At 29.5% G+C, this 72,089-nt stretch overlaps 1 protein-coding gene across 1 annotated transcript; it reads left to right on the top strand.

Moving 5' to 3' along the window:
* The first annotated feature begins 14,772 nt into the window (after nucleotides 1-14,772).
* Nucleotides 14,773-52,841, top strand: LOC129957346 (nose resistant to fluoxetine protein 6-like). The gene is made up of 16 exons (XM_056069631.1): nucleotides 14,773-14,876; nucleotides 18,920-19,362; nucleotides 21,881-22,095; nucleotides 24,152-24,266; nucleotides 24,840-24,936; nucleotides 28,514-28,620; nucleotides 30,079-30,249; nucleotides 33,170-33,263; nucleotides 35,554-35,637; nucleotides 37,578-37,746; nucleotides 40,369-40,448; nucleotides 42,656-42,778; nucleotides 44,802-44,922; nucleotides 46,404-46,590; nucleotides 48,499-48,641; nucleotides 51,244-52,841. Exons 2-16 carry the CDS (start codon nucleotides 19,014-19,016, stop codon nucleotides 51,505-51,507), a joined length of 2,319 nt encoding a protein of 772 aa, XP_055925606.1. The 5' UTR covers nucleotides 14,773-14,876; nucleotides 18,920-19,013; the 3' UTR covers nucleotides 51,508-52,841.
* Nucleotides 52,842-72,089: the final 19,248 nt, after the last annotated feature.

The raw sequence follows: 72,089 nt of genomic DNA, 5'->3' as shown, positions 1-72,089 counted from the left end.
AGATTTTAGTCAGACAATTCTCATAGTGAAATGAATAAAATAAATTTACCAATTCGAGGAAGTAACAATTATATGAATAAGATGACGATTAATTTTAGAGTTTGCTGTTGTTGCTGTGACTTATGGCACTTTACAAGCCCGCTGATAGATCTGTCAGTGATTTAAGCCGAATGAGCGTTCTTGTTTTTTCAGTAGCGCCAACTAGGGCCAAGGGTACGATTTAGCTACTTCATGTGTCACATTCACTTGTACAACTCTTTTTTACAAGGGGGCCCATTCACTCAACTCTCAGACAAAATAAGAACAAGAATGCCCAAACCGGGACACGAACCCGGGACGCCCAAATTATGGGAAAGACGCGCTACCGCTATGCCAAAAAGCCGGCGTTTTAGAGCTAGAATTTCAATGATAAATTATGGAAAACAACTCTATCGTCCTTTTCAAGAATAATATAACAAAAGTATCAATTTTGGCAATAATTCCACTGGCAGGTAATCGAAGTGCTCGATGCAAACAATTTTTTCTCTCCATAACCCATGATAAAATCTTAGCTGACGTATAAATATTAATTGGAAAAAATGTGGCGTCTTATTCACTTGCTAGCTTATAGATTATTCTGCTAAATATAGTATAAATTATATGCTGAATAGACATTATAACAGTTAAATGATTCAGAATTTGGACTTAACATCGCCGACATCCGTCGCAATGAATTCTTAGTCTACCGATCAAACTTTTTTGGCAAAATGTGATATGTCATTTCTTATTCACATGTTGCCTTATCGGTTATATTACCAAAAGAAGTACAACTTAAAAGGTTGATGAACGATATTTTTATCAAATGTCTGAAATCTGTGGAATTGTCTTCTACACTCACCGAATTGAATTCATAGACGGCCGATGAAAAATTGCCAGCAAAATGCGCCTATTCCCTTGTCGATATCTTATTCATTTTTATCTTGTCGATTATATTGCCAAAAGTAGTATACATTATGAACTGGATGAACGAGATGTGAATCAGATGTCTGAAAATCTGCGAAATTAATATCTTCGACATCCATTGCACTCTGTCGGTCTATCAAAAATTGTCCGCAAAATATAGCATTTTATTGTCTCTACCATTCTATCGGTTATTTTGCAAATATAGTCAAAACGCTTTAACCGTTACTTGGCTATTTCGTCTGTTTACAATATATTAACTTTAAGATGGTTTTTAAACAATCATATTCGATAATGCGCAGCTTTCTACAACCATCCTGTAGTGGTGAACGCTTTTGCCTACGAAACCCTCAATATCTCGCCGACGTGGGGAGGGGGGGAGGTCAAGAGGCTGCCGACAGGAGGCAATTGCCCCTTTGTCCCCCTGATACCGCCGTCTCTGAAAGTATAAGTAAAAAAGAGAAAGAATTGAACAATAAAAGAAAATCCGAATCTCTTGTTAGGACTATCGTATCGTGACAGTGTTTTAATCTTGATTAATTTATCTTCATTTTGTTTTAAAAAAAATGTTTTTAATTACATTGCTGGGATAATATGAACACAAACAATTGATTTAATAGCGTCACCATGTTTTTGAGTGTAAATCTAGTTACCAAAACAAAGAAAAGTATTGCTGCACAATATGAATAACATAAAAAAATACTAATTAAAGAATTTGTATGAAAGAAAACTAGCATTTCTGAAAAGAACTTTCTTAAATTTTGAAGTGGGGTAAAAAATATGATTACATGTTTCGAAGTTATTGAGAATAAAGCAATAAAATTTTAATTAATTTTTATAAAAAAATTAATTACAATTTAAAAAATTCTTCCTTAGTAAGCATTTACTACCCAAGAAGAAACTATGAGTCAAATTTGGTGGAACCAGATTAAATTGTCTATCTGCAAAGGATTTTGAACTACTTTTTTATCATGCACGTCGCAATTTCCGAAAGTATGGCAACCTATAACGTTTATAATATTAAAAAAAGTATGCTATTCCTTCGCTTATGTTTGTTTTAAGGCAAAATAGAAACTTAATTGATGTACGAAAGCACCTTACAAGTTTTTATTTTACAATTCCGATTTATTAAAAGTAAAAAAAAATGTAATAATAAAAATTAGATAGGAAATTTTATACCTTCAATATAATGTGTAATATCAAAAGAATAACGCTACATAGGTTTTTCCAAATTACTTTTATAAATATTTATTAAATATTTCAAAAGAAATTAAAAAGCAATTTGATGAATTATTTAAATAAAATTAACCAAATCTATATAATTATCTAGAAAACTAGAATTTAAATTAACGAAATATTCTAAAAACGCTCAGATGAAGTTGATACAAACAGAAAACGATATTAAATAAGCAGTTAATACATTAGTATTAAATTAACAGTTAATAATTTAGTAAAATGAATAGAAAAAAAGGAAAACCATAATTTCAGATAATAAAAAAATAAAGAAAAAAATATTCTGAGCGTCATTAATACCAGATGAATATTTAATACTTCTGTGTAATGCGTAAAAAAATAATAATTTAAATACACAAGCAAATAAGAAAAGAATATTATTCACATTGCGAGCAGCAATTGAGAAGTAAAGTAATTAATATTCTATTGCAAGAAAGAAAAAAAAAGTAATAATTTCGAATAACAAAAGAAGAAAGAAAGAACATTCTTAATTTTAACCAGTGACAAATCAGAGATAAAGTAATTAGTATTCTAAAGTAAGGAATTAATAATAATTATTATATCAAACAGAAGAAAGAAAGAAGAGAATATTCTAAATTTCATAAGCAGCAAATGACAGATAAAAGCAATTAACTTTCCAATGTAAGAAAGAAAAAAGAAACAATAATTCTAAGCTATAAAAGAATGAAAAAAAATTCTTAATTTTGAGAGCAATAAATAAAATATAAAAGCAAGCAATATTTTAGCTTAAGAAAACAAAAAATAAACAAATAATAAAAAGAAGAAAGAAAGAAAGTTTTGAATGAAACGGACATTAAACGAGAGATGATTGTGGAGTCATATTTCATATGCAGATTTGGATTAAATCTTACAAGCACTTTTGGACAAGGCTTTTCACTCGTTTTCTCTCCCCACTATCCAAAACTATTATATTATTGAGATATTTTTTAAATTAATTTTAATTTAATCTCTATGTATATGGTTTTTAAATAACATATATTGTGACAAAATGAAATATATATAATTGCAGGTCACTAAATTCAGTATATTGCTAAAAAAAGAATTTAAATGTAAAAATAATTTAATATTAATGGTGAAACGATAGCATAACTTTCTTAACATGATTTAACCAAAATGATTTACCAGCGAATTTGAAAACAAAAGAATTAATACAAAGATCTTCAAGGTTGTTGATTTATGAATTGTTAAGTCAACTCCAAAAATTAGAGCGGAATGATTTACTAAAGAATTAAAAAAATGAGCAAATACCAAGAATTTCAAGGTTGTTGAAATATGAATCACTAAGCCAACTCAAAAAATTAGAACGCAATGATTTACTAGCGAATTTGAAAACAAATGAATTAATATAAAGATCTCCATGGCTGTTGATTTATGAATCTTTAAAGAAACTCAAAAAAGTTAGAACAAAGTGATTTACTTGTGAATTTTGGAAAAGAATGAGTAAATACAATGAATTCTAAGGTTGTGGACATATGAATCATTAAACGAACTCAAAAGATCAGATCACAATGATTTACAAGCGAATTTGAAAACAAACGAATTAGTGTAAAAAATTCCACGGCTGTTGTTTTATGAATCATTAAGCCAACTAAAACAAATGGACTACAAGGATTTACTAGCGAATTTGAAAACATGAAAGAAGCTCTAAAAATGATATTAGGAAATATAATGCAACTTGATTTTAATTCGACTTGTTAAATTTAAATTACTCTGAAAATATATGTAAAATAATTCTAGAAGCTACTGAAGTTCTGCGTCCTCAGGAGGTTAACTACTTCACTTATTTGAAAATGCAACCTTATTTACTGCGTTTAGTGAATTTGATATGATTTAACTGTAACTATCTGTACATAGACGCCAAATTTACTACAGGTTAAAAAAAAAAAAAAAAAAAAAAAGGGGAAAAAAAAAAAAGAAAAGGAGAAACGGATGGAAATAATACCTTTTAGACATCTTCTGTTACAACACACTTGTCGTCCTAGATAAAAAAAAATATTGAATGCCAATTCATTATAAGAAGGTTTCAGTGAAAGTTAAAAAAAAAAAAAATTACAAGCATTGTACTCTTTTTTTTTTCCTGGTTCAGAATTTATGTGGTAGGGGCCTTTATAAGGGACAGAGAAGTGAAAGACCTTATTGATCATTATATTTCTTTTTTGCGTCTTGCTATATGTTGAAATGGCGAATGAATTTCAGTATTTTCTGCCAGGATAATACTAATTCCTAGATAAGTTTATAATTTTTTTCTCGTATACATAGAAATACGTAAGAAAATATAGTAATCGTCAGAAAATTCGAACTCGAGATTTTGACGTTTTAGATCTCAATAAGTTCGAAACAAATATTTTTGGAAAATGCCCGTCTGTCTGTTTGTGACTAAGGTAATTCAAAAAAGCTTTGAGCTAGATGATTGAAAATTGGTATATGCACCGAATTTGCAGATTTCCGTCTAATTTTAAAGAAGATCTGTTCATAGGAAGTCCATCTGTCCGGTTGTTCGAATATAAGTTAACACGATAATTACAAAACGAAGAGAGCTAGATAGATAAAAATAGGTACGCAGATTTAACGTCTGTAGTGTACCTCTCAAAGTTTGAACCAAATCCAACCACGGCTTGACTGTCTGTCGGTATGTATATAATACATAACATATATATATATATATATATATATATATATATATATATATATATATATATATATATATATATATATATATATATATATATATATATAATAATTGTATATGTACATATGTATATATAATAATTATTCCAATAATTATACCTTTTTTCAAATTTCTATTCATTTTTGATGCAGCAAGATATGTATGAATAATAATTGTTTAGTTAGATATTTAAGTACTTAAAAAATGCCCCAGAAAAAGAAATTAAAGACGAAAACTAAGGAACGTTTATGTGGCGGCTCTCCGCTGCGTAACAGTTTTTGTGTAAACATTTATAAGCGTGCAGAAATGGAGTCTTGATCACTCCCGCTTTCACCAGCACTGCAGCTGTATCGTGTAGAAATATCCGTTTTACTCATTATTTTAATGCTCCTTTAAAGTTTTAGTTAAATGCTAATAATTTAATTATTTCATATATATTTAATTTGTTAAATAGTCGTTTGGTATTTTATTGTAAATGTGTTTGTTCAATTAATATTTTAAAAAGTGATCAACAACAATTTTTGTTATTGTATGTTTTAAAAAGTGTTTTTTATATTTTTTCTTTCGAATTCCGCAAATAAAAGAGGAGTTATTTTTTGGCTACGAAAGTCTACGTTTATTTCTTCCCCACCTTCTTCAAGTAACTCTCATACTTATTTTACCGTTATGTAACTGACAAGTTTCTAAGTGAGATGGTCCTTAAAGTAATTGTGGTAATGTCTAGGACAAATTAATCCGCATGACATTTAGAGTGATGTTACATGGTATGAGTTTCGCATGTATTCAATGAACACGCAATCAAAAAGTATTTGTATAGAACACCAAGACACACTTATAAAGAATGGAAGAAAACTGGTTTACATTTATCAGTGAATGAAATGCACAAATTTTTTTTCTATTCTAGTAAAAAAAAACATGGTGTAAAATATTGTGAGCAATAATGAATATTCAGCAATGATGATATCAATAGTATATAATGATAAAGAATAAAATATTAGTTAATTTTCTTTCTCTGTCAATGATTTTTAGAACTAAAAGTAATATTTTTTTTCTCGACTAATAACAAAGATAAAAGTGTGTCTGTCTGTATGTATGTTGACTCTATGTAAGCCAGATCTTTTGATCTACAGTTATCAAATTTGTTACATGGTACCCTGGAACTTAAAAATAAACAGCTTGATGCGATTTTTTTTTTGAAATTCTAAAAATTAAGCTGAATTTTGATTCTTTTTCGAAATAACAACCGAAAACATTATTGAACGAAAGTATATTTTACATGGCTTTCAAATTTAAAAAGTTGCAAAAGTTTTAAAACTTGAACTTTAAAAGTTTTAAAGTTCTATTTTAATCGTTATTTGAATTTTTTTTCTGAATTTTGACAAACTTTTAAAAATATTCTTTTGCCTGAATTTCAACAGTAGATTATATTATGACTCTGGAAATTCAAATCTTTTTCATCGTTTCATCAGATATTTAATGGCATGATTTTCTTCTCTTGTTGAAAGTTAAAGAAAAAGGATTCGATTTAATATATGTGTAATATACAAGACGAATGAGAAAGAGAAATTACAATACCGCAAAATTTAGAAGATAGAGGAACCACGTATTTTCTTAACAGCACTATGAACTATCTTCATTAGAAATTCTCATATATACAGCAAACAGAACTTAAGTAAGACAATTAAAATAGCCCCGTCCCGGCTTTAATGTCTAACAGTTTGGCGGAATCAAGAACATGAAGTTATATCTAAAGGATTTATCTTATCGTGTTCTCTTCTACTCGAACAGCTGGACTCACAGATTTTCTCAGAAGTAATTTTTTTTAAACATTTGGTAGAAATTTTATGCAAAAACCATACAAAAAAATTACATAGTCTCTCAAAGAGCTTTAAGTTATCGAGTTCAAAGGTAAAGGAAATTTTTAAAAAAAGAGCAAAAACAAACAAACAAACAAAAAAACGTTTTTTGGAACTCAGGAAAGTTTGAAACGCGGAGATTTGCTAAAATCCCGAGTTCAAATTTTTTGGCAAGTTTTCAGCAAATGCCAAAAGATTGTCTCATCTGACAAAAATTAGAAGTTTTCAACAGCATTTTAAACATATCTGAAAAAATTAATTATCGTTTGCAATTATTTTTCGATTAAATATAGAGAATATCGATTTATGGTAATATTTAAGAATTCGTCGTTCAATTTTTCAATTTATGGTGAAAAAATATCGTTTGCATTGCTTAATTTTGAAGTTTAGATCTTCACTTTATAACTATGAATGGGAATAAAAGCAAAAACGTCATCTATTTTTCTTAACATATTTATATTAAATTTATAACGGTTGTCTTTATTTTCAATAAATATTTTTTCAGTAATGCGATAGATATGAAATCAACGGATTGCCAAATTAACAAAAGATTCAGAAATAAAAAATGCTTTAAGTTTAAAAATTGCTTTTAAATAGCAAAATATATGGTTATTGTATAAAATGCAGAAAATTATTTTGAATGTAAAAACTGTTACAAAATATAATTCAAACCACTTTACTTTAAACTTTTACAAGAATTTACTTGAATTTAATTTAGGCTTTGACAAGATAACTAACATCGGTTTGTATATTGGTTGATCGCTACAAAAGTTAGTTTTATTATAAGCAAATTTTATCTTGATAGCAAAATATTAATTAAATGATTCAGAAAATATTTACCCGAGTATAAAAAAGAAGCCTACTTTCGAAGAAACAAAAAATTGTCAATTTTCAATTGCCTATTCCTAATAGGAAAAGAGATTTCGTGATCAGGGAAAGAAGGATCGATTTTTCGCTTTAAAGTACATTGTCAAGAAGAAAATAAAATTGAAGAAAATAAGTTAGTTTATTTAAAAGGTGAAATAAGAACTAAACAAATACACTCACATTCTCATTTCCAAGATAAAGATTATACTAAAATACATTCAAAACTTTGGGATTTTTCTAGGGCTGATCATTTTTTACGTAGTGCTGTCAGAAAATCTTCCAGCTCGTTTATTTTTATTTAATTAATATTCTTCAAGCTAATGAATTTTAATCTGTGTGCATTTAAAGAATTTCAAAATAAATAAAGAGAGTAGGCGAAGAAGTTTTATTTTTGTTTCACAACGGGCAATCTTAAAAATGGATCTAAGTTATAGATTGAAAATTATTTTCCAGCCCTAACTTTTAAGCAGTTGCAGCTATCGAAAACCATTTATTACAAAAGCTGTTTTCTAAATGAGACGACAATTTGCTTAATTCGATGTATTTTTTTCTACTTCAATGATAAGGAAGTTATAAGGAAATGAAAATGTCAACCACACCGTCTGAGAGAGATGACCCATCTACGAATTCGTCTGAGAATTTCACATTCTTTCCAACATATTCCAATCTGGTTAAAATGCAATCAAAATTACTCTCATTAGCGCGCTAATAAGATAACAAGGAGAAAATGTTTTACAAAGAAACATATATATATATATATACATAAACTTTAGGAAGTAGGGTGGTTTCGAGTTAGATTATCGTCCCGTTTTAAAGCAATAAAAAAACCAAGAATATGTTGAGAGGGACTTCGTGATTTTGAACCCTAATCAGATGACGAGGACAACACCTGAGTTAATACTCACGGCCCCAAAATACCACCCCACACCAACGGGAGGACGTCAGGTTCCGACGGATTTAACGTGCATCATACCCGCTTACATGAACTAATATGGACCGCTTATTAAGGACCAGCTGATGGTTCTTCGGTGAAAGTGGGTCTCGAACCTGAAACCCTCCGATTCTGAAGCTGAGACCTTACCTCCAGGTCACCACGACCCATGGATAGTTTTGGGGTCTATGGTTATGATCGGTGATGACTTGCTAAAACGTTTTCGATGTCATATTATAAGAACCCATGCAATATACATTCTCCCTCTGACAGATATATCTAAAGATAATAAGAACGAGAGAAAGAATTATGTAGAAAAATATTGGTATCATTGGAAAGATAACTTTTTGATTTTTTAAATTTTAAGACGATGCACAAAATTCTTTTTGTGCTTTGAAACTTTTGGAAGTTAACGCGGAAAAACGCGACTTAATTTAATTTTTAATCGAATAAAATTATAACCAAAAATTCAAAAAAAAAAAAAAATTGCCCCGAGGAACACATTTTGATCCTTCAAAGTACATATGCTAACTCAAAAATCAAACAATTTGACCTGTACATGCCAACAAATACACACATATTGATATTTATTATTAGTAAACATTTCAATTCTCATACACGCTATTCTGTACGCTTACGAAAAACCCGAGAGAGCAGACACTTCAGAAGTGATCCCACCCCCCGCCACCTTTTTTTTTGTTTTTTTTGTTTTTTTACCGCATGCGGAGCATATGAAAGATTCATCGAGAATTTTCTGTTTTTAAATGTCTTCGGGTTTTTCTGGGCTCCTGCTGCAAGGACAAGGTCGAAAATCTTCTCGAAAAGGATGATTTCACTTTTTTAGGACATCGGGGTTAAAAATGGGGTTCGTAAAGTTGTACTTTAGAATATAGGTCACAGATGTTTTCACACTATTTTTCCTTCAAAGAATTTTCTTTTTTTAAACCAGAAAGTATTTTGAAAGATTTACCCAAATTTTCTTGAAAGCGTAAATTATCTTCTCGTGCAGGGAGTAGAAAGAAATTATTTTAATAGTCAAAAATTTCGAACTCGAGATTTTGACGAATCTCCATCTTTTAGACCTCCCTGATATCGAATAACACATTTTTGAGAAATGTCTATCTGTCTGTCTGTGACAAAGATAACACGAAAAAGCTTTCAGCTAGACAGATGAAATTTGATAAGCGGTCTTCATACCAAATTTGTACATTTTAATCAAATTTTGAGCAAAATCCGGTATGTGGAAGTCTAAATCCATCTGTTCAAATATAAGTTGACACAATAATTACAAAACGAAGAGAACAAGATGAATAAATTCAGGACATATATTTCCATAGCAGAGACACCTTTCAAATCCAACTACGGATTGATGGTCTTTCGGTCTGTACTTTTAGAAACATTGTAAACACGATCACTCAAAAACGCAATGATTTAAATATGCCAAATTTGGTATGGGATTTTCTGAATATAAATGTAGTTTTATATTAAATTTTGTTATGTTTCTTTGTTGTTACTTATGGCACTTGCCATGGGACAATGCCATGGACAGGCCCGCTGTTACGAAGACAGCAATTTTAAGCCGGTGGAGGAGCGTCTCTTGTTTTTATAGTAGCGCCATCTAGGGCCAAGAGAACGACTTAGCTACACACACGTCGCAACCCTTTTAACGAGGCGGACTTCATTCATTCACTCATCCACAGATCGTAATTTAGACCTGAATCAGAGAATGATCACCCCTGATTCAGTACCCCAAGTGGTGTTACTCTCGACATGGAGGACTTCGTAACCACGACAGATTTATACGCGCGTCAGCCACCAAGCACGCTTGGAATTTTCGGCCGGCGGGGTTCGAACTCGCAACCTAAAGGACGCGAATCCAAAGCTCTACCAACCAGGCTATCCCGGCCTACAAATTTTGTTTCCGTCTGTGGTAAAAATGTGGCCTAAAGCAAAAATTCGATTTTCGGATACTTTTAACAGCATGCCATGGATTAATCGCCAAATAATTCTCCAAAGAAGGCTCTATAAATTCAGTAAAAAATACCAAATTAACGCTAAAGGTTCATATTCCGTAACTATTGTACGCCAATGCCATGCAAGGCGTTCTCTGAGATAACACCTTTATTAGAAAATATGCGAGAAAATTTAAGGGAGACCACTCCTTCTGGTTGTATACGAAGTAAAGAGAAAGTATTATAATCGTCAAACAAAACTGATCTCGTGATGTTGATGAATTTTCACGTTTCTGACCTACCTGTGTTCAAAAACCCCATTATTGCCATTATGCTTTATCTATCTATTCGTCTGTGTGTGAACTCAATAACTCTAAAAAAGATTTGAGCTAAACGGATGAAATTTAGTAAAACTATAGATTTTTATGCAGTTTCGAACGAAATCCGTTTTACGGAAATATGTCTGTCTGACTGTTCAAATCAAAATGAATTTGTTAGCTTTAAAACGTAAAAAGTTAGATCTATAAACATGGGTTAACATCTAAAATGTAGATTCTTTTCAAATTTTGAACAAAATCTGTTAAAGAGATAACCATCTGTCGGGTTATACTTTCGCATAGGGTGGAAACCCAATAACTTAAATCAATAAAACTCGATATGTTACCTTGAGACTACAGCTTTAGTTCCATGTCAAATTTCGTTTTCAATTGGTTGGCTAAAAGGCATCCAAAATATACATTCGCATTGGTTTCTACCAACGATCAATATTTCGTAGCTCATGTTTGCCAGTGCCATACAAAACATTCGGAACTTTACCTAAGGTCTACTGTTTACTCATATGCAAAGTGAAAAAACAAACAAACAAACAACAACAACAACAACAACAACAAAAAATCATGAAGCATTATAATCATTGAAAAATTCAATCCTGAAATTGGTTCGTCTAATTCCTGAAAATTTTTACTTGAATAGACCAGTAAATAATGTCCCTAAAATCAAGAAAAAAAAAGAAGTTTTAAAATATGTAACTACATTTGGGATGAATTTTTTGAAAAATGTACGAATATTTTTGAATATTTGCGTAAAACACGATTGAAAAAACATCTATGAAATCAAAATATACCAATTAAGTGGCAAATTAAAAAAAATAGAAAAAAAAGCAAAGCAAGGTATAAAGTTAAAATTTCCTAGTTTAATAATTTATAAAATGATTTCCTTAAAATTTTATAGATATCTTAAGAAATATATTATCTTAAACTCATACCCTAGAAAAATATTCTGTATTTCTATTTATGCCTTAAATATTGGGGGTTCAATTAATAAATAACAAGAAATTTTTAATTTTTTTCAAGCACTAAAACAAATACAAATATTTCTATTTGAATAGATTACTTATTCTTAAATTCAGGAACTGCAGAATATATGTAGAAACATTACACAAAATTTGCTATATATTGTTTACTTATAAAAATGCCTCACTTATTATTTCATAAAATTTTTATTTTTTAGAATTTTTAAACATTTTATTATTATTATTATAACTTTGTTGATTATTTATTGACTGTTAAATATTAAGATAAATCTTTTCTATTATTTTTAACTTAGAAATTTTCCCTTGCTGTACCCGATATGAGACGTAATTTTTCGGAATTCTTGAAATCGACTTTTATAGAAGTCCTCTTAATTACGGATTTGGTACGTTTCAGTGTATAGCATTAAAAAATAAAACTTTTAAGGGAGAAATGTTTAATTCTATGCGAACAGATGTGTTTCAGATTAACAGTACTTTCTTTGTTTAGGAAAGGTCGCTCCTGGGGAGAGTAAAAATTTCTTTGAATGAATGCAAATTATGTTTACACAAGGAAAACATATGATTTTAAACAGGTTTTCGCTTTTTTTTAGTGTCTAAAAAGCAGTATTAAATCATAATAAATATAGTAGGATTTTCAGACGAAAATAATTTGAATAGAAAGTAGATATTTCACCTTCTTACAGATATTTATATTATTAGAACTAGAATCAATTCACATAACGACAGTCATTAATTGCACATGTCATCGAAATACATTACTAAATAAGGCACTTTATTATTTTGAGCGGCAAGTTTCTTACAGCAAATTTTATTGAACGAATAAGTTTAAGATTGGTGATTACAGTGGAAACTCAATTTTTGACGAAAATTCCGAATATTTGTTTTTCAAATTCCATATTCCTATATGAACAGTTTTCTTTAAAAACCATTCGAATTTTGTTTATTCATTTTTTTTCCTTCGAAAACTTCTATTTATATTTGTATACTTTACTTTCCAATGCTATTTTACATCTTTAATTGCTACATTTTCATATTCAAAATTCTAGTAAAATCTTGTGAAGAGCTTTATAAATTAATATCTAATGTATATTTTTTGGTCTAAATTTTGCGTTAAGATTTCACAGAATTTTCTGTAGTTCCTGAATAGTAAATTAAGCAATCAGAACAAGCAATAAGAATTTAAAAATCTTTTGCAGTCTTTCTAATATTTATAGATGGTAAAAGAAATTGAACATTTCATGTTATTTTTCAGTCCAAAACCAGTATTTAAAAATTAGATTGAAACTTATTTGTTAGTTTAGGAATTAGCTGACATAATTTTTAAGTTATCAGCAAAATTTTGAAGAAAATTATTAGATAAACTTCTCAGTTAATAGCTTTGGTTTTATATATCTTTTTAGCAAAAAAAAAAAAAAAAAAAAAAAAAAAATCCTGATTGAAAATGAAATTTTATTTTAAAAACACTTTTTGTAGAATTTTGTCCCAATGGTATTTATTCAATGCAGAAATTCAAAATAAGTACTTTGTAACATTTTTAAAAAAATCAGCACGAACGTAGTTCACATGCTGCTTTAAATAAAAAAATGCTTCTTGATTTTTCATTGAAAAAACTTAGAAAGGTATGGCTGGAATTACTGAGTATTGAAGACTTTCATAACTATTTTTAAAGTAAGATCTGAAATTAAAATGTTAGTTGACTCTTTAATACATTGTTTTATTACATGAATGATTAAACTTAAGTAAGCACATAACTAAAATAATTTTTGATTTTTCATACCCCCCCCCCTCCCTCAAAAAATGTTGATATATAATTATTGAAATTAATTTAGATAATGTAGATATTCAGACTGACATTTACTATTCTTGGGATTTAGAGATGAAATTAGTACATTAGTTGAGATTAATTTGTGATGAAGATATTAGCTTTCATACATTAGTTGACCATGTATTAATTATAAAAATATCTATTATGTGAGTGAATACACACACAAGCAACTAATTAAAATAGTTTTTAAAAAATTTTTATTGAACAAATTCATAAGGTATGGTTGATACTAATCTAGATAACGAAGGCATAGTGAATGAAAATGTTAGAAAAAAAAATTATATCTTAGTCGAATTTTATAAAAAATATTTAATTAACATGAGAGAATAAACTAAAAAAGGCTAGAATTTAAAAATGATTTTTGATGCAAAAAAATTACTAAATATTTTGACATTAATTGTGATAGAAATGAAGACATTTAGAATAACCAATTAATTGAAATTTGAGTTTATTTTGTTGATTTTGAAAGAAAATTTTAGAACAAGAAGAACAAAACAAATCACAATTGCGAAAATAATAAATTTGTATTATAATTGTGGGTTTCTTATATATTTCTTGAAATAATTGTAAGCAACAAATTATGTTATTTATAAGTAATATTTTATGCTGTTGCTGGTCGAGCAATGAACATCTTTTCCCTTTGCTGTTACACCGAATACAATTTGTTCCCAAAATTAAAATTGTTGTACAGAAAAATTAAAAGCAATCAATCTGAACTAAAAGTTAATTTCTTGTAAACAATCTAACTAGGACCATTTCTTCACTTGTATCATTCATTAAAGAGGGATTAAGGAGCAGACACGTAAATTCATGTCACCCCTGGCAGAACACGCCTGATTGCCAATTCTTATTGCAAAATTCTATTCGTTCGGTCAGGGTTAAAACCCTCTCCTTCATCAAAGTACTCTTTTTTTGTCAAATGCTCAAAGATCACCAGAAAAAAATGGCAATGTGTCTATAAACAATTGCACAAATGTTGCAAACATCTTTAAACTTGCGTGCATCTAGAAAAGCCTATAGATTTTGACGTCAGTTGTTATGGACCAATAGCGTTGCAGAAAGTGAATTCGCGTTTATCGTCTGCTTTGGAAAAAGTGCAAATGAATTTAGTGTTCTGAAATCTTCCGTTCAGTCAATTTGTTTTTAAAAGGTTATGTATGATAAATATTTTTAGAAATTTTAAAATATTAATTGTCTAAGATTGTTTGATTTTATAAAAAGATTTTTGAATTAGAAGCTATGGAAAGTATATTAATTAATATTTTTAAACCGGTGAGACCTTTTTTTTTTCTTTCTAAGCGTTATTTTAAGAAAATAATTTTTAATTTATATAACTTTTTTATGCTTTATGTTGCATTGTATTAATTCTTTTAATAAATAACATTATTTATCATATTATTTATAACATAAATAATAAAAGTCTCTGAAATAATATTTTTTTGAAGAAATCATAACATATATTGTTGTTTCTACTTGTAAATTATCAATTTAAAAAGATAATTTCAGTTTTTTAAAAATCTTTATTTTACCAAATGGGAAAAAGTATTTCGAAGAGAACTTTTGAATATTTTCGAAACTTAAATACTTTTTATTCCAAAATTATATGTTTGGCAAAAGGCATTTTATTTTTGCAGTTTTATAAATGCACTCTGATTTTCATTATTAATAAAAGATACACAGAGAAAAAAATCAGTCGCACTATTTCTTTGCAAATAATTAAACATTTACAGCAAAAATTTTTAAAAGTTAAAAAAAAATCATTGGCTAAAAATTATGAATGATTGTTTGTTTGCCAGTGTATTTTAATTAACATAAACACGATGTTTAGATTTAAAAAAATAGTAATGAATTATCGCCATTTCATCTCCCAGATAGATTTCCTGATTTTTTGTAGTTAATTTAAGATTGAACAGATATTCTTTTAAAATGGCGAACTGTTTAATTACTAACTATTTATACAGAGGTGTGAGTTGATGATTTCTTTTCCGTTGTTTATATTCAGATAATTGTGTTATTTACATACGACAGTGGTGTTTAGATTATTATTTTAAACCTAAAGGGATATTTTCGTCTGCAAATCAAGCGAAAACCAATTGCAAAATAAATCTCTAACGATTTTATAAGTCAAATAGCGTTGAAAGTTGCAAGATAAATTCAAAATTTTTTTTCAAAATAAATAAATAAAAACATTTTCAGCAAAATAAAAATAAAAAAAAAATTAAAAATTAAATAAAAAAATTGTTTGCTAATTATTAGGGAAACCAAACAAAGAATAAAATTATTACTCACCATTTTCATAACCTGTGTGGACTTTCTTCTTTCATATATTTAAAATAACCAGGAAAAGCTAAAAAAAACCCAGCCATCCAATTTCAACCACTGGTCTCATTTCGCCAATTTTTATTAATCTGTTGATTCTAAATAAATTTTTAACCTTTTCACTATTATTCCGGCCCAAACCGGTTGCATAAATTCGAAACTGGTGGACCGGTTCCTATTTTGAGAGGAGTGCAAGATGTAAAGCAATGAGAATATTGGTGATAACTCTCTTTATATCCTGTACCACTGGTTCGACACAGAAATTAGACCTTCAGTAAAAAACCCTGCATTCCCCGTTGAGCCGAGTCAATAGTTAAAGGGTTAATGGTTGACCGCTCTCCACCTCTTCAATTTTTGAGAAATTAAAAAAAAATATTATATTAACAGTTACTTCAAAGTACATTCTCTTCTTTGACAGAGTTTCACAACCACAGAACCGATTTTGCGAATTTATATTTCAGACTAAAACTCATGACATCTAGATAACCCCCCAAAGGTCAGTTCTCTTTCCGAAAGCTACTGAATTTCGAGAAGTGCACAAAAATGAAACTTTTGCAGAATCTACTCTCCAACAATTAAAGCAATTTTAATAATTCGTCAATTGATTTCACTAATTTATAAATATATTTTAAGAACCAGAATAGTCAATATGTTTATTGTGCAAGTATAATTTAAAATAGCGTTTTCTTTTTTATATCATAGGAAATAGTATTCATCAAAGTAGGTTGATATGATTAAATTAATATTTGTGTCATTAAAACAGTTGGTGAATATATGATCGTAGAAGGTAGATAGCTTTTTATTTATTTTGGAATGTATATTAATTAAATTATTAGTATAATTTTTTAATTTACTTCTTACAAACTGATATTTTTTAAGCGAAAAAGTGAAATTTGCATATGATTTTTCATATGTGATGTTTTTTTATATTTTCGGAAAATTCCTGGTTCATGTAATTATTCCTTTCAAATTTATATTTCTTAAATGAAAAATCGAAAATTGCATAAAATTTTTCGTATGTGATGTTTTTGGTATATTTTTGGAAAATTCCTGTAATTATTCTTTTCGAACTTATAATTCTTAAACGAAAAAGTGAAATTTGCATAAAATTTTTTATATGTGAAGTTTTTGGTATATTTTCAGAAATTCCTGATATTTTAGTATTTTTCATTCTATGGATATCATGTATCATACTTGTGTGCTAAAATGGGATCTAGTGATGCAGCGATTTTGTCTTTTAGTTCAATTTTACTGTTGGAGAAATCTTATCCAACAGTTTAGATCTTTGATCTAACTGCAATGCAAGATAACAGCAAGTATCTATGAAGGGCCTAAGTTTGCTTACAATATAAACTACTAAAGTAGTGAATTTTTCATATGATTGAAATAACCAGGTAAATTATTCAAAAATATCAAAAAAACATGAGTTCATAAAAAATGCATTAAAAAAGATAAATAATCTCTCATGATATAAAGTTTCCTTCATAATCGTAATTGGTCCTGAAAAAAATTATAACATATATAAACGTAAGAAATTTTCTTAACAAATATTTTTGCAATTAAATAATGATAAATTTTTGTCAACAAGACACTGCCGAAAATGAAATAGAAGCCTATGATGACCAGTTTTTTGCCAACTACTGTTCGTTTCAGTATCCCGAGATTACCACTTTTCGACGATTATACTTCCCTAAGGGGTGGGACACGGAAAAATAAGCGCATTTCTAAAATTTTTCGTCATTCTTTGAAATTGATTCCCGCTCTATTAGATACTTTTTCGTTCAACTTTTCTTCCATGTGTATGTAGGTATCTTGTATCATTTCTGGTCGGTCTATTTTATTTTAACTCAAAATTTGGCATTAGTTGCTTATGTGGCTAGTTCAAGAAACAAAAAAAGCTTTCGGGAGTGGCACAAAGAATATTTTATATCCTTAAGTATGACCGAGACTATCTACTGTCTAATTTCAAAATGTTATAAAAAAATTCTATTACAAAAAAAAGTGTTTTACAATAAGTTTTTTTTTTAATTTCGCAAAAAAAAAAAGTGAATTAGCAACATTTAAGAACAGAATTCTTCCATTTATTCATCGAAATTTAATATTTAGATCTTTTAAAGCAAACAAAAATTGTTCTAAGGTATTTTATTGTGAATTAGAATCTTTTTTCCACAATATTACGAGTTATCCGCTATTTTTTCGCTTTCTAAGTCTACGAGTAATTTGAGTATACTTTATTGTTAAATGTAAACATATCTTTTAATTTTTTTCTCTCATCCCTACTTAGACTAAATAAAGGTATACTGATGCATGCACAAAAGCACGGGGTTTTTTCGAATCCGTGAATGAACAGGATATCAATAGAACTCATTAATTCAATAATGTAAATCAAAATTAACGAAATATATTTTATCACAACAAAAGAACATGCAGTTTTTAATTAAGCAATAAACATAAAACATTATGAATGATTAAAATGTCTGCAAGTTGATAAAATTGTTCTTTTTCTGCCATCATTTTGTTTTGCGATCTCTCTTACTTTAGTACAAGGAAAGGGGAACAGTCTGTCATTAATGATATATCTTTAAATAAAGAACTTTGATGTGAAATAAAATTTACGAAATAGACGCACCGGTTATGGCTGACAAACTCAAAGTTTTTTTTTGTGCAAGAAAATGTGAAGTTAAGTAGTGTTATTGGAATTTTTCTAGAAAACGGAGGAAAGCAATTATTGATAATATACTCATACTTTTTTGCCATTTTTCCTTTTAGAAAATGCTCAGTGAAGTGGTATTTTTGAAATTTCTCATGAAAACCTAGATCGGTGGAAAGGAGATACCATTAAGTCATAATTAGAAGTCAAAAATTAGTGAAATTGGAGTAGTATTTGGAATTGGGGGTTTGGTGTTCATTATTATTTTAAATTTATATATGAACTGAAATATATTTGATTTCATTATGAACAGTAAAATATTATTTTTCCTTCTTGTGTTTTTCAGAGGCTTGTATGCAACTGATCGCCATGAAAATACATGACTAAGATTTGTTGACATCTCTTAATATTACGAAGAATTTCTATTTAAAAAATATTGAATGAAAACTTTGTATAATTCGAAAAACGCCATGGGTATTTTAAAAGTTTTTTTCCCAGTCACATTTGTTCTCATATCCGTTGTGATATCTTCCAAATCTGAAGTGACAAAAATATCTACACACAAAGCCACAACAGAAGCAATACCGTCAGAAAAAGAGGAGGACTTGATTGTGAAGAAATGGAAAGATGCTGATAGAGCAGCCAGAAAATTCTCCTCTATGTTTGTTAAGAACATTTTTCCATTTGCTGTCAACTCTTTGGGAAGTATTAATTTATCGACTTCGTGTGCGAGAAGTCTCATGAAATTTTTGACTGGAGTTAAGCAGTTAAAGCATTGGGCATTTAGAAGTAAGTATTTTTTGACATTGTTTATTACTAGTTGATTTACTTGCCGTTAACTATTTTTATGTTTTTTCTTCTTTCTCGTACCTGTAACACAGAAAAAATATTGTAATAGTAAAAAAAATTCGAACTCGAGATTTTGACGAATGTCCAGTTTTAGACCTCACTGAGTTCGAAAAACGCGTTTTTAGAAAATGTCCGTCTGTCTGTGATAAGGATAATTAAAAAACGCTTTGAACTAGACGGAGGAAATTTGGTATACGGTCTTTTTACCATATTCGTACATTCCTATTAAATTTTGAGGACAATCCGGTGAGTGTAAGTCTGTCTGTCTGGCTGTTCGAATATAATTTAACACAATAACTACAAAACGATGTGAGCTAGATAGATAAGATTCGGTACACAGTTTTAACATCTATACTGCAAACATTAAACAAATTTTGTGCTAAATCCAACAAGGGGTTGACCGTCTGATGATCAGTACTTTCAGAAACATGTAAACGCAACAACTTGAAAATGCAAGGCGGTATCTGGAATAATTCCTTCATTAGAGAGTATGCAAGAAAGTTTTAGGAAGACTATCCCTGCTGGTTTAAATATATATAATACTTTTTATCAAATATTATAACAACAAAATCTATTATTATTAGCGCTTTATTTTTTTAAAATTAAAATAATATCATTTGCACCAACCGATTTTTGCTGTTTCTCGAAAAATTAGAAACAATTAAATTATATATACCAAACGATTTTCAAAAACCTTCAAAACAATTTTTCCCCTTGGATTATTAGAGATTAATAAATAAAGTGGCAAAAGTTAATTAAACATTGGAGATAACAAGTGGGATGCAATAAATAAATAAAATGAATAAAAAAAAACAATTTTATTCAACACTAATGGCATTACAAATAGAATAATTTTTTACATTGACACGTAGTTTTTAATTTATGAGAAGTTCCACTTCTTCTCTTCGAAATATTTTGAATGGCATTTTGAAAATTTGTTTTCGCAGTATTTGGAAAAACTTTGGATTTTAATAGATTTATAAAGTTTTTATAAATTCTCATTTTTATTTGTATTCATAATACTTTCATGATTTTGGTCTTTGGAGGCGACACCTTCCTAGACACCATCCATGATCGAAATCTTTTCGAAAATTGCCAAAAAAGTTTTGTAATAAAAAAGAGAGAGAGAGAGAGAGAGGAAAAAGAGAGAAGGAGAGAGGAAGAGAGAGAAAGAGAGCGAGAGGAAAAGAGAGAAGGAGAGAGAGAGAGAGAGAGAGAATAATATAATTTTTCTGCGCTAATGATAGGTTTATCAGGCTGCCATCTGTTGATAAGATTTGGAATTCTTTTAAAATAACTTTTACTCATAATTTTGAAACCTAATAAGTTCTTGAAATATTAAAAAAAAATGTACGAGGCATCTGCACAAAAATATCATCAAAATTTGTACAATTATAATAAATTATTGACTGATTTTTTTAATAACATAAAATAAAAATGTATCATTCACTATGCAAAAAAAAAAAAAAAAATAAAAAAAATACATGAAATAGAAATAAAAAGAAATGTTGGCGATTTTCATTATATGCCATATTTAATTCTTTTCGCAATCTATTCTTGACTTACAACAACCTAAATGTATCTTCTTCTAAGGAAATAAAATAGAAATAAATAAAAATTAGTTGATATAATCTGAATTTAAAAATAGGACAGAAATAAATAAATTAGTAAATTTTCAACAGATCACTGCTGATAAAATACACCATAAGGTTCGCAAATTATGGATACGAATCAACTTTAGGTGTGTCGCAACAAGATCTTGAATGTATATATATTTTCACAATTAGCAAATATGTAATGTGAGCTTAAAATCTTCACTAAGCTATATGGTAGCAAAATATCGCAATATTCAAATAAGCGATTCGTGTCGTCGGACAAGAAACGATAAAAACAAACAAACAAACAAAAAAAAAACAGGTTTCTTTTTAATGGGCGAATGATGTATATAAAGAATCAAGTTTTTTTGCACATGATACATGTCTTGAGTAGCCTGTTTCTCCAATCTGATATTTCACTTACACATTTTCATGAATACTGTAAACCCTAATCAGAACATCCTTTTCACTTTGTTTTCAATTCAGGTTTAATTAAACACATAAATTTCGAAACGTTTTTTTTAATCATTCGTGTAAACATTTATTTTTATTTAATAATTAGTAGTTTTTTTCCTTCACAAAAGTTCCTTTTTAGCTCGTTCAGAAAGAATGTATGTTGTTCTTCCTGAAAAGAATTAATTGGAATGAATTGGTTCATTATAAATTCTGTTTTTAAAATTTACTTTCTTAATAATACTTAAACATTTGGTAAAGACAAGAATACACTATTTCATCTACAGCAGGAGTTTCAAGCAAATTTTGTATTTATAAGGAAAGACAGAATTCATTTTTATCAAATTTGAAATTGATTCGAAATTCATAAAATATTTAAGAATTTTTTTTAATTTCTTCTTTTTTTTCAGTGCTAGATTCCTCTGGCAAAATTCCTAACGGATTATTTAAAGGGAACATGAATTCTCTGGGGGATTACGACGAATGCATCGAAACTGTTGTTTCTGGACATTTTCAAGGGCAGTATTGCCTCCTTGATATAACCCCGCCATTACCGAAACGTCGACCGTTTGTATCATCCGATTCGATGATCAAAGAATTTGTTAATTTAACGGATCCAGAATCGGTAAGTAGTTTCTTTTTTTGTTGTTGTTATAAATTTTTTCATCATTTCTATACAAAAAAAGGGGATGGGGTGTTCTGCATGAAGTAGTGGATTATTAAATCAGAAATGACAGCCGATAGAGAAATTAGTAGGGAGGAAACAGGCGCGAAGCGCCTATAGCCTCCATTCCAGTGCGATGTGCTAGGCAGATACATAACAACATAATCTAACATAATTCTATTGTGCGTTGTTAGTATGGAAAATAAAAGAAATTAGTGGGGTGTATTATATTTCGTAAACAATTATATAATTTTTTTAATTAGCAAGTTGGTAAAAAAGAAGAGAGTTAGGTTCGGTGATGGTTCTAAATTGCATTGCAGAGAGAAAAAAAAAAAAAAAAAAATTGGGTTTGTTTAGGTAGTAAGCAGATCAGTGAGGGGGAAACCCCTTCTTGAGCAGGCCGGCAGTTCTCAAAAATACTACTACACTCAATACATCCCAAATTTTATTATAGATAGAGCTTGAAGTACAGTTTACGAGAAAGTTTAAAGGAAATTACTTTCATTGTTTTACCATGATATATGTAACATATTTTGGTTAAAGTAGAATGCAGGCTCGAAGCAGTGAAGAGACTTTGTAGTTTTAATTTCGTTTTATTCTATTCCGAGTGGCAGGCATGAATTTTTACAAGACGCAGCGCCACACAAAAGTAGAAGTATGAAAGAAGCGAAATAGGGCCGAATCAAATGATCACTCGCCTTATATAACATAGGATTTCCGGCCACGCGCCAATGTGGTGACCTTTGGCACCTTTTCAAGGGTACAGAAGATATCACTTTCATTTGATACGTAGTACTGATGGCGCATTATTTTTACAAAGGGATTAATTAAACCGAAAGTGGAATTGGATCACGAAATAAGAGAATATTTCAGAATGAAGTTACAATGGGCTAAATTAAGATATAATCTTGGAAACTAATTTGGATTAAATTAAGAGTTTAAAATATCATTACATATATATATTAAAAAATACATTTTTGTAAAGTTACTAATATAAAAAATATTAATTAAAATAAATAATTCGCTTTTCTTTTAAATTAGGAACATTCTGAAATGTGAAACTAAATTTATTAGTTAGTGAAAGAGGAGTCTCATAACGTGAAACTCTTGGAGCAGAAAAATGCTTGACTCTTCTACTACATAATGGAATATCTTTTATAACTCTAGACGATTGAAAATGAATAAATTGTAACTGCTTCAGCAATTTTTGAATAAATTTAATAGAATTTAATTAAGTATATTGAACACGTGCAAATCATATAAACAAATATTAGAACATTAAATATCTAAAACCATATTAATATGGAAAATTAATAAGTAATTCAGGTGAATAGCTTTATAAAATTAATATATTATAATATGTTTTTTTTTGTCTTTTTATATTCAAAGCGTTTTTAATAAATTATGACGAAGGATTTTTTTTTAATATTTTGATATTTAAAGGTAAGATGCATTTATATAATGGAAGAATCTTTCTAAATACCCTGCAGAGCATTTCGTTCGACCCATAGGTACAAGTTTCACATGTAGATAAAATTCTTGGTTAATAAGTGCAGACTTAAGAAAGGGTTTTCAGAAATTTTAATCCAATTTTAATTAAAAAGCAATAGAAATGTTAACGTTTGTACTTAATAACTATAAACCCTTTTTGCACAGAAAATATTTTCTTTAAATCTTTAAAATTTTAAAGATTTTTATTTTAAAAAGAAGATTATTTTTGTGGTGCCAATTATGCAAAAAAAAAAAAAAATCTGTCATTTCAACCAATTTTTTAAAACATTTTAATTGTATTAAAAATATTTTTCATTGTATCATTTTTTGAAGCATTTTGAGACAGCATTAAATATATGTTTTGTGTGCATACTATCAGTGCTGTAAGTAAAGATAATTTTTTAAAAACAACATAACGAGAGATTAAATAAAATATAAAGCATCACGCTTCTTTGTTTCGAATTATGAGTTCCAATCTTGTTTACATTCTTTAATCGATTTAAAACTTAATTTCACTTTATTTCAGACAACGGCAGAGTTTTTGAGATATGCAAATTATTATTATCATCTGAAATTCCGATCCTCAGTATGCGTGCCTTCGACTTGCAGCGCCGACGAGGTTCAACAAATTGCTGCGAAAGGTTAATTTTTTAACATATTTTTATTAATTTGCTTTGTTTTATATTCATGAACATAGAATCTTGTAATCAATATGTTTCACTCAGTTCTTAATGTTCTATTTTTTTTGTTGAAAAATTGTAAGTTCTGAATAGCTATGCAATATTTCACAATTTTTGGAACTTAATTAACCGTTAACCGATTATTTTTAGTTAAAGTTTGATTCCTTTTAAGTGACGCCATCTGGTAATGAGTTTTAAAAAATATTATGCCGATTTATTAAATAATGGATAATGTACAAAAGGTGCTTGGAATATACAAATATTCTTAGTGAGTGTTAATTTGTAAAGTTTAGCTTCAAACTCTAGTGAAAACGTACAGACAGTGCAGAATTTGGATTTAGTAGGGAATCTTTCACCATAACATATGACGGAATATAAAAATCAGTTTTCAGTATCTTCTGTATTAATATTTGATATTTCTCAATGTATATTATCCATTTAAAATACGACTGTACTTTTCTAATTAATAATATAATTATTTTCTTATTTATATGTCTATTCATCCTATCAATGTACATTTTCTTTCTTTTTCAGTTATGGAGCACATAGGTATTGAATTTAATGTCACCATTCCTAACTGTGAAACGAAAGAAAATAGCATTGATTTTTCCAACAGTGAAATAGCCATCGTGTAAGTAAAAATTATTTCAATTTTTTTTTCTGTGAATTTGTACTTTTCATATATGGAATATACAAAGAGAAAATATTGCAATCATTAAAAAAATTCGAACTCAAACATTTTGACACATCTCCGCTATTCAGATGTCTTGAAAAAGGAAATTTTTTTTATGGAATTATGAATTCTGTGAACACGATAACTCAAAAGCGCATTAAGCTAGAGGGATGAAGCTTAGCAAATGATCTCTACTTCAGATTTATAGATTTCGTTGAATTTTGGACAAAACACATTCACAGGATGTTTGTGTGCCTGTCCAATCACAAGTGAGTATTGTATTATGAGTAATTATAACTAGTAGCGGAAGGAGTAGTCACCCTGAAACTTTCTCGTATATTCTCTAATAATATACGAGATTATTAACTGCAGGTCACTGGTGAAATATAGTTACAAAAGAAACCATCAGTGTCTTATTATTGACAATTTTTCGTTGCCGTTTAACCACTTTAATGTGGTTAATACACAAGTACTAAAGACTTAATATTTATTTTGAACTTTTTTTCCCAATATATTCAAACTAGAATTTGGCATAGAATTGTAATCACAAAATCACATACCAAAATTCATATATTTAAATCATTGTGTTTTTCAGTTATTCTTTTACATGCTTGTAAACGGATTATTATATTGTAGATTATTATATTATTATTATATAATTATATTATTATTATTATATAATTATATTATTATTATTATATAATTATATTATTATTATTATATAATTATATTATTATTATTATATAATTATATTATTATATTGTAAATATTATATTGACTTATATTCGAACAATCACACAGACAGACTTCTTCTGAATGGATTTCGTTCAAAATTTGATAGAAATTAAGAAAAAAAAATTGGTGTAAAGACCATATATAGCAATTCTTGCGTCAAGCTCAAGTATTATTGAATTGCCTTGTTCACGGATAGATAGAACAGATATAATTCGAAAAATTTTTTCTGCAGAATTTGAGAGATTTAAAATGTGGAGATTCGAGTTCAAATGTTTTAACGATTGTAATATTTATTTACAAGAAAGTAAATACGTAAAGAGCTAGATGGTAAACATTTGGCTTACAGTTTCATCATATGCAAGAGTATTTATAAGAGCTTGATTGCTCAAAAATGTAACGGCTAGCATAATGGAATTTTATTTGTCGTCCTATATATCAATTTTGTTTGTATCAAATTATCTTTTTATTAGCAAAAAAAAAAAAAAAAAAGAGGGGGGGGGTGAAGAAAAAAAAGAAAGAATCAAAATACTTAATTTGTTTTCTTTCCTTATAACATGAAGTTCAAATCTATCCGAAGCCACTCCATCACACTTTGGGAGGGTTCGAAGTGGGCGGTGGGACATTCTTCTGGTGTTGTCATCGCTCCACCTTACACCATCTGCTAAACGTCGAGTGATAAAAATTGTTTTCAAGGCCTTCATGATTTTCTCTAAGACTCACAATTTTCATACTAGGGAAGAAGGAAAATACCTTTATTAGAAGACATGCGAGATGTAAGGCTTAATAATGAATTATATCTGTTTATGTATATAAAAGCTGGCTTGCGTGTTGTCAATTTACCATTCTGAGTCATTGCGTCTAACCACTTGATTTATCAGGACTTGGCACAGTGATGATGCATTAGCACAAGTGGAAGTTAATGCAACAAAAACATTTTAAAATTCGAATTATTTTTTAAATTATTCAATGTTAAGGTGAAAATTCGTTTTTTTTAAATGTATTTTGTCAAATTTCTAGCATACATTTCTCATTTGAAAAATTTATTGAAAAGTTAAAAAAATTCGTTTTCTGATAAATGTGATTTAAGTTGCTTTGTAAGTTTTTCATATGATTTTTAAATTTTTTGACTGGAATTTTTATTTAATTATAATAAATTTTTGCAAAATTTGATCTCCTAATACTTTGCATACGAAGCGAGAGACATTTTATTTCCATAATAATTATCGTCACACAAAAAGATATATTTCCGTGTTTCAGTTTTTAATTTTTATATTGTTTTCTTTTTAATCTTTTTTTACAACGCATATTTTTGATACCATTTTATTTGCTCTAAAGATATTTATAATTTTAAATTGGGAATAAATAAACTATTGTCATTGTATTGTTAGTATCTTACATTTCCACATATGAGGGGGGAATAGAATTTTCTAGTTTTTATTCGTTCTAAATATTTTCATATTTTCAAAACCGAAATAAATAATTGTTTACTAACTATCTGTACTTTCACATATGTTGAAAATGGATTATTTTTTTTTGCTGTTTTATATATTTTTTTTTTTTATGAATTTTCATATTTCTAAAACTGGAATTAATAATTTGCTGTAATTGTGTTACTAGTATAAAAACTTCCACGTATGAGGAAAAATGAAATTTTTAACCGTTTTATTCGGTTTAAAGATAATATTTTTAAGGTCTGAATGAGTAAAGTACTTAGGGAGTTCTGTAACATGGAAATTTATCAAAATCTCGAGTTCGAACATTCTGAAGATTGCGATACTTTCGCTTTAAACGCTTTGTACAGAAGAAAGTAAAAAGGAAACGGAGGGACAAATAAAATTTTTTGACAAAATGATATAAGGATTTTAGCTAGTGAATAAATACAGTATTGCAGCAGTTACATAATAACTCTCTTTTTCTTCTGATACAACATATGGTGTTACCTCGTTAACATCAAGGTATATTTCCCATGATCCTTTTGGAGGGTCATTATTTAGATTGTGTTCGAGTGAGTGTCGTGTATTTTTCGTGTTCATGTTTCTTTTGCCTTGTGAAATGTGAATTTAGAAAATAATGGAATAACTGTTCCTGAACTCGTCTCGTATTTTCATCTACCTCATAATGAAGTCATAAAGAGTTCCGTCCCTCTACAGTGTGCCCCCCCCCTCCATGTTGGGCACCACTGTACAGGGACGATTTACAGGAACAGTTATTTAAATATTTTCTAAATTCTACTGACCCCCTGAAAGATTATGGGAAATATACCTTGATGTTAATAAGTTTGCGTCATCAGTTGTATCAGAAGAAGAAGCGAGTTAATATGTAATCACTACAGTTTACGATTATAAGAATTGCCAATGGCATACGGTTAATAATATGCAAGTATATATATTAGAGAATATGCGAGAAAGTTTCGCGGAGACGGTTCGTAAGAAACAATTATTGAGAACGATAAACACAAATATTATTTCCTCATATTTTATTTAGCATTTCCATATGGAAGTACATGGTTAAGGTAAGGGCAAAGCATTCTAGATATTTTTTTTCTCTCTTGGCTGTTTCTGATGCCTATGCAAAATAAGGATTATTATTTTCCATTTATATACTTTGTGAATTTCCATCAATGATGTTAAAAATACTTAAATATTAATTAATAGGTATTGCTTTAATATGGAATTAATTTAATATGCTTTATTAAAAATTTGTAAAAATTTTAATATATTTCCAGATTTAACAATGTTTGATTTTTGAATTTGTTTTCATTATTTTTTTCAGTTATTAACAAAAATTATTTGTTTTTCAGGGCCATTTTCTGTATCATCGTGTGTTTAGCACTGACAGCTACATTGATTGATGTTTTTCTGAAACTGAATGTGAAAGTCACAACAGAAAGAGCAACAACAGAAACAGGTTACGAGATTTTAAAAAATATATATTTGAAATTTTATTTACTAACAATAGAGGGCTTACACGCAGAATTATGATTCAAATGTACTATAGATATCTCTACCCACAAGTGTTTGCAAAGAAATTTAATCTGTTAACCGTTTCTAGGGCTATAGGAAATATGCTTCCTACCAAATTCATCAATCTTTGTATAGAATTATGTAGTTTTGCGTAAGTTCTGATAAATTTTTCAATCAGGCGGACACTTATATGCTTCATTTCCTTATCTCTCACAAAATGGTGTGTCTTAATTTGTTACTTAATTATTAATTAACCAAATTAATTAATTAATCAAAAGAAATTTATCTAATAAGCTAGATGAGTCACTTTTCTTAAGCCAATCACAATCCTAAAAATATTTTAATATATCATGACTAGAAAAAAATAGCTCTTTAAAGGGTTAACTGAGTAATTAACCTACATTCATTTGTTTAAAATTGAAATATTTTGTTAATTCGGTTGTCAGGTTAAAGAAAATTCGAATTTCTATCCCAAAACATGTTATGTCTAACGTTTGATGTGTCTATTTTTATTTATTTTCATTAAAAGAAGATTCGAACTTCTTGTCCAAAACATGTTATGCCTAATACCTGATTTGTCTGTCTTTATACAAAAATACAGTTTTACAAAATTTTAATTATTTTTAAGTCAAAAAATTAATTAAATTTAATCTTTTTTTTCTTAAGAACTTTAGAATATTATTGCACAAAATCCATTTTTTGTTATCTCTTTAAGAAACTGTTTCGATGATACTAACTTTATTTTCTTTCAATTTTTTTTTAAATTAAAAAAAATCAAATTGTCTTTAAAAAATTTCCTATTAATTATATTCTTTTATATAAATGTCGTAGCAAAATAATAAGAAAGTAAGCAGTTAATTAGAATCGTTTTTTTTTTTTATGTTGCTTACGCGAGTAACCAAAAATAAACATTTCACTTTTGAGTTCCTTACTGTTATTTAAAAGTATTTCAAAATGTTTTGATTTAAAAAAAATAAATAACATGTATTTAGGCTATTAATCTATTGTTATAAATTTGCAACATAGAAACCATTGCAAGCAAAGTCCAATGGCTAATGCAATAAGGCAAGAGGAATGAAGTTTCAATTTCAGCATGGCAAGATGACTGGGACTAGAGATTTGAATTTCTCTTATTTTTTTCCCTTGCATGATCTCGCTTCTCCAATTTCAGAACTATTTGGTGGTTTAAACAATTAAATTTATTATACATAAGTTTTGACTATTTGACAAAATATCGACTTTACTACCACTTATTTTGTGGAAAATGTTTTCGAAATTCTGTTGTAAATAATTAAATTCCAATTATTTCGACTCTAGAATTTGAATCAATCTGAAGTGTTACGATCAAAAGTATTATAAGCTTTTATATGTTAAACTTACTGATAAATTTTCTTCTCCACAGGTTTTGCAATAAGATGTTTGCTTTGTTTTTCTTTCTACACGAACACGAGGCGGCTTTTGAAAAAGGATGACTCAAAGGATTCCATTAAAATATTCCATGGCATGAAAGTCATCACCATTTTGTGGGTCATACTGAACCATACCTACTATTATACGAATCTTCAAGTTTTTAGTAAGTCTCATATGGCTCGATATTATTGCAATCGTGTTTGCTATAATTTATAATTTTATGAATACTAACCTTTTTCTTAAAATTATGCTCTTAAAATCATGAATCTTAGCAAACGATATTTTGCAACAAAACGAAATATCATTATGCAGGCTATTAATAATTTAATATTGTACCATATGTAATAATAATGAGCATTTTATTTCATGAAATATATGGCTAAGGCAGTTAAAATGAATCGTAGATTAATGACTCCGTACATTAATTAAATATTTCACAAAAAAAATCCTTATCTGATAAATTAATTGCCACATTTGTGGGCTGTAGAAAAACAAGACAAATTTATAGTACTCAAAGAATCAAGTAGCTATTATTTTAAAATGCAAAATAATTCCAAAATACCGAAGATAAATAAAAAGTAGATTACTCTTAAAAGCTATAATTACCTCAATCTAAATTAATCGATGTCTACATGTGTCCTGCTATTTCGTTTCTGATAGTTTGCCGCAATATATGCTATCGCTAATGAATGGAAATTGATAAGGCGCGGTGTTTCTTAAAGTGACTCGAATTGTTCTATCTGCTTGGATAATTGAGTCATTTCAAATAATATCAACAAGCTCAATTTTACAAAAATAAATAAAGAAAGAACATAAAAAAATAATATAAAAAAATTGAAATCTGCCATTGTAAATTTTAAGTTATCATGTGAGAATATTATTTATTTTAAATATTATACGCATGGAATCATGAACTCGTATTTCGAAATCACCAAATTTAGGAAAGCATTGATTATTTGATCATCTCAAATTCAATCGAGTTCTTGAGGCCAGAATTATTTTCTTGAAAAAAACTAGCTTAAACTGGTTTTAAACCATCACGTGATTAAGCATGCGTCGATATTTAGAAAATCGATGTTTTTTTTTTTTTCCATCTCAAAATTATTCGAGCTCCAAAACTTTATCTCGAGGCCAGAATTTATTTATTTTTATTATTTTTTGTTGTTGTTGTTGCTAGAATCTGTTTTAAACTGGCTTGGAATGATCAAATTACAATTGTATCGCTCAATTGTCAACTTTTAAAAAAGCAATTTTTTTTTCTCTCTCAAAATCATACGATTTCTAAAACTTTTGTTGTCAGCTAGAAAGATTGAAAATAATATATATATATATATATATATATATATATATATATATATATATATATATATATATATATATATATATATATATGTATATATATATATATATATATATATATATATATATATATATATATATATATATATATATATATATATATATATATATATATATATATATATATATATAATTGGGGTGATAACTTCTTACGACCCTGACCTTTATTAGCCAGACATGAGAATCGGGTGCATGCCGGATATTCGCGCCAAGTTTCAACTTTTTATTGGCAATAAGTAGCCAAATGTGACCTTCTTTATCATTTTCTAATACCCCTAAAAGCGAAAAATTTTATGTTTCAAAAGCGATAAATCGCCAATTTCTGCCTCTGCATTTTGAGGCTTCAAACACCCCAAACTAAAGCAATGTCATACTCTAACATAATAAAAAAATTGAACATTAAATTTGAAAAAAAAAAATTTGTGCTAGTAGATTCTCAATAAACATTAAATAGTAGTATTCGCAAGCATAACAGCCATTGGAAAATAAATGTAGACTTTCAGAATAATTTCAGACAGATTTATTTTTTACCATTTCTTTCATAAAAATCAACTATTATCCTTTTATTCTGCAACTGATCTCCAACAAAACCTATACGCTTTTCACTTCTGAGAATTTAGAACGTTCTGCATTTCAAATTTTTTAAAATCACCCTGAGGGAAATTTGGGCTTCTCTTCGCTGTTTATCCTAAATCATTTCATTTTCAATGTGTTTTTTCCTCTGATCAGCACATTTTGATAGATGCAAAACTGATGTTTTTCAATGCAATTAAATCGAATATTTAAAAAAATAATGTAGATAGCAAACTGTAATTTTTCGCAGTGGTTTCCTTCTATAGAACACGTACATAAATGGAATTTCATTAGAATAAAAGAATTCATTGTTTCTCAGTTGCATAAATCTCTTTACTATGAACCAGTTGGTTCGGAGAATGATAAAAATTCTTAAGGAATAATGTAAGGAACAACTTTTTTTTTTTGATATGGTATCGACAAAAAATTAAAGGACAATCGAACTTAACCATAATAACGTTTACTTCTGGATTTGCCGATCGTTGTATTATTTTTACAGTAGAATCCTGTTTGTATGAATCTCTACCTACGAAATTTTCATTAATCACTATTACAAAAAAAAAAAAAAATTATTATTTATTATTTGAATTACGTTTATTATTTATTTTATTTTATTTTTATAATAATTACTTATTATTTGAATTACGTTCCTTTTTTTTAAAAAAAAAAGTCAATTAATTTTTTAGAAAAAAAGAAATAAAAATTGGCATTGGTTTCGATTATTAGGATGCGAAGTTTTGTAAAGGGTGATTTGTAAGGATGTGATATTCTGTAAGGTTATTTATTCTAAAAGGTTTTTATGAAGAGAAAAAGTTCTATACAATTCTTAAGCTTTTCCATTATGATGCAAGCAAATTCCACAGGTTTGCATGAAAAAATATTGATATAAATATTTCGGAAGGCTTCGTTTTATTGAACGTGAGAAAATCAAAAATGTTCTTATAAGAGTTCGCAAATATTATTATAAAAATGTGGATTCTTAACGAAAGAGTTTGTTAAAAGTTTTATATGTGGTAGTAATAGTAGATTTATTTTTATGATTTCAAAGAAAATGTTTCTGAAATCCTTCAAAGAAAGAAGTCTTTTTAAAATTTTGTCTTTGTTATCCGAGATGATGACAATTCTAATCCTACTTTTTTTTTTTTTACTAGGTGGTCTTTTGAATGCCAGAGAATTTGGTAAACAGAAAGCCTTTCAGTTGATTGCAAATGGATTTTTAAACGTGGAGACTTTCTTTTTCATAAGGTAAGATGCAATTTTCTGTACTTGTAAATATGGAATATGCTAGAGTTTCGAAACTTTTTACATTTGCTGGTGCTCGATTACAATATACTGACGAGAGGTAATCCAAAAAAAAGTTTGCAAGCAGCAGTATTTGGAAAGTAGAATTTGTGGATGGGAATACTGTTACCCAGAGTGGAGACAGATGGTGCTAGTTGTCTTTGACTGGTCGTTCGAGCAGATAGCATTAGTACTGAGACCTGAAACAGCGACAGTAATGGCAAGACGTCTAGAAAAGTGGTCTCGTACAGAGGGGCGAGCCGTGATGCTTTTTCTATGGGTCAAGAATGTGTCTCCGTCGGACATGCACAGACAAATCGTTGAAGTGTGCGGGGATCGAAACAATGAGTACACAACAGGAGGAGAAATGGCGTCATTCTTTTGAAGCGGGCAGAGGGATTGCTGGAACCGTTTAGGTGGGAAGTCTGGACCCCCCCCCCATACAGCCCCGCTTTGGCTCCCAGTGACTATTTCCTTTTCCAGGCATTGAAGAAAAACTTATCCGAAACAAGGTTCATATTAGATGGTGATGTTCAAAAAGGTGCCGGGAACTGGCGCAATAGCCAGAGACCTGTTATTACCAAGACTGGTTAAACAAATTGGTTCAGCGGGGTGATAAATGCCTCAACAGGTTTGGTGATTATGTAGAGAAGTGACCGGCACATATGTCTATTAATTACCATTTGCATCCTGTGTCTGTTGTTAATAAAGCATTTTTCATTTGCCTTGTAAACGTTTTTTGGATCACTCCTCGTACTTAATATTTTCCGAATTTAACTATCGGTGATCCGATTACATCAATTAAATTTTGATTTCAAGCGGATGCAGTCCAAATGCAATAAAAAAAATTTCAAAAAAAAAAACAGATTTCTAAACTCAATAAGCAATGGAATAAGAAATTAAAAACTAATAGTTTCTACTTTTTAATATACCAATATCAATAAATATGTTTTTAAAAAATCAGTTTTTATGAATTTCTTTTAGTTTTAAAAGATCAAATTAGTAGATGTCAGATATGAAATCATAAAACAAGATACAAATAAAATGAATAATTTTCCTAAAAAAGATAAAATAGTTTCGAAATTTCTAAAGAAATTCATTAAATCAATGAAGATAGAGCATAAATGATCATTCATTTCAAAATTTTCAAATTACATTTTTGTATGAAGTTACCTGTAACTTTATTGTACGGATTAAACGACAAAAATAATCAAAAACAATTTTATAATTAGCATGATAAAAGTTCTGGCTGTCTCATAAAAAATTAAACAAATTGTTAATGGAGAGCATAGGATTATATTTAAAAAATACATATATTTATTACTATACCTAAATGGGTTCAATTTATTATCAAGTGATATAAGCCAAAAATACCGTTTCAATTTGCTTTTGAATATTTTAAATACTGCAGAAAATTTCAGGTTGTTTCAGCATGGTACAGTGTGATGTGTAGTAGCAAGTTAAATGATATGACTAGTAACGTCATCACGTAGTAGTGACGTCACAAGCAATTGAATGCGTTTTATTCCGCAATTTCAAAATGACATCAACAAATGCAAAGACAATTGCATAATGCAATTTTCTAACGTATTTTTTGACCAGAAATAATTAAAATATTCCTTGTGAAATATTTTTTTGAGATTTTTTTTAAAAAGTTCGAGAATATACCGGTTGATCACCCTAGGCATATCCATATACCTAATTTATAAACCGTTAAATACCGTTGGATTAATACTAGTATATAGTACTACTATTGTACTACTATATACTGGTATATAGTACAACTATTGACCTACTATATGCTAGTATAGTACGTTAAATTCGAAGGGTTGGTGTTGGTTACAGAGAAGTGGAACTTTTCTAACTTTAATTTTAGTGTATCAAAAATGTTTTTTGGAACTTAGTACTAAGATCAAGGTCTAAGTACATACACATTTAAATTCAATGATTTTTTTTAAGTTTAGATCTGAAACAACACGAAACATGATTATTTACATTATTGAAAGCCCTTTCTAATTGGAAATATGTGCTAATCTTTGACAATTTGGAATTAGCAATTGAGCCACGATTGGATTGAACATCGTGTACGTCGACATACTACTGATCAATATAATTATAAATTACATGCAGTGTATCATTACATTTTTTCAATTCATGTTTTTGCAACTTTATTTCAGTAAAATGCATAGCTTAAAATATTTTAATTTTATTTAAATATTTAATTTTTTTTGTTTTTAAATTATTTTAATTACAGTGCCGTCCTGGTTGCCTATGGTGTTATGAAGATGAAAGAAAAACAATTAAATGTGTTCCTCTTTATTTTCCGACGACTTTGGAGGTAAGAAAAAATCTGGTTTTCAATAAAATTTTGTTTTATTAACCACTGTGTGATATAATTCTCAATGGTGATCTATTTAATGCTTAGAGTATACGTACCATAAATGAGTGGCAGCCGATTTGATAAACATGAATGTCTATATTAAAAGGAAACATGTAATGTCTATATTAAAAGGAAAAGCTTATTTTGATGATTATTGAAGAAAAGATCAAAGTAAAACTTGTACACTTTCCGGAATTCTCAGTTTTACAACTCATGGAAACATGATACGTTTTTTATTAGTACTTTGTGAAATATCCTTTATTCCTTACGTAGTCCAAATGTGTTGGCACAATCGAACGTGAGTTTCACAGTAATCTCTACTGATTTTGTTCCATAATACCGTTTTTAAGTAGTTTTTGATGGAATTTTTTCATACGGCAACTTCTGATACCATACATTTTCCCTGATGTTCAAGTTTGATGATTATGAAGTGTAATTGTACAGTGGTCACAAGCGGGTATTGAGTGCAGAATGTTTTGGGTCTTTAGTTCGGCATCTTGATAGTTCGGCATCTCAAGTTGTTGCACTTTAGGTTTTCAATTATTCTTTAAGAGACTCATGTAATCGCATCGATCCATCGTAGATTCCATGAACACCAATTTGCAACTATAACCTTCTGCAACTATATGCCCTCATACAATCCCCCCTATTAGCCCAAAATATCCAACAACATAGTTACTATATCTTCATCATATTGGCCAGCATCCAAAATATCTAATAAATCGCACAGATATCTTCCAATATCTTGTGCTAATAGAGATGTTTCCTTCTTCATATTGTACAGCTTTACTCGTATTTTCTAGAGGTAGTTCTTTATTAGAACATTTTTATCTTTCCATTTAATGAAAGCAAATTGAAGTTTGACTCGTACGTGAAAAGCATGTTCTTTCAAAAGATAAATAACTAGCTTGATCATTCCTTTACAAAATATAAACTTTTTATTCGATTTTGTTCACTTATATAAGGCTGGTTTCTGGCAACCCTCGAGGGAAAATTATTTTTTAAAAATGGATTTGTATGGCTTCTTTCTGAGTGAGTACTCTTATTTAAAAATATTTTTATTTCGAGAGCTAATTTGGGAGCATTTATGCTGGGAGTTTGTTTTATTTTTCGAATAATGCAACGTTCATGTGAAGATTAAAAATGTTTTGTTTTATCTCTTGGGATTTTTGTTGTAACTCTTGGCCATGTTTACATCGATTGAAGTTGCAGCTCAAGAGTTTTTGTACTGACTTATGCTACAATTTACATCTACTAATAACATTCTGAACTGTGGAATGATTTGTATTGACTATTTTTCCATTTTCGCGAAGTCATTTACCTAACTTAAAAGGACGAAAAATCATTTGTCTTTCACTTAAAACTTTGAGGCACAGCACATAAAACTACTGAATTTGAAGTGGAAATTGATTAAATTAAATCAAATGCACAATAAGGAAATGAAAATCACTTCCAGACTCTTCTGTATATAATTTAAGCTTTGATTTTCAAACTGACAGAGTTTTGGAAATGTTTATTTAATTTTATTAATTAAAAATATCTATTTAATCGTTAAAAATAACAATAACTTTTATTTGAAATAATTGGCTATATTGTATGAACAATGTTATTAATATCCAAGTACCACAACTTGTTGCACAATATTGTATATTATTGTACAATATTATATGATATTATTCAATATTCAACAATATTGCACAAAATCATACAATATTATAAGTATATATATACCAGGGATATATGTTTTAAAAATAATGTCTAAGGTTTATGCAAATTTTTCGCTTCGATCGAAATGTACGAGTTTCACTTTGACTATTTATATGTTTAAAATTTTCATTGCTTTTAAAACGTAAAAATTCTCGGAAATATAGTGAATTCAGCTTCATTTCATCTTGCAGGCTTACACCTCCTTTTATGTTTGTAATTGCGACAGTCTACATTTTGCCTCACTTTGGCTCTGGACCCGTCTGGAAGGAAACTGTAATAGATGGTTTAAGCAACAAATGCACTGCCACCTGGTGGACAAACCTTTTGTACATCAACAATTTTATACCAAGTTCTGAAATGGTTCGTAGAAAATTTGTTAGTTCATTTTTTTTTTTAAATTTTAAACTTCTCCTAGCTGACATTGCCAAGCAGAAACGTAATGAAAGTAATACAGATTCAAACTCAATCTCAAATAGATACATAAAGTCATTAATAATTTACTCTTGCCTTCCTATCTATAGTCTATACCTTTTTATCTAAATGTTAATATTCTTATGCATAAATTTGATATTCCTACGCTCAGAAAATTCGGAATTTATATCATTTGGAGAGAGTAAATGCGGATAGAATTTTATTTATTTGGCTTTTCCTTGAAAATACCTACTCTAGGAAGCTATACATTTTTGCCCTCGTTCATGCAAAAGTGCAAATGCTGATTACCAGCTTCATTTTCCTTTCATATCTAATATCTTTGTCATTGCATTCTATAAAATAACCCGATCATTATCAAACTAAATTCAATCGTTTGCAAAACACACTACACGCAAGCAGCCGATGGGAAAGTAGATCAGTTCAACCACCCTTCACCCTACCCCTCACTACATCAAGAGGAGAAAGTCGATTAAGAAGAAGCAAAAGGCAAGCTCCGGATTCGCCTGCATGGAACAATTGATAATCCACTCGCAGAAGGAATCGTTTCCAACCTCACCCTCACGTCTCTTACAAGTCGATGCTGATTGGTCAACGCTGAATCCTAACCATCTAAGAAAGTTCATCTAAAGTCAGTTTACCCAAAGTCATGGTTTAGACAGCAACTGCAAGGTCTGGAGGTAGTCCAACTCGGTCGGGAACTCCGTTAATCTTTGTCATCTATAGAACACCACTATCGTTATTCCTTTGGCAAATTCTTCATCCGAGGAAAACACTAATATGCCACGAGATCAGGATAGTAAGCCGACGGTGGATGTACCAACATATGATGCTGTAATAAGTAATTTAACACTAGCAAGTAATTTGTGAGCCGATGCTTTATTATAATGGACCCACCGGACGAGAGTTCTGTACATCTGTAATAACGAACTACGCTCATGTCCTAGAGGTATATAAATTGGATAAATAGTCGGTTATATGATGCTTTTCACCTATTCTGCAAAAAATGATATAATTTTTTTATATTTCGAAAATATTTTTAAAAATTGAACCATTTGAGCGTAATAGTACGTTTCTTTTTGTCCTTTAAATGTTTTGCGTAATCTGCATTACCTTTGGTGAAAGATCAGAGAGCCTGAAATTCATATAAGAAAATCTTTAGGCAGGAATATTACACTTTGAATTTGTGAAATTCATTGCTCCTTTGCCGGTCCAAATATCATTTTCAATCTTTAACTTTGGTCGGAAATCATGAATTCTCTCTTTAAACAACTGTAATGCCATTTGTTACGTATAAGAAACTAAATGAATCTAATCTATACTGAATGACTAGTGACTTACAAGATTTGTAAAGATTAGTGAGTGAGCACTTTCCATTTGAAAGTAACTAGACTAGAAATAGTTTAAATGATCTCAATAAGTTGACTAAAATGGAATAGTAAGCAAAATATTGCGGCTTTTTAAATTATTGTTGCAGAAAATTACTGAATAGAGTTAAATTTTTTTTGTCATATCACTGGTTTTTTTTCTTCATGCTGTAGCAAATATTATAGACAGATGACGCTCTCGTGTCAGAGTTTATCAATAATTGCAACATTTCTCATGTACAGCCGACCACGCCTCCACCACTGAACGAGGCAGTATCGACAACAATAATTGTAACACTGGTGGTGGTAAATTCATAAGTCAGATAACAACCTCCGGGCAAGAGTGATCGTTTTGTCTAGTGGTTATGTTACTCGGCTAGTGGTTATGTTACTAAGTGGTTAGTTACTAAGTGTCTAGTGGTTATGTTACTAATCCTAGCGTTGCGAGTTCGAACCTCAAACTAGCACACACTGTTAGAAATCCTACGAAATTGCCTGTAATCGAAAAAATTATTGCATGAGCTATTTCCATCAAGGTACCAACTGTTTTCGGTTAATTTAGGTTGCAGTGGTTAGTTTTATATAGCAGTTAATTTTAGTGGATGCTTTAAAATACAACATGTATTTATAATCCCCCTTTAAACGATTTATCTATAACAGCATAGTTTTGCAAGACAAACTGATTACGATAAATACCAAAAAATACGAAAATAGATCTTCAGTTCTAGAATGTGGTTGTTATTTATTTCATTTTATTTATTACATTCCCAATGATGTTCAGATTCACAATTTCTAATAATAATTTAATATCAAATGCCCTACACAGGCTGACCTCAAATATTACCAGAAGTTAATTAAATATTATGAAACAAACATTTTATCCACAAGAAACTGAGTTTCTATATCTTTTATTTGGATTTTAACTTAAGCAATTCAAATTAAAATGAATATATTTTGCTTTTCCGAGTTTTTGATTTAGCACCAGTGTGTTTTGCACAATCTATTTTTGAAAATTTATATTAATTTGAATTTGAATATGTGTGTCTCAAATATATCTATCTAGATGATGGTATATTATAATTTTTGGATGAAAGGCATAGTTATTATCAATATTTCTGTAAATTTTTAAGTAATTAGAAAGTAATGAATAATTTTTAAATAAATGTAATCTTGGTTTTTCTTCCAGTGCTTGCAGTGGACGTGGTATATACCAGTGGATACTCACATGTATTTTTTAAGCTTGTTTGTTCTTATTCCCTTAAAAAGGTGAGCCTATATATTCAAAAATTATATCATTCGATTTTACCGTTAATTATTATTTTTTATAAATGTACCGAAATTTCGCTTTAGAGCAATAACAGTGGTCTCCAAGTGCAAATATTTGTGAGAAAAGTCAATTTTTGATCAGCGGAGACGTTACCAAAATGGTAATCGCGAGGAATTTCAGGTTTTTTTTTTTATTGCGTGACCATTGCAAAAGACCATATTACACGATCAATGGTCAATATTTTTGCAATTGACTTATTTTCCCCACACGTGATAGTTTTCAACAAAAATTGCTTATTTGAGATTTCTCGATAGATGCTCTTCGAGCACTTTAATTGGTAGCATGACCACTTTCTATCGTAGGTAAACATTTCTTTTACAATTTTAATTTGTTTTTTCAAACATTTTGCTTCTTTATTCTTACATAGCTGGACATCAGGTATTGTATAATTCATCCTCTAATCATTTATTGAAATTCAAGGATAGCTATTGTTGAAACTAACAGTCAAAAATATTATCTTAAAATGCCACAAATACAATTTTAAAAATTATTCTTTTACTAGAAAGCTAAATGGAAGTTTTCTTAAAATTATAGTTTTTCTCTCACCTCTAGATTTAAAATTAATTTTTATAAATATCATAGATTTTTTTTCAAATTCTTTACAAGACGGCACTACATGTATGGAACCCAAATTTAACCACATTACTTTCTTGAATTAGATATGTAAAGAGCCTTTGTGCTTGTGCACTTCTGCTCAGTTTGAGGTAATTAGTAGCAGAGAGAAAAACAAAATTAATGTACCATTGGGGCGTCAGTTGAGTAGAGGAAGGATTGCTTATATGTGCTTAAAGTGAAAATTGAAGCAGTTCTTTAGATGCAATTTAAATTTCAGAAGAAGCTATGGAAGGTTTACTTATTTGATGACACACCAGTGATGGGGTTTTTGGACGGAGCACCCAACTTCAACGGACCACAATCTCCGCCGTCTAATCTTTAAAGAATTAAAACCTTATCGCTATTTATTTAATCTTATGAGAATGAATTACTTATTAGAATTGTGATAGAAAGCCATACATTTACTAACATTTATCATAGTATGCTCATACATACACGGAGCACCCGTAATAGAAAGCCATACATTTATTAACATTTATCATGTTATGCTCATACATATACGGAGCACCCGTGATAGAAAACCATACATTTATTAACATTTATCATGGTATGCTCATACATATACGGAGCACCCGTATATGTATGTACGTATATATATGCACCCGTATATGATAAATGTAATAAAACCATACATTTATTAACATTTATAATGCCATGCTCATACATATACGGAGCACCCGTAATAGAAAGCCATACATTTATTAACATTGATCATGGTATGCTCATACATATAATCACTCACTCATCGTCTGATATGCATCTATATTCATATTCTTTTTTCGTACGACAAAAAAAAAAGTTATTTGTTTACCTGTGTGTACACCTGATGTGTTCGGCTTAGCTGATCAGATTCAGATGACTGTCATCGCTCTGTTCAGTCTCATCTCTTTGGGCTTTCCTTACAAGTCCTACAAAGGGCTGGTACGCAATTGGGAGGGAGACGATTTCTCTTGTTGTTTCTTTACCAATGCTTCCCCTCTGTAGTTCATAGAATGTGCTATGAAAGGTTTAACAACATATAAGTAAATTTCAATTATTATTTACAAAATTTAACTACAATAAGTGGTAATAAAATCTGAGAATAATACATACTATTTTGTCAGTAAGATCATGTAAGTTTACAAAATCTTAAAACTCTAGCACTTTAAAAAAATGAATTCGAAATCCATTACAAAATTCCATCTTTACAAACTTTAAAAAAGTTAAATTAAATAAAATTGTGTAAAATTTAACGCTTTAAATTACGCTGTAAAATTAAATTGAACAAATTTCAGTACTCTTTAGAACTGTCACAAAGAAAATAAAAATGAAGTACATTTGGATTAAAATGCTGTAATTTTATTTTTGTTTTGTTAAGATACTATTATTTTCATGTTGGCTCACTTGAAGATTAATAATAATTTGTATTCAGAGACGTAAAATGTTGCAATTTTTAGTTACATTTTAACTGAATGGTATCATTTGCATTCTTTTTATATAGAAGAAACAAACAACAACAAAACAAACAAACCTGACTAAAATTCTTTTCTAGGAACCCCAAATTAGCTTTTCTAATGAATGGTATCATCTTTATTTCTGGCATTGTGGTCTCGGCCATTTCGAACGTATACTATAACCTTCATCCTACAGCGATATATGTCTATAATCATCCAGAGTGAGTAGACCAATTTTATAACACATTTCATAGATACATTAAATTCTCTATAAACTATACATACAAATGCTATGTTTGTTCCAAAGGTCGCTTTATAAATTTTGAGAATAAGTCGGTCGTGCCTTAAAAAGGATATTTTTCCCCGAGTGATCTTCAATGACTTAATAAAGGTAAATGATTTCCAAAACAATTTTCTCACCACCTAAAAAAAATTCCTCTGTCTTCATGATGACCCTATTCATAGTTCTCAGAGCATCTGTAGCCTTTTGTCCCACTTCAGCGGTATGTCACTAGACCAAACATACATAAATGTTATTCTCGAACGAAAAAGAGACAATGGAAGGAGTCCTTTGCTATTGAATTAAATATAAAAGAAACAGACGCATTCGTTAAAATTTGCAACATAATTTGTTAAAGAGTTTTGGTCCTCTAGATGGCACTGCTAAGCAAATTTGATGCAATTCTGGCATCGCTTCTGTGCAAAGGATGAGAAACATATTTTTGGTATAGCTTAACATATTTTTGGTATATTTTGGCCATAGTATCCTAATAATTTACATCCATAGTAATAATTTTATTGTAAATAATGTATATAATTTTATGTAATTTTTAATAAGAATAAATAGTTGAAAACGCAATCCGGAATTCTCGCAGCATTGTACCATATATGCAACAAGATTTTAATGAAAACAAACTTACAGCAATATAGCAACGTAATTGTATGAATAGTATTGCAAATCGCACGCAACCTGGTAGATACAATGTCAAATAGGAAGCAGTATCAAAAATAAATCTTAGGAGTACCCAAGAGAAAGAGTTCAAAGAAAGTTTCTGAAACTATATTCGCTTCATATTCTATTATTTATGCAATTGTAATATTGTAAACTATTGCCACTTTTGTGGATCATTTGACTTTTAGGGGCTGGTTGAGTTTATAATCCATTAAATATTTTATACGTAACGATGTAGTCATGGTTAATTTAGTAAAGCATTTTTAAATATTAAATTGATGAAAACGTTGGAGCATTGTTACCTTAGTAGTGTTTATGGTCAAAATAGTGTTTAATACTACTTATTGGGCATATGAAGTTCCTTAGTGGGATGCAGTCGCATGATTTCACATTTCGCTTGAAAAGAATGTACATTTTACAAACTAACACATTTCCTGTTCTTTTAAGCGCAGCTGTAACAAATTTTTCCATGTGAAATGTTGAAAATTAAAATGATATGAAACATTTTAAAGGCTTTATATGAACATATTTTATGTGGATTTTATGTGGAAGAAAAATATAACTATCTTCCAGCAAATGAGATATATTATTATTCAAATTTTTAGAAGTCTTTGTTGATAGATTCTACAAAAATATTAAAAAAATTTTTTTTTTTATCTCGACAAGGAATGAAGAATATAAAAAGAATATCCTTGATTCCATAGCTTTGAAAAATAGAAAAAAAAACAAGCAAACCAGGATTGAATAACTGTAGAAATAGCAAAAATGGTTCAAATTTTATTCCATCAATATAAAGTATTGCTACACATTTTGCACAAAATTTAAAAAGAAAAAGCTAGCAAAATACAAGGACAAACTACATGACATTCAAATTGATTCAAATTTTAATTTTATGAGTTTTAACTTATTGCAAAAATCCACATTTTCGAATTAATATTTTTCGAAATTATCAATAAATAATGCTACAGTTTAGATTAAATTTTAATTAATTAAAATTTTAAAAAATGGTTCCAAGTGGTCATTTTTATTTTCTATTTGAGGGCAACAAACAAATACACATAGATATACATCCGCATTTATAAATAACAAGAATTTGTCTTCCATTAAACTTGTCTTATACATTTTCTCCTGGCGAAATTTTGTCTTAATTTGTTGATAGTACCTTCTGTTAGAAGTCGTTTTTTCTGATTTGCGATTCCATGTTCTATTTTATAAATAATCCTTTTGGAACAAACCGTATAAGCTAATGAAATATGAACAAGTATAAAAACTTTTTTTATTGCTTTTTCTAGAGACATAAACCATTTTATAGAAAGAGGTTACTTCAGGACGTATTTGCACTTCTCGACATATTGCGTGGGGTTGACAGTGGGTTATTTATTGGCAACGAAGAAAAAACGTCACATTCCTTTGGTAAGAATAAAATTTTTGGATTTTCAGCTCAAAATTTTTTTTATTGATAATATACTTTTCTCAGAATATTTGTTGCAGCAATTCCATAAACAATACTTAATTGTAAAAGTGTAGATGACAGGCTTAATTTGTGGCATCATTTTTTTGCGTATTTCAAGAATCTGATTCCTTTTGTAATCATGCTATAAAATTTATAAAAAAAAACAAAATTGGGAAAATCTAAATAAAAAATGGGATTGTTTTGGTTTAGTTATATTAACGTCCTTTAAAGCAACACTAGGGCTATTTTGGGAAGGAACTCGTCATTTTGAACCGCGGTCAGATGACGAGGACGAGACCTGAGCTGGCACCCCCTTCTCCACACAACACCAGCGGGAGGACGTTTTGCCCAGACTGATTTAACGTGCACCAGACCCGCTTACACGACGGTCTTTTGGTGGAATCAGATCTCAAACCTAAAACACTTTGGTTTCGAAGCCGAGACCTTACCACCAGGCCATCGCGGCCCTACTAAAAAAATGGGATTTTTGCTGTTTAGAAGAATAAAAACTTACAATTATTTTGCTGTAATAAAGTCAGAATTAAACTCAGTTTATTAATATCTTCTTTCCTGTATACTCAAAATATGCATAGTAAATAATTGTAAATAATATGGTAGATTCAATTCGATACGAAGGTGTTTTTTAAGCTGTCTGGATCAAATGATCATTTATCTCCATAACACATATGAAATAACAATTTAACAACTGAAAAAACGTATCGGTAAGGATTTTGATATCAAATTATATTTTGCCTAGGATTTATTATAATTAATATAAAAAAAAGACCGCTTATAAATATGAATAATAAAGTGAATACACAGGAATAAATATTTTATTTATTCTTGTGACATTATTTGCTTATTATTAGTTTCGTTTTTTTTATTCGGATATTTGACGTACAATTCTTTGTATTGTGTATTTTATATTACATGTTGTACACTTGTTTCTATTTACCGTCGCCCCGTCTGTACTGAGCAACAAAGAGTGCTTCGTTTCCGATCAGCTGCATTCAAGGAAGAGATTAAACCTGAGGAAGTTTTTAAATATTGTGCTAAGTGACTGGTTTATGCTTCTGCTCATGACTTTAGAATTGATAACCCACACCAACCCAAAATTAGAAAATTAAAAAAAAAAAATTAATAATTTGTGGCAACTAAAATTAATGTATATTTAAAAATAACTATTTAGCGAAAATAAAAAAAGCAAATTAATTTTTGAAACTAATTAAGCTTATTTTTGTTGAAACTCTGAACGTGAACTACCTGTGAATATTTATTTGACAACTATCTATTTCTACGATATCAGCTCTCAATACTCCGTTTAAGAAACTTTGCTCTAATTTATTAATAAGTGAATCACACGTTCATGTTGAAACATTCTTTTATAACATTCATTCAGAGTTGAATGAAACCGTTATGGTGTTTATTTCTCTTTTTTTAGTTATTGAACTTAAGTGGTTGGTTGACTTCCTTTTTGTTGGGCCTGAGCGTGCTTTATGGCGTCTACCAGTGGAATCAAGGCGACGTTCCTGGTATAGTGCTGTCAACAGTTTATACATGCACTAATAAACTAGCCTGGTCTTTGGCTCTTGCATGGGTCACTTTTTCATGTATTACTGGAAATGGAGGTAAGAAGAAAGTCTATCACTAACATCCTCAAATTTTAGAATAGAGAACTTCAAAATACTCCGTATAAAATATTTCGAAAACCGTATTTACATTAAGCATATTAGAAAGCCTGTCAGCAACGCACTTCGTGCATGGGTCCAAAAAGAATGGAACATTGAAAAAAATTTCCGCACGTGTTGCGAAACCTTGAAATTAATGAGCATTATTCACTTCCAGATTTAGGAACGGAATGCTAATGACACATCCAAGACTGGTTGTCAACTAATGTCGTAAACGTCCTAACAACGTAACCGTTAACATATTTGTGTACGCTGTTATGGGAGAACGTAGCGAGACATCCAGGGATGCGATTGGAGCCGAAGACTACGCAGGTCCATTAAGACCGGGGCAACTCACGGAGGGTGTGGTTCTGCACCATGAAAACGCGCGTCCACACGTCTCCAGGGTTACACACGCGGAACTGGCCAAGTTTAAGTGGGAGCAGCCCGACCACCTGCCCTACAGCCAGGATGTGTCGCCTTGCGATTACATGTGTTTGATCCCCTAAAAAAACATCTGAAAGGGAAGCGCTTCAACTCGGACGGTGAACTCAAGGAGACGCTGTGAAGGACTGGGTTCCGTCACGGACACAAGAATTCTGGAAACAAGGAATCCTTCGGCTCGTTAATCAATGGGATCGTTGTGCTCAGACCTCCGGTGTATACTTTGAATAAAGTCTTCATTTATACCCACAGCGTCGTTTCGTACTTTTTCATTTCAACATCCTTTGTATTAGACTTTAATGGACAAATGCTTGTAGACATTAGATAGTAGGTGAATGAACCATGTATTGTAGTCAGACTGCGTCGGTTCAAAGAGTTTGCATATGGTGCTAGAGTATCAGGCCCTATGCCACTGATTGATTTTGAGAAATGAAAATGCTTTGTTTTTTTGCTTCAATCTAGCAGTTTACTTACATTTAAGAAGCATCACGATTCCATGCACATTCCCAGTCCATCAACTGGAGCAAAAATGGTGAATAGAATCCAAATATATTTGCAGACAGCTAACGTGACAATTTAACTTTTGTTATATTTTAAAGTCCTAATATGTTTTAAAGAAAAGATTCGAAATTTATTACGACCATGAATTTATTTTTATACAGTTCAGATAATCTTCTCAAACTGACTGAAGACAATCTTCCCAAATGTTGTTAAGATTTAACGTCAACTAGTTTGTAAAACGTATTGAATTCATTTAATGAAATCAAAATTTGTAGTCGAGTTTTATATTCCAGACAACAAAATTGATATATATATTTATAAGTAATTTATTTGAATTATATATAAATTTTCTTATAAAATTGAGAATTAAAATGCCTTTATTAATTATCATCGTGTCAGCAGGAAAAAGGTTACCTGGAGATTTAAAATGATAAGAAATTGCTTGAAAACAAGAATTAGTCAAGAATGATTCATCATTTTTGACATTTTATTTGTCGGGTCCAATGTGGTAAAAAAAATTAAATTATAATGATTATATGACCAATTTGGTATAAAACTTTCTTTTTAAAAAGAAACAAATATCACTTAATGTGACATTCTAATAACTGATTCGTCTTCTAAAATGTGTTTTATAAATTCACGAATAATTATTTTTGTTATTTAATTGATTAACAATAACTGGTGTAATTGAAATGTTATATAAATATGGAACAAACCAATTTAAAAAGAAAAAAAAACTATCACAACAAAAGAGTTGAAAATGGAAACCTTCTTTCCATCCTTTGTAATCTTATTGATATGTGAATATGGCTTATGGCATGCGCATAGTTTTACATTAAATGCTTTTTTTGTACACTATTTGTTCAAATAAAATTGGTCTTGTTATTACTTTCGAAATTAATTTAGTCTTATTATTTATTTCAGGCATCATTACATCCATTTTGAGCTGGCAAGCGTTCGTTCCATTTAGTCGTTTGACATATATGGCATACCTCATCCATCCCATCATACAGTTCATCTATATCGGCAGCACTCGGACAGTAATTGAAACGACTCACAGAGCTTTCGTAAGAGAATTTTTTTTTTATCTCTCATTTTCATAATGAAAAATGTTTTTCATTTTTGAACACTGTACAAGCAGTATTCGAAATACCTCTTAAACAACACTCTAATCTATCTCTTCTTGTACTAATAACAAATAATAATATATGTAATGTGTAGCCGCTCTACAGGACCGATTGCTTAATCAAAAGCTATTAAATTTAGCTCAGATACAGTTTGGAGGCCGAAAAATGTGGATATGGGAGAGATTTTTTTAAAAATTTTGATTAGAATTCTAATTAATTAAGAGAAACTTTATCCTTTTTCTATAATAACTCCAGCAAAATAATATATACAGAACATTATTACAAAAGCATGTATTTTCACACAATTTCAAAATTTTAAATTTCTTTTAATTATACTACTCTGATTGCCGTGCAATATTTAGTTCATTTTTAATAGCTTCTCTGATAAATATATCCAACTTTGCTTTTCCATCTGATTATTTCCCAAGGGCCTTGCAATATGCAGTTTATTTTTAATAGTTCCTTTGATTTATAAATTGTTTGACAACTGATTCTAAAATCCACCGCGTTTTTGCACATGCGTTAAGATGGGTTTTATTCATCAAAATAGGAGTGAGTGGAAAGATGAAAGGAGGGGATGTTTACATTTAACAATAAAATAAACTCAGATTACTCGCAGACTGAATTAAAATAATACGGTCAGAAACGACACAATATTCACATACACGTGTTAAAAAGATTGAACAAAAGAGTATCTAATAAGCCAAAAATCAAGGTCAAAGAATGATAAAGAATTCCGGAAATGCACTTATCCTTCTGCGTCTCTCCCCTTAAGGAGACAGAATCGTCGAAAAATGGTCGTCTCAGAATACTGAAACGAACAGTACCCGACTTTGTTTTTCCACATGATTGTCCCATGGGGGTGAGGGTTATCTAAATATGGAAAAGAGAAAATTTTAATCTAATGGCTTGTTCCCCCTTAGAGTTCATAAAATTGTGGCATTGAATTACCTCCATTTCCATGGTAGGACGTATTTCGTATGGGTCGTAGGTGGTGATGGACTCAATCTCAATTCTCATCGCCATGCAATTGTAAAAATGCCCATTCAGCTCTCTTCATATACTTAGACAAGTTAGGTTGGCTGGTTGTGCATGGTTTATTGGCGCAAGAGCCACACTTGGCAATTTTTCGCCAATTAAACGGTAAAAGTAGAATGGATTTAAAAACAGACACACTTATTAAAATAAGTTAAAGTTCAAGATAAAACCTCATAAAATATGACAATGGAAATAAAAAGTGATTTTAGCATTTTAAATTATAAGATTAAATTTTATGATTCATGCAAATTCAAAATTCTGATGCGATGATGGAACATAAAGAAGAGAAATGTTAGATACATTTTGGATTTTTCCCTTTTAGTAAAAAAACTTTTAAAAGATTAAAAATATTTTGTAGTATTTTTCACCTACCAGGTCTTGTAATGTCAAAGAAGACGAGATAAAAAAACGAGCACGATAAGAATTAAAACAGGAATTCAATCAAAATATGATGAATAGTAAAATGAACTTGGGAGCTGTTGCATGTAGGTGCTGTTGTCTGATGTTTGTGGATGAATCGAGTGTAATTGTGTTATAATTTCTCATATGGTTACCGCTTTCTTGTGCAATTCCCATGCTTCCTATGAATTTTAATTGTTCTAGATAGAATTTTAATTCCTGATACTGTACCTCTATCAAGCCTTAACTAAAAAACGATTGTGCTTATTTCGAACAGTTTTGACTAATTGGGACATCTGCCTCCGAATAGGGAAATCGAATGAACGAAATGAATCCATATTTCCTAGACAGACTATAGAAGATATGGTATGGAATTCCGTAGAAAAGAATTAGTATCAAAAGTTGCCGACAGGAAAATACTGGTGCTGTGGAAGTACAGTTATGAATGAATTCATGAAACTCACCGAAAATAATCTCTTATTAATCAATATTAAGGTCCCCTGGACGCCGTGCAACATTTTCAATATTCTGACCTTCCTTGTGTACAACATATTACATACGGTGTATGATGTTCTCCACTGTTGCATGCGAACTGTCAGTTTCGATGCTCATAACAGCCTGTCTCATGTTCTGTCTCAAGGCATTCTTAAGAGCAAGCACGTGCACTGTTTAGTGTAGAACAGTTTTACCAGTAAAGCATGCTGAGGTAAGAAAAGGCCCATATTAAACACACATCAACAGTCAATCACGAACAACAGTCAAGAACACATCAATAGTCAAGAGCCAACTGCTAACAGGTCATTTGCCCTTCCCTTTTTATAAGGAATGCATCGCGCTGCTGTCACGCACGCACTAGGAATTTTACATAATCCATCTCGATATGCAAATTTCCTCGTTTGTACGTAACAGCAAAGACAATATTTTCCCTATCGGCAATTTTTAGTACTAATTTTTTCCCCCTCAAGAATTCATTCTCCCATGTCTTCCACAGTCTCCATATGAAATGTAATTTCATTTTCTTCATTCGTTTTAGCTGTAGATGCCACCAAACAGGGAAAGTTATTTTTATGGCCACTCTTTATTTAAAATGTCTTTTCTTTCACAGGTATTCATATATTTGAGCAACGTCGTCCTCGCTTTTATGTGCGCTTACTTCTTCAGTTTACTGTTCGAATCTCCTTTTATGGCCCTGGAGAAAGTTCTACTTAGAACAGGAAGAAATTTCACCAAGGAGCCGCCCTCATCTGATAATAGAACTGACCAAGAAGTGATGCAAGACATTAAAGAAATTTACAGCTCCAATGTAAGCGAAGATAAAAACACAGTCTACAGTATCAAGATCAAATACTTAGAAACAAATGAAACTTGAATTTCGTGTGATATCTTGTTGATACAAAATGTTAATATTTTAGAATCAATTACAATGTGATTCGATTCTGCCCAAAAAACTAAAATAGATTGCATTAAAATGTATATTATATAATGTGACAGAAGACCAGAGAAAGATCTCCAAGAAATATAACAGCAAATGTAGGTTAAATTCTGATGATAAATTTGTGCATCAGAGGTAAATTAAGAAACAATTTTAACATTTTATAGTACAACGAAAAGAAGTTGCAGAGCTTAAAGTAGTGTGTGCTATATTTTATTATTTAAGAGCAATTATTCTTTTATTTATTTTTCCTGACATACAACCACATATTATATATATAGTATTAGTAAACTGATTTGAAAAAAATGACTCATTGTGGGTACGTCTTAATTCCAACTGTATCATCTTTAATCACATATTTTATCTTTATCTGTTAATATATGCTGTTGCTGTCTGATGTTTGTTCCTGAATATATCCTATATATTCACAATGGATAAAACAATGTATAACATCTATTTAATTCATTCTGCTTAATTTTACTTTTAAGATTCAATTCTTTTGTTTGTTTTACCAATGAATAATTTTTTTTAAAAAAAGGTTGACAATATATTTAGGAAAAATCAAAATTTGTTTTTGAAAATTTTCAAATTTGTACTAGAATATGAATTGATTTAATTTGTATTATACGAGGGATAATTCTAAGCTGTGGCGTAGAGAGAGTAATCGGCACCAGGGGCATGATTTAATCTTTTTACCGACCACCCCCTTCCCCCCAACTAGCCATCCATCTGCTAGCAAGTATAAACAGGTTCCGGTCACGGAATTATTTTTTCATATTTCTTTTTAAAAAATGACATTGGATTCTATTTTGTATCTTTAACATCTCCAAAGACTGATGCCATAGACTGTCTTTTCTATACCCCCTCTTCTTATGCCATAAATTCCAAGTCCGAAAGAATCATATTACACTTCGGGATTCAACAAGAAGCCGACTTTCATCTTCCAATTTCCAGTTACTGTAACTCGCATAATTTTGCCACCGATTTCACTAGAGCAACTAGCGCTGTCTGTTGCCTTTCTGAAAAGTAGTTCACCAATAATATCGTCAAAGTTTTTCTCATCGCCCTCGTATTTTCCGAATATTGCCTCGAGAGCGATTGTTCCAAATATTTTTGCTTCAGGGAAATGAGCATTTCATAGTCTGTTTTTCAACCCTGTCAAATGTTAAAGATGTCTCAAACTTTGTCATATATCACACGTACGTCATATATCGATTAGTATCTATAAGATTTGTTTTGGAAGATATTTGATAAAGAAAAATGATTCTAAATCATCAAAATGTCCATGACATGATTCGAATTCCTAATAAAAATAAGAAATTCTTTTTATATTTGGTCCATATTTATTCTTAATTTCACAATTAGTAAAGCTTTCTTTCCTGTCATACGCATTTTTTCAAAACATGCCCGCATATATGTATTTTTTTTTTTTTTTAGAAAAACTGAACTTTTTTCATCTTTTTTTTACATAAAACAATTCAGCTTCAGTTTTGTGGCAAAAAATTGCAAGGCGGAAACCCTGTTTCCTTTCAATATGGACATTTTAAATTACCGCTATAAATTGTGAAAGCGTTTAGTGTCATAAACACGAAATGAATGGTGTGTGTGGGGACTGAAGATTAGGTTTAAAGATTGTTCTGCTTTCAGTTTTAGTAAAAAAAAATATATATTTTTGCAATGAAGTTTATTATACTCAGAATTTAGTTTTTTTATAGGGAAAAAATTGTATTTTTTCATCGAAGTAAATGCAATTAAAAAGTAAATGTATCCATTGGATTAAATCAATAAAATAAGCAACGAAATTTTTCTTCTGACCAAAGAGATAATTTTAATAATGGAATTGCTTTTTATTTTTGTGAAAGCAATTGCTATGTTTGGAAAAACAATTTAATATTTTAATTTTCAAAAGTATGAAGTTAATAATCTAACACAAATAACGATTGACGATTTTGCTTTTATTGTGGTTGCTCCTCACATTATTCTATTTGAAACAAATGTAAATCAATAATAAAATTGAATCAGTGTAATAATTCAAATTCTAAAAAAAATAATAAACATATCAATCAAAAAATAGATAAATGCAAAAATTTGTGTATAATATAAGTTAAAGAAATTTCTGAAAAATTATTAAGGAACGAAATAATGAAATACATTTCAAGAAATAAAAATGGATCAATATTAAGGATATATTTAAAAAAAAACATACATGAAGGCATTGCATTAAGTTTTGTAAATTAACATATCAGTATTTCATTTGTCTATTTGGTTTATTAAAAACACTACTTGTTTCCGATTAAAATAACCAAGATTGGAGATTTATACAAGTGTCTATGTAAAAAAATGAACCGTTGAGTTCATATCAGCATCCAATTTTGCAACACCTTTATGCATACTTTACACTGAGCCTTCATAATTCTTCTCTTTGTGGTTAAAAAAAAATTCTGAAAATTTGAAATGAAGCAGGACTAAGCAAAATAGCATCTATCATAGATACTGAACATTTTGAATCTTTGCCGAATTAAAGAATTCGAACACCATTAAAATATTATTTTGTGGCTTTTTATTTCTTACTCCAAGAAGCATTTCACAATTATATTGGAAGAAATGAAGCACGAGAAGAATCAAATTAGAATTGTGTCATTTTCCCAAGGAATTGTTTCATTCCTTAATTACTTCATCCCAATTAATTGATTAAATGAATTGCTTCATTCTGGAGTTAAGAAGTAGATTAAAACTAGTTGTAGAATAATTTCTATCAACCAATAACTTCCTGAGAATATTCTTCAATTAACATTTTTCTTAAAGACATTTTACTTTTTTTACAGCGATGTTTTAGTTTTTTGACAGTAAGTAAATGAAAAAGTCATATCTACTTTGCTGTCTTTGTAGAAAGTTGACTGTCACAACAACACAAAAAAGATCAATAAAAGGTTAAACACTACTACACCACTGATATTCTTGCAGGATAGCTATTCCAAATCAATTAATCAATCAGTCTAATATCAATTAACTGTTTGATATTTCTAGCATTTTCATCAGTGAACATTAGGCAGAGAAGGACAGTGATTGCTATTGCGCACTTTTAGAAAATTTGAGATTTCTGATTGTAACCGTCTAAAAAAAATCCATAATCTTCAGATTCCTTTCCAATCACCATATGAAATAAAAGAATATTATTTGCAATATGTCAATAATCTATCTTGGCCGCAGTATGGGAAAATTTTCTCTTTCCTGGTTTTGTAAATTGTTATATTACATAAAGGTGAGGCAGTTTTTTTCTTCTTTAATCTAAATGCTAACATTTTTGAATTTCGCTTTGACAAGGTAAATTCTAGTATTAAATCTTTAAGTTTATCTAAAGAGAACTGCTACAATGTGAGCAATTCTATCTCACATTCACTTCTACCACTAAGTTCTGTTTTTCTTTTTCTGCAGAAAGAATATCAGGCAATAAAATAGAAATTTGGTTCATGAATAATTTTTATAGGTGGCACAGTCATCTTGTTGATTCCAAATCAAGATATCTCCATTTTTTTTGTTACGATTTCATATTCAAAAGGCCAAAATAATTGTCTTGGCAATTAACAGGTTTACTTTACATTATTAGCACAACATATTACAAATTTTCCTATCACTTTTTTCCCCTCACGGTCGTAAGCACTTTGAGCGGTTTTTGCAAACTTTGTGGGGAAATAAAGGCTCATTTTGGCCTCCAAGTTTAGGTCGTATGACTGAAAGTATCGTTAATATTTGACTTAAACACTTTCTTCTTACGTTTTAAATTTAAAAATCAAAACAATAAAGCAGACATAGCAGGCAAATAATGAATATAAAAATTCAAACATCGACGTTACAAACAATTTATTTTTGCGGTTTATATATAATGTATATAAAATATACAAATAACAAATATAAAAATTAAAAACAACGTATACTAATGACAAAATATGCCATTTGAAATGTTAAAATATGAAGTATTTCAAAAAATAAAGGCAATTTGACGAAAATAATATTAGTTTTGAAACCAGTACTCTCTAAACAGCTTTTCATAGTAAGCTTTCTTGGTAAAAGAGATTTATTTTGCTGTGTCATTAGCATTATTTAATTTGCAACAATGCATTATTAATACACATTCCGCTTTTTATTGCACATTAATAATTTTTTCAGAATTTAAGAGATCCCCTTTTTCCTTTTTTACGGAAAAAAAACATTAACAAAAAATTAACGTAGAACGCGCATTCATTCATAATGGGATTTTGAATTGCACTTATAAATCAAAGGAAACAACAAAACACTTGAAGCATGCTTTTAGATAATAAAATGGCTTCTTTATAGCGTTAAAAGTCGTAATGATGGTAGCATCGTGTATATATTTAAAACGCATATAAATTGTTTAATAAATGCGTTGGTTTATAAAAACAATCGTATTCAATTATATTTCTTCACATCCATTCAAACGTATAGGGTTCACGATTTAAGAAATTATTTTAAGAATTAGATGAAAAGTCTTAACTTATATTTTAATTATTTACTGTCATAGGACTTATGAGTAAACTAAAGAAGACAAGGATGCTATTATTTTGATTCATTTAAAATAATTTAAAAAAATGTATCAAACATATTTATTCTCAAAAAATTTTATGTTTAAGTGCCATTAAGTATTTTAAATTCTTTCAAATAATTCTAGATTTTTATAAAAAATATGCAATTATCTCTGATATACATATGTATTGTTAAAAACTCCTCATATAATCGATTAAGTTTATAAAATATTTTATTTTTTGAGATGATTGTATTTTATTTGAGATTTTTGGAATGGAACGGATAATATCTTTCCGACACCTGATGTTGAACATAAGCTTATAATACGGTTCAGTTAAAACCTCTGACGCATTACAGACAAATATCAGTTTACAGTTAAAATCCCCAAATTCAATAAATACAGTCCTTTCTTAGTGTAATCAAAATCTTTTATCTGCAGCTAGAAAAATTGATTTGTTTAACAAACAAAAATTTTCTTTTTTAAAGCTTAAAAACCAACGGAGTTCAATATCGATATTAAATTTACTGCAACTAGAAAATTGATTATATCGAGCCATGGGTGTTGCCAACCGGACACTAGAAAAATGATTTAAGAGTTTCGAAAATTTGGCGTTCATATTTTTCTTTTCCGATTTAATCATCTTTTTTCCCCTCTATTATATATATAAAAAAAAAAGATTATTTTCCTAAATCATTTGGGCAGTGATTTCTTTTGATTATTAGGTCACTTTTGAGGAATTTGTGGTAAATAACCATATATAAATACAATAGTTTTGAATAAATAATAAAACGGGAAAATTTCTTGCATAAATCTTTTTAAATGTCTAAGATAGCAGCATTGCTCCATGATATGATAAACCAATTTTATTAGTAGCAAACGATAAAATAAATGAGGTTTTTCGAACCTACAGATTTAATTAGAAATGGTTTTATTAAATTGTTACGAAACGAATAATTGATCGACAAACTTTCTTTTATTTTTTAAAAAATATTTTATGTTTTGAGTAAATCAAATATATAAAAAAAGTTGGGTATATGTTTATTAAAAGTTGAGATTAATGTTGTTAGAATGTTTAAAGAATTATCTCTAAATTATAATGGTATTTAAAAAAAACACATACAGTGGCTCAAAAAATTGAGAGTACACCTTAGGTTTACTTGATAAATGCGACTTTCAATATAAATAACACATTACAGGGAAGTGCAAACTTGTTTTTATTTTTACACATAACAAAGGGTTTAATTTAGAGTAAAATTAAAGAAAAATCAACGAAAAATTTCTAAATTGAAAATTTTCAGAAGCATTTTAAATAAACATACGCAGAATTTTGCCTCAAAAAATTGAGAATACACCAATGAAATTTTTGCAATATCACGCATAGAAACAAAGTGTCACTATTAAATTGCATGTCTTTTGGCTCTTATAATGGCCTCTAAACGTCATGGTACCTATTCGACCCATTTTTTGTGGTATCTGAAGATATTTTACCCCATTCTAAATGCAGCACTTGTTTTAAATGGATTTTGTTTCTAATTTTGTGTTTTTGGACCACTGCTTTGAGTATGGTCGATAGATATTCAATGGTATTGATGTCGGGGTACTGTGGTGGTGTGTGTAACTGTTGTTTACAATGAAAAAGACTTCATATTTTGACGTTACGTGCGTTCTGTTTTGGGTCGTTGTCCTGCTGGAAAATGGAATTTCCATCTAAATCCAAATTTTTAACACTTTCCTTTAGATTGCTACTACCATATGGTTCATCCAACTTGTTGCAGAAACTTTTCAAATCATAGGCAGATGTGTAAGTGCTGAGACTGTATTAAATGTCATTAAACAAGCTGGATATAAAAGTAGCATTGTTAGAGAGAAACCGTTCACCAGCTTGCAAATTCAGAAAAAGCATTTGAAGTTTGCAAAAACTCATCAATTGAAGACCAATAACCTTTGGAAGAAATCTATATTTAGTAATGAAAGAAATCTCAACATTTTTGGCAGTGACAACCATCTTACTGTGTGGAGAAAGCCTAATACTGCTTTGTATCCAAAAAATTTACGTCCTACAGTTAAACATGATGGTGACTCCGTAATGATTTGAGGTTACATGGCTTCATCCGGGGTAGGAAATTTAATTTTTATAGATGGCATTATAAATGATACGGTTTACTTGTATATACTTCGCAGCAATCTAAAGAAAAGTGCTAAAAATTTGGGTTTAGATGGAAATTTCATTTTCCAGTAAGACAACGACCCCAAACAGAATACACGTAACTTCAAAATATGATGTCTTTTTCATTGTAAATAGCAGTTACACACACCACCACAGTACCTCGACATCAATGCTATTGAATATTCGTGGGCCATGCTGGTAAAAGTGGTTAAAAAACACAAAATTAGAAACAAAACCTATTTAAAACAAGTGTTACAAGAAGAATGGGATAAAATATCTTCAGATACCGCCAAAAATGGGTCGAATCGGTACCATGACGCTTAGGGACCATTATAGGAGCCAAAAGACATGCAACTTAACAGTGACACTTAGTTTCTATGCGAGATATTGGAAAAATTTCATTGGTGTACTCTCAATTTTTTGAGGCAAAAATCTAAGTATGTTTATTTAAAATGCTTCTGAAATTTTTAGATTTAGAAGTTTTTCGTTTATTTTTCTTTATTTTTACTCTAAAATAAACCATTTGTTGTGGGTAAAAAGAAAAACATGCTTGCTCTTCTCGGTAATGTATTATTTATATTGAAAGTCGGATTTATGAAGTAAAAGTAAGGTGTACTCTCAATTTTTTGAGCCACTGTATATATTTTAAAAACATATATTTTTTCATATACATACACACACACATTATGTATATGAAAATGAATTTCGTTATTTTATTGATCAATTTTTGCTAATATATTAAAAGTTAAAATAAAAGTTCGGCTGAATACCGTAATAGCAGCAAACAATGTTAAAGCAATATTTCATCGATATCCATTTCTTATATCGTTGATGTTTCAATGAATAGCAATGAATTCGAATAACTGATATGAACGAAGTAAAATCGGTATATACAGTGGCTCAAACAATTGAGAGTACACCTTACTTTTACTTGATAAATCCGACTTTCAATATAAATAATACATTACCGAGAAGAGCAAGCATGTTTTTCTTTTTACCCACAACAAATGGTTTATTTTAGAGTAAAAATAAAGAAAAATAAACGAAAAACTTCTAAATCTAAAAATTTCAGAAGCATTTTAAATAAACATACTTAGATTTTTGCCTCAAAAAATTGAGAGTACACCAATGAAATTTTTCCAATATCTCGCATAGAAACTAAGTGTCACTGTTAAGTTGCATGTCTTTTGGCTCCTATAATGGTTCTTAAGCGTCATGGTACCGATTCGACCCATTTTTGGCGGTATCTGAAGATATTTTATCCCATTCTTCTTGTAACACTTGTTTTAAATAGGTTTTGTTTCTAATTTTGTGTTTTTGAACCACTTTTACCAGCATGGCCCATGAATATTTTATGGCATTGATGTCGGAGTACTGTGGTGGTGGTGTGTAACTGCTGTTTACAATGAAAAAGACACTATATTTTGACGTTACGTGTATTTTGTTTGGGGTCGTTGTTCTGCTGGAAAATGGAATTTCCATCTAAACCCAATTTTTAGCACTTTCCTTTAGATTGCCACGACCATATGGTTCTTCCATCTTGCTACAGAAACTTCTCAAATCATAGACAAAAGTGTAAGTGCTGAAACTGTGCGAAATGCAATTAGACATCTGGATATAAAAGTCGCATTGTTAGAGAGAAACCGTTCATCAACTTACAAATCCAGATAAAGTTTGCAGAAACTCATCAACTAAAGAGCAGTAACTTTTGAAAGAAAGTTGTATTTAGTAATGAAAGAAAACTCAACATTCCTGGCAGTGACAGCCATCGTACTGCATAGAGAAAGCCTAATTTTACTCTGGATCCAAAAAATTTACGTCCTACAGGTAAATATGGTGGTGACTAAGTCATCATTTCAGGTTGCATGGCTTCATCCAAGGTAGGAAATCTAATTCTTATAGATGGCATTATAAACCATATGGTTTACTTGGATATACTTAGCAGCAATCTAAAGGAAAGTGCTAAAAATTTGGGTTTAGATAAAAATTTCATTTCCCAGTAGGACAACGACCCATAACAGAATGCTCGTAACTTCAAAATGTGGTGTCTTTTTCATTGTAAACAGCAGTTATACACAATACCACAGTACCCCAGCATCAATGCCATAACCTTGCGCCAAAAAATCCCAAACTAACTAACTAACTAATCAATGCCATAAAATATTCGTGGGCCGTACTCGAAAAAGTGGTCCAAAAACACAAAATTAGAAACAAAACCTATTTAAAACAAGTGTTGCAAAAAGAATAGGATAAAATATCTTCAGATACCGCCAAAAATTGGTCGAATCGGTACCATGACATTTAGAGGCCATTATAGGAGCCAAAAGACATGCAACCTAACAGTGACACTTTGTTTCTATGCGAGGTATTGCAAAATTTCATTGGCATGTTCTCAATTTTTTGAGGTAAAAATCTGTGTATGTTTATTTGAAATGCTTCTAAAATTTTTAAATTTAAAAATTTTTCGTTGATTTTTTTTATTTTTACTCTAAATTAAACCATTTATTATGCATAAAAATAAAAACATGTTTGCCTTACTCGGTAATTATATTATTTATATTGAAAGTCGGATTTATCAAATAAAAGTACAGTGTACTCTCAATTTTTTGTGCCACTGTATATTAAAATGAAGTAGTGTCTGTGCTATTATATATAATACTACATTCCAAATAATTAAAATAAGTGGTACTCGATCTGTGTAACAAAATTTTTATTAGTTCAGATGATTAATTCATAATTTTATTTTTAAAAATCAAATCACCAAATGTTTTCAGATAATTTAAAAATTCGAATTCCAAAAATAAAGTTATCTGACAAGTTGTAACTAATTGCCATTAAGATTTTAATAATTTTTAATCAAAAAAATTCAGCTAAATTCATGAACAAGTGTTCCTAATTAATGGAAAGTGTGGCACTTTCTGTTGGTTAAAGCAATATTAAAACATCTATGTAATAACCGAGATAAAAGTCTGACTTAGCTCGAATATATGAAGGTTAAGTTTCTTTTCTGGAAGTCTTTTAGGGGAAATAGGCCTACCTTTGTAACTCGTTTATAGGGAAGATCTCCAGCAGCCAGTCTGAAGGCAAATATTCATTCAAAAGTTTCTAAAAAATATAAGTAAACAGAACGATAGAGATAGAATAAAACATACGACCTTCATTGGATTCCTATTCCTCGGTCATTACCTGTTTTTAATCTTTGCAGACTGGTACAGAAACTTAACAGACAGAAACTTAATCTTGCTAACTGGTACTAATCAACGCTGGCCCAAATGAGGTAATTATAATTGCATCATAATTTTTCCATAAGATGATTGATGTCAGGTAATCGATATATCAAATAATGGATGATAAAAATCTGACACAATATTTGTATATAAACAAAACACCAAGTTTGTCTTCTTGAAAACAACATTGAACATATCATCTTGTTTTGTTCCAAATACACAATTTATAAGTCAAACCTTCCGCAAAACTTAATATTGATATTCATTCTTGTTCTTCATTGAAAGTGTTTAGTCAGAAAGCTGTTTCTAATAAGCAGTAATTTCGAATCCGTCGCCAATCTTTAAAGATTTTTTTTAATATTTATTGAATGCATTCTTTTGGCATTAGGGGAAAACGGCCTTTGTTACCTAAAATCCCACTCTCATCACATTCAGAATCCGTAAATAAACAAAGCATGGATAATAAACGGCAAAAAATATTATAAGAGAACAATGAGACTACTGTTAAGACCTCGAAGCACTTTAAAAAGTCTCAATATACTTTTCAGAAGAATAATTCTTTGCATCCGCAATTAGCCTCTTGGAAATACTCAGCTGAATTTCAAATGTATATTACAATGCAAGTAAAAACAAAACAAAACAAAACATAAACATCATTTCGACGATATCGATTTTCGATTCGAAGCTTCAACAAATGTTTTGAAACGCCGTTTCTTTCGACAATGGCGCTGTCAAAGAAACGTCTTTTTCTAGTTAACTGATTTTAATATCCGGTAGGGTATAATTATCTTCGATAGAAACCAAATAGCATTCTGTCAATAAAAGGTATGTTTATTCCGAACGTTCTCGAGCCTTTTTTTTAATGGGATCGATGTCGTTGAAAAGTATTTTTATATCAGTTATAATATTTTAAAAGCTGATGCGGAATCTAGATATTTTAACTTGCTTTTTTATTTTTGTAATTTTTAGGAAAAGTGCTATTTTTTAAGTGTTATATTCAGCGTAATTAAATTTCATTTTGCCGGGAAATAGATAAAAATATTTGAATTGTTTATGAAAGTTTATGCCAAATTATGCTTTTAATAAAGAAAGTCTTTTTACTTTCTCATATAGTAGTATACAGAAAGTACAATAATCGTCAAAAAATTCGAACTCCAGATTTTGACGGATCTCCGTGTTTCACACCACCCTAAGTTCGAAAAACACGTTTTTGGAAAATGTTCGTCTGTCTGTCTGTGACAAACGCTTTGAGCTAGACGATTGAAATTTTTAAACGGTATTTACGCCAAATTTGCAGATATCTATCAAATTTTGAATAGAATCTGTTCAGAGGAAGTCCGTTTGTCCGACTGTTCGAATATAAATTAACACAATAACTACAAAAAGAAGAGAGTTACATGGATAAAATTCGGTACACATATTTAACAACTATGGTGTACACACCAATCAAATTTTGAACCAAATCCAAAGAAGGGTTGACCGTCTGTCTGTCCATTGTACTTCCAGATACATGCACATGTTATTAACTTAGAAACCCAATGACTTAAATAAATTGAATTTTGTATGAAATTTTGGTTCAAATTTTTTTAATCGGTTTAGAAAAACGCGTCTAAAACACAGATTCGATTTTTGGATACTATTAACACATGACAAGGATTAATCGCCAAATAACTCGCCAAGGATTGTACGATAGTTTCAGAAAAGATATTGACTTCATGCCAAAAGTTAATATTTTGTAACTACTGTCTCCAATGACATGTAAAACTTTCTGTGGCATGAGAAATTTATTAGAGCACGCGAGAAAATTTTTCGGTGACCATTTCTGCTAGTTTTCCTTGCAAATTTTTCTTGGCTTTTGTTTATATTCTTTTAAACATATGTGCTTGAGATAACATATGTGCTCAAACTTTATTATACCTGTCAATGTTTCATTTGTTAGTAGCAATATAGTTGCAATTTGTCTACATAAAATTTAAAAAATAGTTTTTTTCTTATTATTTTATTTAGAAATATCTAATTAAAGCTTTTTCTTAAAAAAAATTCCTAAACGTTAGGAAATCAAATTTAAGTTTTGAGTGGATTTCGGTTAAAAAAACGACTACAAAAAATAAAACAAATTCTTTTATATTAAATCTTGTTCACTAAGGAAAACCGTTTTCTCTTAAAAATAATAATTTTTAAACCCATTCTCTATCATTGCTGTATTTTACAATATTAAAATATAATGAAATTCTATTTTAGGTTTTAAAAATATATTCAGTGTTTGATATTTATTGATAATTTGTATAATTTAAAATCCTGGAATAAAATACTTAAATTGATTTTATTGATTTTTAAAAAGATAATATAGTATTAATACATAACATATCATACTTTTCAGTACCAATTATTGAAGCAATAAAAAGTACAATAAAATATATTGTTTACTATTAACTACTTAATTAATCAAAGTTATTAAAATGTTTTTGAGGCTTAGGAAAGGAAGTTCAAATCATACGAATCATTCAGAAAATTCAAACGAACATTTTAAATTTCTCTAGTTTTAAAGCATTTTATGGCTTTTAGACTTATCTTTTATCTTCGAAGCCTGGACTTTAAAAAAAAAACTTAATTTCGATTGTAAAATTCAAAATACAAATTAGATTCAGTTCAGTACTTTTTTAAAGCTTTGAAAATATATATATATTTTTCTTATTGTCTATACAAATCAATATTTTCTAATAGAATTTGACAAGAAAGAACAAAGTGCAAAATAAATGATTTTGGAATTCAGACCTCATTAAGAGGAAAATTTCTACTCTACAGAGAATTCGAACATAAGAATGTCTAGGAAAGAGAATAGAAGATCAAAAAGGTAGACTACCATTTTTTGCAAATATGTCGGAGTGTCTGTCTGACGCATTCTGCCTACACATAGAAAACCGACTAAATATATATATATACTCTCAAACATTTCGCAAACTAATATATACATTTTGTCATGCAAGAAAAATATAAAAAAATTTAAAATGAAATTTACGATCGCAAATTTCAAGTTATCATCTGAGAACATTATTATAAGTCATTATTTGTCTTAATTAATTTAAATCATTAACCAGTTTAAACCGGTTTGAAACAATCACGAGACTTCTTTATCTGTCTCTACCCCTCTATCCCTCTCTACATATTATATATATATATATATATATATATATATATATATATATATATATATAACCAATCTTAAGTAAGAAAAAGTTTGAAAACGAAACTAAAATGAAAACGAAACAAAAACAGTTTCGAAATTGCAACTAAAAATTATAACCTATTTAAACTAAAACCAAAAAAAGAACTTCATAGTATTTGGAGAGCGCAATTGCAGCTACTTCTAAAACACAGATGAATTGATACAAAAGTATTAGAATCAAATTAATAGGAAAAACAAAAAATCAAATAAAAATTAAACCAAAAAAATTATAAAAAATATAAAAAAAGAATCCGGCCTGAAGACTTTTTCAAGGGTCACCCTCAGGCAGGGATTCAAAGAAAGGGATTTTTTTCTGTGAGGAAATACAGACATTGTCTAATAATGATTCCTCATGACCCGAAAATCCCCTGAAATTATGCTCAAGAGATATACCATTTTAACAGAAAGGAAATACAATGTCTGTATTTCCTCACAGAAAAAATCCCTTTCTTTGAATCCCTGCCTGAGGGTGACCCTTGAAAAAGTCTTCAGACCGGATTCTTTTTTTATATGTTTTATAATTTTTTTGGTTTAATTTTTATTTGATTTTTTGTTTTTCCTATTAACTTGATTCTAATACTTTTGTGTGTGTGTATATTATATATATATATATATATATATATATATATATATATATATAATCTTTTTAAATTTTCATTTTCCATTTTTCTAGCTGGCAAACATAATTTTGGAGCTCGACCGATTTTGAGATGAAATAACAGGTATGATGTCATAGTTCTACGTCAACCTTTCAAAAACGCATCTACTTTTAAAGAAGCATACATAATAATAATGCAATACTGGTAAAAGCAGGTAAAAAAATATATGCGATTAAAAGATGATGATGAAAATTGCCATTTATTCTTTATTCATTGCCCACGCGATTTCGAGCTTCAAAACCCTCTAAGCAAAACATGTTCTCACATGATAAAAAGGAACAATTATATAGATCAGATTTTGAATATGCTGTTTTAAACAAATTTTTATATCCCTATTTTGTTCTAAAATTCGTGAATTGCAAAGATGCTTTAAATCATCAAAAATTTTCTTTTATCTAAATAAATATAAAAAACTCTCATAACAGTTCATTCTTTTATAAACACGCTGTCATTCACTTAAATTGAATTGACATGTTTACGCCAGTCGAAGGCACGTTTTTGAAATGAAAACTTATTTCTTTTAATTCCAGAAATAATATTATATAAAACAATAATAAAAAACAGCATGACTTTTTGATGGAAAGGAAAATTCTTTTCGGGTCTTTTTCTAATGATACCAAATGTAGGAATGCTTGGTTGCATAATGAAAAGGCAAAGTCATTTTTAGCCATGCAATGCAAATAACATACTTGCGTCATTTTAAATGAAAATTCGAGAGTAGCGCATTTTCGATATTTTATTAAGTAAAATTAGTAAACAATTATTAAAATTAAATAAACTTACTCTATTATAGCACGTCTTTTACGAGCTTTTTTCATTAATTTTTTTAAATGTGAAACCTCTTTTTATGATATTTCTTTTCCTTACTGTTAGAAATTAATGTTAACCATTAAAAACAAACTGTAATAATTAACATTATAAAACATTAAAAATGTGATATTTGATAAATCTAGAAATTACTTCCAATAAATATTAATAATCGAATTGATGTCAGTGCCTTGGGCTCTCAAATTAAGACGAGTAAGGAGAAAAAGTATTTAAATTTTTTATAGTGAATAGTTTTTTAAAAAAATTGAAGAATTATACTTTGCTGCATTTACATTTTTACTTTCCAAGCGGAGAAATAACTTAATTGAAAGTAAATAAATAAATAAATAACAAGAAATCTGCGAATCCATTAGTGATTATTAAGTTACTGAATTCCGCTACCAGATGGCACCACGATTCATATCAGCATAGATGAAATACTTCTGGGGGAAATTACAATTGAACACGAAATAGGATTTTAAAAGGGGGAGGGAAGAGTTATTCACGAGAGTGCTGATAATGCCATTGTAAAAATGAGGTATCCTGAATAATTTGTCTAATGCTTATCATACCTTAGACATAATTTTAATTTTAAAGCATACATTTCATACTGAGTTCTTAATTCGGTTTTTGTGGTTATTGGATTTTTTTTTTTTTTTGGCGGAAAAGCCAATTTTGCACATACTGTGACCGAGCGTATGATTTAATCTCACACCAGATAATAAAATAAATAACTAAAATTGAAATTATATATATATATATATATATTATATATATATATATATATTATATATATATAACCAATCTAAAGTAAGAAAAAGTTTGAAAACGAAACTAAAATGAAAACGAAACAAAACAGTTTCGAAATCGCAACTAAAATTTATTACCTATTTAAACTAAAACCAAAAAAGAACTTCATAGTATTTAGAGAGCGCAATTGCAGCTACTTCTAAAACACAGATGAATTGATACAAAAGTATTAGAATCAAGTTAATAGGAAAAACAAAAATCAAATAAAAATTAAACCAAAAAAATTATTATATATATTTTTTTAATAATTTTTTTGGTTTAATTTTTATTTGATTTTTGTTTTTCCTATTAACTTGATTCTAATACTTTTGTATATATATAATTCTAAAAAGCAGGAGGCAGGTTTGAAGATACAGAAGAGACATTTTTCATTTTCAAATTCATTTTAATTGATCCTGGGAAAGTAATTTATTTACAAGTAGGCGCGGACAGAACACGTCCACAACGGCACGCAACAAAAGCAGAAGTAAGGAAGGGGCGAAACAAATGATCACTAGTCTTATATAATTTGGGATTTCCGGCAGTGTGTCAATTTAATACTCATGTTGATCTTGGACAAGGGCAAAGGAGGGAGCACTTTCACTCGCCACGTGGAACTGATGGCGCATCATTTTTACACAGCTTCAGTTGAATTCCTTAAACAGAAAGTGGAATTGGATCAGAAAATAAGAGAATGAAATTACTATGGGCTAAATTAAGTTAAAGCTTTGGAAATTAATTTGGTTTAAATTAAGAGTTTAAAATATCATTACAATTAATATATATACATATGTACAGTTTTGTACAAAATTCGAATATCTGTCTTATTTAAAACATGAATAAAAAAAAAATAGCACAATTTAAGTATATAATACTGTTTTACTGATTTTAAGTGCATAATGGTTAACTTATGAAATTGATCGCCAAATTAAAAATATTCTTCTCTTCAAGCTGGAAGGCAAAGGTAGATTCCTTTGCATCTATTTATATACTATTTAGCTACATAAACTGCTGAGGTTAGAAACAGTCAATATTAGGGATTGAAAATCACTTGTCAGCCCATAACTTCTAAGATATTGCAGTTATCGAAACACTTCAAGTACAAAAGTTATTTCTCTTAATGAGGCTCTATTTTGGTTAATTGGATTTATTTTTCTATCTTCAATATTAATGAAGTTAAAGCGAAAAAATTCCAGCCCTTTACCATTTCCACCCCCTTTGAGACAGATGAATTTACGAACTCGTCCGAGATTTTTACATTTCCAACAACGCATTCCAAGCCAATTAAAATCCAAACAAAATTACTGTAGTTATCCTGTTTATAAGACAACATGGGCAAAGCGTCATACGCATTTTTATATAACTTTTAAACAAAAGGCAGTTTGTTATGTCATAAGAACCACTGCAATAGATTTATACTGCAATAGTCTTCTTATAGGAATCTACCTATTATTTGTAAACGGATTCTAAAACCCTCCGCGCTTTTGATCGTGCATTAAGATGAGTTTGATTCGACAAAACAGGGGTGAGAGTAAAGATGAAAGGAAAAGATCTTTACATTTAACAATAAAATAAGTTCCGGAAATGCGCTCATCCCTCCGCGTTTCACCCCTTAGTGAGATAGAATCGACGAAAAGTGGTCGTCTCAGAATACTGAAACGAGTAATAAAAGAGGTTAAGTTTGGGCTAAAGGATAAAGAGAGGGTTGTGTCACACTATCATCTGTTATTAGTGGGTATTCGAAGTTTCTAGGTGGCGCCTCGATCAATTTACAACATTACAATAATTCAGAAAATTAATCCCATTAATTCAAATTTGAATTATTATGTTTTATGCTAGCATTGCCTTACATTGCATTTTCATCACTGAAATATAGAGAATTGTAAGAAATTTTTATAAGATATATTGTAGGAAAATTTTATAAATGCAAGGAACTGTAAACGGGAAATCTTTAAACTAATATTGATTTTAATATGAGAATCAAGTTTAATGATAAATTATCTTTGATGGTAATTGACTTTTAAATAAATTATTATTAATTTCAAGAAGGTCAAAAATTTTATAGACTCTATAATCAGCAACTGGTAAAATATGTGTCTCATTCTAAAAGGTCTTTAATCAAATCCGACTGATTAGCCGTAATTAGTTTCTGAATTATATTTTTGTATCGAAGCTCATTAAAATCAGAATAAAAAGAGTATGGTACAAGCCTTATTATCCAGAATAAATACCGCAAGCTATAATTATATTATTCCCTGAATATAGAATGGAACATAATTTTCGAAACTGAGTTTGATACTTTGTAAAACAACATTGTACATTAAATGGAGGGTCAGAATTCCTAAACCTGTTTCGAGACAAGGTCTATTTTTATTTTTAATATTCTGTTTGGGATCACAATAAATGTTTTCAATTTAAAAATCAACTTCAAAAGACAAAATATTTATCAATTTTAAATTATACACTGAGACGACAAAAGGCACGGGATGGGATAGCGATATGTAAACATACAGATAACAGTAGTATCGCGTATAAAATGTGTAAATAGGCACAGCTTTGGCAGGGCTTTTATTTGTATATAAGTGAATCATGTGAAAAGGTTTCTGACAAGATTATGACCCCACGATGGTAATTAACAGACCTTGAAGGCGGAATTGTATTCGGAGGTACACGTTTATGAAGAGACGGCTTTCTTTTCAAAAGAGCCTGGATGCAAGAAGTTATTTGGGGCCCTAATTTTTTGTAAAGAAAAAAAAAATCTGAACATATATTATTAATGCATATTTATTTAATGCGCGATTTTTTAATTTTTTTTGTTAATACATCAATAACTTCAGAAAAATTACAATTTTTTTTCAATTTCTTTTACGATGCTTAATACAACAAGTGCATTTAAGCGTTCTGAACACATGCTTGACCGAAGATAATTCTTTATTAATTTTAAGTTGCTGAAAGAGCGCTCAGCACTTGCTGTAGTAACTGGCAACGTAAAGAAAAGTTTTAACACAGTTAATACATTTAGAAATAACTCATTATAATTATTATTTAGTATGCATTGCAATATGTTTTGTGCGTTATTTACATCTCTTTCATTCAAAACCAAATCTCGTAACAAACAAATTTCTTGGATTAGGTTTTCATCTACATCTGTGATATAAAACTTTATAAAGTTTTTGGAACATTTCTCTAATTCATATTTTGTGTATTGTGACAGAGTCTGACGACATCTACGCAAACACCTTCAATAGCTCTTAATCTCTCACTAAAAATAAATTTCAATTTTTCTGTCGTTTTTGTGGTTTTTAAGGGTTTAAGACTGAAATCATATATAAAGCTTAAAGGATAAATATAGGAAGAAGGTATATAAATTATTTATATCATCATTTTTCAAAATATTAAGTTTTTTCATGTATAAAACAGATTTCTAATTAAAGGTGAGTTTAACAAAAAATGAAAAAAGCTACAAAACACTAATTATATTTAATACATTTCATATTATTAAATTTTAACAAAATAAATTATTGCATTTCACTTTCCAGGTTTTGAGCATTATTTGTGTTACTTGAAGCTTCAATTCAGTTTCTGGATACTTTTTATAGTGAACAATATAACAAAGTTAAACACAGTAATTAAAGGTTCGGTAAGACCTAAGATTAATGTCCAATTACTTGCAAAACATGACAAACTCGTGCCAACTTTCTGAAAACTCGTCAATAGTCAATCAAATAAAAATGGGTTAACTGTGTGCCTAGCCAGGACTTATAATAGTTAAAAAATATAGTTTATACATAATAGTGTAGTTTTATAGTTTGCACTTATAATAGTTTTTTAAAAAAAATTCGAAATCCATATTTTGGCGAATCATCACGTTTTAGACCTCCTAGAATCTGAGAAACTTATTTTTTTAAAATAAAATCACGCCAATGAGTGAACACAATTATACAAAAGCGTTTTCAGCTTGATGGATGAAATTTTGTATATGATCTCTACTTCAGATTTGTAAATTTCTATCAAATTTTGAACAAAGTGCATTCAGAGGAAATTTGTCAATTCGGTGGTCTGAAAGTAATTTAACACGATAGCAACAAAACGAAGAACTCTAAATGAGTAATATTTGATGCACAGATTTAACATCTGATGATATAGTGTCCGCGTTACAACGGCAAGAGGGGTTCAGTAGCTTCTGAGGGTAAAGAACCCTGAACACCCTAGGGCAGAAGTATGACTTCTAGTTCATATGAAGATGGCACTCACACTCTTGCATGCACAACTTCTTTTTTCTGGGGGGCTCTTTCCCACACCTCACAGACAGAACACAAGGTGTAGAACAACCATGCTCGAACCAGGACTGGAACCCGGGACGCCTAGATAACGGGGAAGAAGCGCTACACCTAGGCCAGGAACCGGCGATTTAACATTTAAAGTGTTTCAAATTTGGATTGATCGTCTGTCGATCTGCTCATTTACAAGCGTGTAAACGTAGTAACAGCGACTTAATCTGATAATTGATCTTATCATTAAAATAGTTTGGATGGAATTTTGAGTCTCATTTGGTTGACAAATGAGCGTCTAAAATGCATATTCGGTTTTCTTCATTATTCTACGAAGTACTAAACGCTCATGTAAGGGATTTTGAAAATTGGTACTTCTTGAATTGATGTTTTCTTCAGCATTAGTTTCGCGTGAATTTTATCTTTCAGCATATTTTTGCGCGTTTCTTTTCTTTTTCACTTTTCTTTTACCTTCCACTTCTTTTGTTTAACTAATTACTACACTAATATAAGATGACAATTTACCTCAAATACAGCACTGGACAGAAACTTATTTCTTAATATATTAAGTAAAAAGGAAATTTGTTCTCAAATTTTACTCGAAACATTTTTTACAAATTTTAATCAATTTCAATCTGATCGATAGTATTCGTTTTAAATCCCTCATGAAAAATCTAGTTAATATTCGAAAAAAATATATAAATTAAAACCCACATAATTTAATTAAATATTAACACCCCTCTTTCCCCCCTCTAGTATTCTATGCTCGATTATCATATTTATTCCATTGTTAACTTAGTAATAATCATTGGTTATATTTCAATTGTTAT

Source organism: Argiope bruennichi, chromosome 11 (assembly GCF_947563725.1).
Source record: "Argiope bruennichi chromosome 11, qqArgBrue1.1, whole genome shotgun sequence".
NCBI classification, from domain to species: domain Eukaryota; kingdom Metazoa; phylum Arthropoda; class Arachnida; order Araneae; family Araneidae; genus Argiope; species Argiope bruennichi.
This window is presented reverse-complemented; position numbering and strand designations above follow the sequence as displayed.

What these genes read in the sequence shown, in the direction of transcription:
- LOC129957346 (XM_056069631.1), top strand. Translation starts at nt 19,014, where the DNA reads ATGAAAACTTTGTATAATTCGAAAAACGCCATGGGTATTTTAAAAGTT. An exon ending in ATTTTCCGACGACTTTGGAG is followed by an intron (nt 35,638 to 37,577) that starts GTAAGAAAAAAT and finishes TTCATCTTGCAG; the next exon opens with GCTTACACCTCCTTTTATGT. An exon ending in AAACGACTCACAGAGCTTTC is followed by an intron (nt 48,642 to 51,243) that starts GTAAGAGAATTT and finishes TTTCTTTCACAG; the next exon opens with GTATTCATATATTTGAGCAA.